The following is a 72,089-nucleotide window of genomic DNA, read 5'->3' as shown; positions in this document are numbered from 1 at the left end:
TAGAATTGCTCAACCATGGTGATAATTTACTTTGGGCATCAGTATTTCACCATGATCTTCCACAGACTCTCTCTGCTAACAATTTTGAAGGCCTTAGATCAACACAGCAGGAGAACAGGTCTGTGTTTGTCTTCAAACATTTCTCTCTCAGCTGCCTTGCAGCAAATACCAAGTTGATAGTCCCACACTTTTTCAGGAAGAGCTCTCTGGTAGGAATCCTGGGTCAAGGTAAGCTAGTTGAAAAGAAGCCTGGCAAAGATCTTGCCTGTGATAGAGAGCAAGGATATTCCCTAGCTTCTTGCTGCCAATGAGTTGGGAGAACTGATGGAGCTTTTCTGTTAGTATGGCAGCTGGTACTGTGTCTGATCCAGGCACTTTGCCACTAGAAAATTGTATTGCTTTTTGAGTCTCAGCTAAGGTAGGTGGAACATCCGGTGCTTTGTGGCGTTGTCACTTACAGTTGAAGGACGATTCAGAACACTTGAAGTACTCAGCACACCTACAAAGAGTTTTCTCTTTGTCCACGATCAGTGCGTTCTCATGCGCACTAAGGAGAGGGGAAGATCCTGATGATGTTGGGCCAGAAGACCATAATACGTAGGAGCAAAATTCGGCCATTCAGCCCATGGAGTCTGCTCTGCCATTCCATCATGGCTGATCGCTGATCCCAGATCCTACTCAACCCCATACACCTGCCTTCTTGCCATATCCTGTTGCCCTGACCAATTAGGAAATGATCAATTTTCACTTAAATATACCCACAGACTTGGCCTCCACTGCAGTCTGTGGCAGACCATTCCACAGATTTGCTACTTCTGGCTGAAAAAATTCCTCCTCTGTTTTAAAGATTGCCCCTCAATTTTGAGGCTGTGACCTCTAGTTCTGGATACCCCCACCATAGCCTCGCACACTGAGGTATTGTGCAGAGTTATTCCCCATGTCAGGAAAGACGTTATCCCACAAGAGTAAGAAATCCTCCACAAATCTTTAGGCCTGAATGTGACGATTTGAAATTTACTATGCTGTGGATGTCTATATAGTACAGGTTTCCCCCGCCATCGGAAGATAGAGCGTTCCTATGAAGCGGTTCATAAGTTGGAATGTCGTAAAGCGAAGAAGCAGTTACCATTTATTTATATGGGAAAAATCTGTGAGTGTTTGCAGACCCAAAAAAAACCTACAAAATCATGCCAAATAACACATAAAACCTAAAATAACAGTAACATATAGTAAAAGCAGGAATGATATGATAAATACACAGCCTATATAAAGTAGAAATACTTTTCTACAATCATTGCCGCACTGTCCACCGTAGCGAAAATCTCATGCAAGCGCTCTCGGCAGAAACTCTCTCTCCAGTAACCTTTAAGCTATGAAGCTGCAAATCATACCAAGTAACACATAAAAATACACAGCCTATATAAAGTAGAAATAACGTATGTACAGTGTAGAATCACTTACCGGAATCGGGAAGACAGCGCCAAGCACACTGATGATGGTGTGTTAGGCTGAGTCGTCGGAGGTTGGGGTGGTGCAGTGGTCCCCAACCTCCGGGCAGCGAACCGATACCAATCCGCGGAGAATGTAGCAGTCCAGCGGTAGCCGGGACGCACCCAGCACATCTTTAAGAAAACAGCCGAAATAAACAAGCTAATTACGTGCTGGCCCAGATCAGCGGCTATTGCCGACTGCACCACCTCTGATCTGGGCCGACATTTACGTGTCGGGTGGCACCTAATTAATTAGCTTGTTTATTTCAACTTTTTTCTTAAAGATGTGTTGGGTGCATCCCGGCTACCGCTGCATTCTCCGTGGCAATGTATCCGTCCGCGGCCCGGGGATTGGGGTGGTGGGACACTGGGGTGTCATCTCATCGTCGTCTGTTTCCATCAGGGCAGGCAGGTCATCTTCTTCTATCTCTGCCTGCCTCGATGTCAAAGGTCGAGGTTCGTTGTCTGCTGTGGCTAATGTGGAAGGCTTGAAAAACGACAGTATGCTTGACTACTTAGCCTCGCACATTTTTCTATCATACAGTTCTTTGTAAGCACTCAAACCATCCTGCAAATATGCCCTAAACCTATGTAGTCTTTCAAAATTAAAGTCGTACTTTTCTGCAATCATTGCAGCGAAAATCCAGGAACATTCAGTTCCTGGACGACTTCACTTTCCGTCTGTTCACTACTGCATTCAGTTTCGATTGTTATCCTTTCCTCTTCCAATTGCATCAGCTCTTCATCTATCAGTTCTTGGTCATGGGATGCGAAAACCTCTTCAACATCATCTTCGTCAACTTCTACAAGCCAAACTCACTTTGTCCTTACTTCATTCACCACGATCAAAATGCTTAATTATGTCTAGTTTTACGCTAAGTGTAACACTCTTATGAGCTCTTATAGGCTTTTCCGATACCTTAGAACTCACCTTGCTAACAGCTGCTCACAGGCATGTGTTTAAACCATGCCAGCTAGAATGCAGTTCCGGGGAAGGAGCTTGGCTGCTCGGGGCGCGTGCTGCCTTTTATCATGCGCTGCTTTATTCACGCGTTGCTTTTTTTCGTAACAGTGAAAACACCTTCTGTTAGTGAAAACAGGTAACTAATGTAGTCTTACGTAACAGCGAGGTTTCGTGAAGCGAACGTTCGAAAACAGGGGACACCTGTAGTTGTATTATATAGTACACTGTTGAGATGCATTCTACATTGAATTGCAGTTTATACCTAAGCAGGGAGGAGCCAGAATGATGTATTTTTACATATAGCCCATAATGAATTATTTAAACAAACAACAATGCTTAATCATAGAAACATAGAAAATAGGTGCAGGAGTAGGCCATTCGGCCCTTCGAACCTGCACCGCCATTCAGTATGATCATGGCTGATCATCCAATTCATATATATATATACAAGGTTACTCAAACATAACTTAAATATTAAATACACAACAATAATGTCACTCAACCTCACTCACCCCTACACTGAACTGCTCCTGCAGCCTATGGACTCACTTTCAAGGACTCATCATCTCATATTCTTTATATTTGAGGCCGTCTGTTAATCAGGGTTGACCATGAAAGTTGCATCCCAGCTGCCTATGTGATATGCAGGCCATTACGCAAGTCATGGCAGTATGGTATGAAGAACAAGCTGTTGCCTATGTAGTATGCTACCCGTCTCTGCACAGGTGATGAATCTAAGGGAATAGCAGAGACCAACACAGTTTTGCACCAGCCATTTCACAGGAGTTGCCAGTCAGCATTAAATGCAACATAAGACTGCCGTAGGGACTCCAGCTCCAAATTTTTCCTCGGGGTTTACTCCTGAAGTCTTTCCCATGAGTAGGTATAGCCGCAAGGTAATGGAGGTTTAAGATCAGAGCTTTTCTTTTCCTGGATGAGTTGCCAACCATGGCTGACAAGCCCCATCTACCTGAAGCAGTAACTCGCCTTTGCCCCTTCTCCTGTCAGTGCAAATAATTCTTCTGGGTTTAGTAGCTAAGCCATGCATGAAGGCCAGGAGCAGGTCTTAGTTGTCAGAGGCTACTTGAGATGCTTGTCATTGGGAGCCTTTAATAGGTAGCAGGAGCTTATCCCCACTACCACTCTGGCTATAACAATCCTAAGGAACCACTCAATATTTATTACTGATTTATTTATTATTATTTTGTTTTTTTTCTTTGTATTTGCACAGTTTGTTGAATCTTGGGGTTGTATGTGGCGACAAATACATGTTTTGATAATAAATTTGCCTTCAACTTTGAACAAAGAGTTCTGAGGAGTAGAACAATGTTCCAGCTTGGATTCAGACCAGAAGGTTGCTTCACTACCTGATGAACTCAATGCCTTTGATGCACTCTTTGAAAGGGAGAATAACATCTTGTCTGGTGAATCCCTGTATTTATGAATGCTGCATTTGCAGGTTCCCTTCTGCTTCAAAAGGGCATCAATCATACCAGTGTCCAAAAAAAGCAAAAAGGAAATTATAGACCATTTAGTCTGACCTCAGTGGCTGGGAAGATGTTAAGGATATGGTTTCTGAGTACTTGGGGACACATGCTAAAATAGTCTGTAGTTAACATGGCTGCCTCAAGGGAAAATCTTGCCTAGAAAATCTGTTGGAATTCTTTGAAGAAATAACAAGCAGAATGGACAATGGAGAATTGGTGGATGTTGTGTACTTGGGTTTTCAGAAAGCCTTTGATAAGGTGCCACACATGAGGCTGTTAACAAGTTAAAAGTCCATTACAGGAAAGATGCTAGCATGGACAAAGCAGTAGCTGATTGGCAAGAGGCAAAGAGTGGGAATAAAGGGAGCCCTTTCTGGTTGGCCCTCGGTGACTAGTGGTGTTCCTAAGGGATCTGTGTTGAGACTGCTTTTTTTTGTCTTACAAGTCAACGATTTGGTTGATAAAATTGATAGCTTTGTTGCAAAGTTTGCAGATGATATGAAGATAGGTGGAGGGGCAGGGAGTTTTGAGGAAGTAGAGAGGCTACAGAAGGACCAAGACAGATTAGGAGAATGGGTAACAAAGTGGCAGATGTCCTAGTTCTGCTCCTATATCTTATGGTCTTATAGTTAAGAGCAGCGTGAACTGCTTCAACGGTTATTGTTTGATGGGAGCCACACCTACTGTGATGAAATAATTTGAGAGGTTGTTCACAGCAAGAACTAAACCCTGCCTGAACAAGTTCAGAGTTTAAAGTAAAATTTATTATCAGAGTACATACATGTCACCACATACAACCCTGAGATTCTTTTTCTTTGGGCATACTTAACAACTCTATAGAACAGTAACTGTAAATATGATCTGTAAACTGTAAACAAACTGTGCAAATGCAGAGATAAATAAATAGCAATTAATAACTAGCATGATATAACTAGATAAAAGAGTCCTCAAATGAGTGTAGTTATCCCCTTTTGTTTAACAGCCTGACGGCTGAGGGGTTGTAACAGTTCTTGAATCTGATGGTGTGAGTCCTGAGGCATCTGTACCTTCTACCTGATGGCAGCAATGAGAAAAGAGCATTGCCTGGGTGGTGAGGATCTTTGATCGCAGCAGGCCAGGCTGCATCTCTAGGAAGAGGTGCAGTCGACGTTTCAGGCCGAGACCCTTCGTCAGGACTAACTGAAGGAAGAGTGAGTAAGGCATTTGAAAGTTGGAGGGGGAGGGGGAGATCCAAAATGATAGGAGAAGACAGGAGGGGGAGGGATGGAGCCAAGAGCTGGACAGGTGATAGGCAAAAGGGATACGAGAGGATCATGGGACAGGAGGTTCGGGAAGAAAGACAAGGTGTGGGGGACCCAGAGGATGGACAAGGGGCATATTCAGAGGGACAGAGGGAGAAAAAGGAGAGTGGGAGAAAGAATGTGTGCATAAAATTAAGTAACAGATGGGGTACGAGGGGGAGGTGGGGCCTTAGCGGAAGTTAAAGAAGTCGATGTTCATGCCATCAGGTTGGAGGCTACCCAGACGGAATATAAGGTGTTGTTCCTCCAACCTGAGTGTGGCTTCATCTTTACAGTAGAGGAGGCCGTGGATAGACATGTCAGAATGGGAATGGGATGTGGAATTAAAATGTGTGGCCACTGGGAGATCCTGCTTTCTCTGGCGGACAGAGCGTAGGTGCTCAGCAAAGCGGTCTCCCAGTCTGAGTCGGGTCTCGCCAATATATAAAAGGCCACATCGGGAGCACCGGACGCAGTATATCACCCCAGTCGACTCACAGGTGAAGTGTTGCCTCACCTGGAAGGACTGTTTGGGGCCCTGAATGGTGGTAAGGGAGGAAGTGTAAGGGCATGTGTAGCACTTGTTCCGCTTACACGGATAAGTGCCAGGAGGGAGATCAGTGGGGAGGGATGGGGGGGATGAATGGACAAGGGAGTCGCGTAGGGAGCGATCCACAAACCTGCCTGTCCTGGCCGACCTATTGTCTCAGCTTGCTCCTGCCCCACCGAACTCGTTTCTGCATACCTCGACACTGTTTTATCCCCCCTTGTTCAATCTCTTCCTACCTATGTTCATGACACTTCTCACGCTCTTAAACTTTTTGATGATTTTAAGTTCCCTGGCCCCCACTGCTTTATTTTCACCGTGGATGTCCAGTCCCTCTATACTTCCATCCCCTATCAGGAAGGTCTCAAAGCTCTACGCTTCTTTTTGGATTTCAGACCTAATCAGTTCCCCTCTACCACCACTCTGCTCCGCCTAGCGGAATTAGTCCTTACTCTTAATAATTTCTCCTTTGGCTCCTCCCACTTCCTCCAAACTAAAGGTGTACCGTATGGGTCCTAGCTATGCCTGCCTTTTTGTTGGCTTTGTGGAACAATCTATGTTCCGTACCTATTCTGGTATCTGTCCCCCACTTTTCCTTCGCTACATCAACGACTGCATTGGTGCTGCTTCCTGCATGCATGCAGAGCTCGTTGACTTTATTAACTTTGCCTCCAACTTTCACCCTGCCCTCAAGTTTACCTGGTCCATTTCCGACACCTCCCTCCTCTTTCTAGATCTTTCTGACTCTGTCTCTGGAGACAGCTTATCCACTGATGTCTACTATAAGCCTACTGACTCTCACAGCTATCTGGACTATTCCTCTTCTCACCCTGTCTCTTGCAAAAACGCCATCCCCTTCTCGCAATTCCTCCGTCTCCGCCGCATCTGCTCTCAGGATGAGGCTTTTCATTCTAGGACGAGGGAGATGTCTTCTTTTTTTAAAGAAAGGGGCTTCCCTTCCTCCACTATCAACTCTGCTCTTAAACGCATCTCCCCCATTTCACGTACATCTGCTCTCACTCCATCCTCCCGCCACCCCACTAGGAATAGGGTTCCCCTGGTCCTCACCTACCACCCCACCAGCCTCCGGGTCCAACATATTATTCTCCGTAACTTCCGCCACCTCCAACGGGATCCCACCACTAAGCACATCTTTCCTTCCCCCCCGCCCCTGCATTCCGCAGGGATTGCTCCCTACGCGACTCCCTTGTCCATTCGTCCCCCCCATCCCTCCCCACTGATCTCCCTCCTGGCACTTATCCGTGTAAGCGGAACAAGTGCTACACATGCCCTTACACTTCCTCCCTTACCACCATTCAGGGCCCCAAACAGTCCTTCCAGGTGAGGCAACACTTCACCTGTGAGTTGGCTGGGGTGATATACTGCGTCCGGTGCTCCCAATGTGGCCTTTTATATATTGGCGAGACCCGACACAGACTGGGAGACCGCTTTGCTGAGCACCTACGCTCTGTCCGCCAGAGAAAGCAGGATCTCCCAGTGGCCACACATTTTAATTCCACATCCCATTCCCATTCTGACATGTCTATCCACGGCTTCCTCTACTGTAAAGATGAAACCACACTCAGGTTGGAGGAACAACACCTTATATTCCGCCTGGGTAGCCTCCAACCTGATGGCATGAACATCGACTTCTCTAACTTCCGCTAATGCCCCACCTCCCCCTCGTACCCCATCTGTTACTTATTTTTATACACACATTCTTTCTCTCACTCTCCTTTTTCTCCCTCTGTCCCTTTGAATATACCCCTTGCCCATCCTCTGGGTCCCCCCCCCCGTCTTTCTTCCCGAACCTCCTGTCCCATGATCCTCTTGTATCCCTTTTGCCAATCACCTGTCCAGCTCTTGGCTCCATCCCTCCCCCTCCTGTCTTCTCCTATCATTTTGGATCTCCCCCTCCCCCTCCAACTTTCAAATCCCTTACTCACTCTTCCTTCAGTTAGTCCTGACGAAGGGTCTCGGCCTGAAACGTCGACTGCACCTCTTCCTAGAGATGCTGCCTGGCCTGCTGCGTTCACCAGCAACTTTGATGTGTGTTGCTTGAATTTCCAGTATCTGCAGAATTCCTGTTGTTTGAGGATCTTTGATGATGGGTGTTCCTTTTCTATGGCAACATTTCATGTAGATCCACTCGATGGTTGGAGGGTTTTACCCATTATGCTGTGGGCTGAATCGACTTCCTTTTGTAGGATTTTCCACTCAAACGCATTACTATTCCCTTACCAGACCGTACTGCAGCCAGACAGCACACCTTCCACCACACATCGATAGAAATTTACCAAGGTTTTTGATGACATGCCAAATCTTCACAGACTCCTGAGGAAGTAAATACGCTGCTGTGCTTTCTTTGCAATTATATTTATATAATGGGATTATATGATGGGAACAAGGATCTAGACATGCTGAAATTTGAGCACAGCCACGACAGATCTACGGCGGATGCAATTTCACTGGCTCTCTACTCTGTTTTGGAGCACCCAGGCAATGGTAAAACATACAAGGGATGATTGATAAGTTCGTGGCCTAAGGTAGAAGAAGTGAATTTTAGAAAACCTAGCACATTCATTTTTCAACATAGTCCTCTCCTACATTTACACACTTAGTCCAGCGGTCGTGGAGCATACGGATCTTAAACCTCCAGAAAGTGCCCACAGCAGGGGTGATTGATGAGTTTATGGTCTAAGGTAGAAGGAGATGAGTAATACCGTTCTCATTACATGCGCATGCAGTTCATCTCTGAGTGATTATGCAGAAAGTTTGAGGTTAATAACGCCTCAGGGGTGATTCGTGGCCTGAAGTAGAAAGAGATGAGTTATTAACTTCAAACTTTGTGCATAATCACTCAAAGAGTTGAACTGCATGTGCATGTAAAAAGAGCTGTATAACTCATCTCCTTCTACCTTAGACCACCAGTTTATCAATCACCCCTGCTGTGGGCACTTTCTGGAGGTCTAAGATCCGTATCCTCCACAACCGCTGGACTAAGTGTGTAAATGTAGGAGGGGACTATGTTGAAAAATAAATGTGCTAGGTTTTCCAAAATTGACTCCTCCTACCTTAGGCCACGAACTTATCAATCACCCCTTGTATGTTCAGCAGCTGTTTATGGCTTGCAACTCAGCATTCAACACCATCACCCCCTCATTCCTAATCAATAAGCTTCAAAACTGAAGATCCCTCTGCAACTGGACACTCGATTTCTTTATTTGGAGACCGGTAACAGCATCTTCTTGTCACTAATATTAAACATAAGCATACTTCAAGTATGTGTGCTTAGCCTACTCCCTCTGCACTTACATCTGTGTGGCTGGGCACAGCTTAAATGCTGTCTATAAATTTACCGATGATGCTACTGTTGTTGGCAGAATTTCACATGACAACGAGTTGGTGTACAGGAGTGAGGTAGATTAGTTAGTTGTGTGGTCTCGTAGCGACAATTCAACATAAAAGACTAAGGAATTGATTATGAACTTCAGGAAGGGAATCAGAATTTCAATTTAATATTGTTACCTGTACTGAGGTACAGTGGAAAAACTTGCCTTGCATACTGTTCACATCATTATAGAATGTATTGAGGCAGAACAAGATAAAATAACAATACAGGAGAAAGTGCAACAGCTACACAAAAAAACTTACTGCAGTAAACAATAAGGTGCAAGATTATAACGAGGTAGATTGTGAGTTCAAGAGTTTATCTGATCATACTAGGGAACCAGAAAGATGCACACCAGTCCTCATTGAGGGATCAGTGTTGGAAAGAATGAGCAGCTTAAAGACCCTGGGCATCAACATGTCGGAAGATCTATCCCAGAGGTGTCAAACTCATTTTAGGTCACGGGCCGGATTGGGCAAAATGCGACTTCATGCGGGCTGGATCAGTTGTGCACGTGTGTGTGCTTCCACAGCTTTCGTTGCCTTCATTTTTTCAACCTGCTTCATGTGTCTCAGTCTCTGCTATAACTATGAAGAGTTTCACTTCACGAATTTAGTTTTTTATGAAGAAGATTGCCTAGCAAGTGTTATTTTATGATTGGTATTAACTTACATTCGTAGGCTACAAGAAAGTTGTGATGAGGGGGAGAAAAAACTATGCTATTTTGGCTAAGATTGTTTTGGGAGCCACACCCTTTCCATTAATAAACCATTTGAAATCATAGAACATAGAATAGTACAGCACAGTACAGGCCCTTCAGCCCACAATGTTGTGCCAACCCTTAAACCCTGCCTCCCATATAACTCCCCCCCACCTTAAATTCCTCCGTTTTCCTGTCTAATAGTCTCTTAAACTTCACTAGAGTACCTGCCTCCACCACTGACTCAGGCAGTGCATTCCACGCACCAACCACTCTCTGAGTAAAATACTTTCCTCTAATATCCCCCTTGAACTTCCCACCCCTTACAGATTTTCCCTTTAAGATGGCACTGGTGAAGCACAGTGTTTGCTTGCTGGTAGCTGGTGGTTGTGTCTCAGGGTCTGAGGAAGACTGAACATTGTGCAGTCATCTGTGGATACGCATGTGGCGTTGGAAGCTGAAGGCCAAAGCACTCATGCGGTTGCAGGTTGGACATGGAATGGCGGTTGTTAGAACAGGTGCATACACAGCTTTGTGGCATTGGTCTCGTGCTGCTGCAAGGCACTGATTTCAGTCATCCTCAAAGTCAGATGCAGCTTTTCTGGTCAGGGCGCGCCACACAGCCGTTTTGGCTATGGACTCCTCAAGTTGTTGAGGCTGGAGTTCTGCCCATTTGATGTACAATTTCAGTTTGTCTTTGAATCTCTTTTTGGGGCGGCCTTGATTGTGACTGTCATGCAGCTGCCTGGGGATTCTTGTTTCACCCATGCGGATTACATGGCCAGTCCAGCATAGCTGGGCCTGGAGGATCCTTGCCTCAATGCTTGTGCTGTTGGCTCTGTCAAGGACTTCCTGGTTGGTGATTCAGTCCTGCCATCGAATCCTCATGATCGACCGCAGAGAGTGCATGTGAAACTGCTCTAGCTGTTTGATGTGCCTGCGGTACAGGGTCCAGGTTTCGTAGCCAGACAGGAGAGAGGTGAGGACCACAGCCTTGTACACCTTGAGCTTGGTTAAAAACTGAATGTCCTTGTGCTCCAGAACTTTGACACGGAGTTTCCTGAGTGCCTGGCTGGCTTTCTGGATCCATGCTATGATCCCTTTATCAAGGGATCTGTCACTGGAGATGGTGCTTCCAAGATACTTGAAGCTCTCCACATTTTTCAGGACAGTGCCGTGGATGGTGATGCATGGCTGAGGAGGGTGACTGTTTGGTGCAGGTTGTAGGAGAACTTGTCTTACTGAGGCTGATTGTCAGGCCAAACAGCTTTGAGGCTGTGGACAATTTGTCAACAATCGTCTGCAGGTGGTTCCCTTGGTGGGCCATGAGGGCGCAGTCATCAGTAAACAGGGCTTCAGTGAAGAACCTCCTCAACGTTTTGGTCTTTGCAGCAAGGCGTCTCAGGTGAAACATCAATCCGTCTGGGCGATAGCTTATGTAAATACCCAGGTCTTGGTCCTTAACAGCATGCTTCAGCATTTGGGTGAAGAAGAGGTTGAAGAGCACTGGTGCGAGAACGCACCCTTGCTTCACGCCATTTGAGATGTTGAAAGTCTCAGATGGGGAACCATCTGAGAACACTTCTCCTGTCATGCCATCGTGGAACAGGCAGATGAGTGTAGTGAATTTCTGTGGGCAGCCAAGCTTTCTAAGGATGATCCACAGTTGCGTGGTAGCAAACAAGACTATAAATTACTGTATTAATCACCCTTTTTATCGGATATAATCATTGCAATCAATAGTATGTATCTTCACTTTCAGAGTCGAGTTTTTGAACTGTTTGTATAACCTGGCATTTTTGTGATGTGAAAGGAAGTCTCAAAGATGCAGGATGGTTGTGGTGTGGCATATATTGGTCAAGTCGAGGCAGTGGGGCCCAGGTCCAAGAGTGAGGATTGAGCTAATGTTTGGCCATTACTGCAGCACACTTGGAGGTGATTCGATGTGGCTGAACTGAGGTGAGCAGAAGCAAGGCAGACTTGAGGCACTGGGACCCAGACTTGGGCCCCAAGAGCAAGGAAATAACCAAAGTTTGATTGATTTAAGCACGGGTTGATTAGAAAGGCTAGGATCAGATACAGGCCAAATCATGGTGGCAGGGCTAGGGCCAGAGTGTGTAGTGAAGCAGCAGTGTCCTGGTCCGAAAGCATGGAATGACCCGAGCTTTGGACAATTTAAGTGTTGGGTGGGCCAGATTGAAAAGGTCAAGGTGAAGGGGATGGAGATAAGGAATGGGCTGGTTCAGTTCGCTGATTCATGAGGCTTGCTTGTCTCGGTGCTAAAGTGGGCTCCTCAATCAGCTTTGTGGCTGTGGATTCACTTTTGTGAACTTCAGTTCTGAATGTTATTTGCTTACCTTTATCGTTTGGATTTTGTCTGCACTTTGGAAGTTTGACAGTCTTTTTAAAGTTCAATTCTATTGGGTTTCTTTGTTTTGTGGCTGCCTGTAAGGAGACAAATCTCAAGTTCGTACATAGTATACGTACTTTGATAATAAATAGACTGAACTTTGAACACGTGTCAGTGATAATAAACCTGATTCTGTTTCAAAGAACCCTTTAGCTCTCCTCATCCCAAAGATGCCATGATTGGACATCAACAATGTCTGTAGATTCCAGCTTTTTCCCAATAGAAACTGACAACTGAATTCTAAAGGTCAACAAATCACAATACAAAAATACAGATAATACCCTGTGAAAGAGAACATTCCTCAGATTTTCTCACTGCACCTGTAGGGGGCAGAATAAGACAAGTCAAATCTCCATCTTAAAGCTATTTGCAGGAAATGGAAGTTACTGGTCTCTCTGAGAGTTTAAACACACAGTTGGTGATTTTGCTGTGAGCGTGATTGTGACTAAGGGAACAGTTTATGACCCTGGTATGGACATGTTTATTTGAGCCATAATTCCCAGGTCAAGGCTTGCATCCAAAACAGTGATAATTGAAACACTATCATGCCATACCTATGAAGTGTCACTACAGATATGTACAGGCAGGACCGGATTAGCACAATGCAACAAGCAGACATGATACTAGAATGAGATGCTGCTGGATTTGTGGCAGGTTATCTTGCTGTGAATACTCCAGTCTTATCCACTATATAGTTGTATGAGTTTTCTTCACTACTAAATAATCATTCCAATAAGTTCTCAAAGGGACTTAGCCTCTGAACCCAGGTATAATCATGAGCCCTGGTACTGTGTGGGACAACTGTGCATTAGTCTGCTTCTCTGCATCAGGAGATATATGTTACAGATGGGGAGTGGCAGGCGTTCACCAGGTTGCCTCCTGAAGGCAGGACTGCCATAAGAGAAGAAACTGAACAGTCTACATTTAAAGTTGCTCGATATTTCTCTGAAACATAGAAACATAGAAAACCTACACACAATACAGGCCCTTCGGCCCACAATGCTGCGCCGAACATGTCCCTACCTTAGAACTACCTAGGCTTTACCCATAGCCCTCTATTTTCTAACCTCCATGTCACCATCCAGGAGTCTCTTAAAAGACCCTATCGTTTCCACCTCCACCACTGCTGCTGGCAGCCCATTCCACTCACTCACCACTCTCAGCATAAAAGAAACTTACAGCTGACATCTCCTCTGCACCTACTTCCAAGCACCTTAAAACTGTGCCCTCTTGTGTTAGCCATTTCAGTCCTGGGGAAAAGCCTCTGACTATCCATATGAAATTCAGAAGAATGAGAAATTATTTCACTGAAATATACAAAACCCTTGTGGTGTTTTGTAGGAAAGGTATAAGGATGATATTTTTAGAATCAGAAGTCAAATTCAACCTCAAGCTTGTTGTATAAATATGAAGAAGATTAATGTTTTACTGTATCCTGATGAAGGGTCTCGGCCTGCGTACTCCTTTCCATAGATGCTGCCTGGCTTACTGAGTCCCTCCAGCATTTTGTGTGTGTTTCTTGAATTTCCAGCATCTGCAGATTTTCTCTTGTTTGTGATAACAGCACTAGTGCAAGACTGAGTGAGAGAAAAATGGAAAAAAATGGAGAGTAGTGTTAAAGTTTGTTTGAGGATCTAACAGCAGTGGGTAAGAAGCTGATTTTGAACCTTGAATTGTAGTTTTTTAGGCTCCTGAACCTTGAGGTATTGTGAACAGGGCATAGACCATAAGACCATTAGACATTAGAATTAGACCATTCAACCCATTTATCCCTCTCAATCACATTCTCCTGCCTCTCCCCATAACCTTTGATACCCTTTCTGAACAAGAACCTATCAACCTCTGCTTTAAATATACCCAATTACTTTGGCCTCTACAGCTGTCTGTGCCCCAGATTCACCACCTGCTGGCTAAAGAAATTCCTCCTCATTTCTGTTCTAAAGGAGAATCCTTGTTTTCGGAGTCTGTGCCCTCTGGTCCTAGACTCAACTACTATAGGAAACATCATCTCCATGTCCACTTTATCTAGGTTTTTCAATGTGACCCCCTTTCATTCTTCTAAACTCCAGAGAGTACAAGTCCAGAGCCATCAAATGCTCCCCATGCGTTAACCCTTACATTCCCAGGAACATTCTTATGAACCTTCTCTGGATCCTCTCCAATGCCCGCACATTGTTTCTGGTATAAGGGGCCCAAGACTGCTCATAATACTCCATGCAGTCTGACCAATGCCTTATAAAGTGTCAGTCTTACATCCTTGCTTTTATATTCTTGTCCTCTGGAAATAAATGCTAACATTACATTTCCATTCCTTTCCAAGAATACAACCTGTGAGTTAACCTTTAGGGAATCTTGCACGACAACTTCCACATCCCTTTGCACCTCTGCTTTCTGAATTTGCTCCTTGTTTAGAAAATAGACTATGTCTTTATTCCTTCTTCCAAAGTCCATGACCGTACACTTCCCTACACCATATTCTATCTGAAACTTCTTTCCCCATTCTTCTAATCTGTGTAAGTCCTTCTGCACACTCCCTACTTCCTCACCACTGCCTCACATCACGCTGGAGGAACTCAGCAGGTCGGGCAGCATCCGTGGAAACGATCAGTCAAAGTTTCGGGCTGGAACCCTTCGTCAGGTGTCCTGAGTTCCTTCAGTGTGTTGTGAGTGTTGCTTTGACCCCAGCATCTGCAGAGTATTTTGTGTTTACGATTCACCACTACCTGTCCCTCCACCTATCTGTGTATTGTCCACAAACTTGGCCACAAAGCCATTAATTCTGTCTTCTAATGTGATATATATATTTAAAATGCGGCACCTTGTCAAAGGCCTCTTGAAAATTCAAGTAAATGACACCCATGGACTCTCCTTTACTGCCTGTTACTTCCTCAAAAAAATCCAGCAGATTTGTCGGGTAAATATTTCCCAAAAGGAAGCCATGCTGACTTCAGTCTATTTTAACATATACCTTTAAGTACCTTGAAAACTCATATTTAGTGGACTGAAACATCTTACCAACCATTGAAGTCAGGTTAACTGGCTAATAAATTCCTGTCTTCTGTTTTCTTAAAGGGCAGAGTGGATTTGAAATTTTCTAGTCCTGGCATGGTGGGTGGGTGTACCTGATGATCATGTCATCTTCCTAACACATCATCTCTTGTAGGTGTCCTTAGTGAAGAGGAAAGCTGTCGTCATGGTGGAACCATCTAAGTCTACCACTCTTAGTCTCTTGCATTTCTGTGAATTTGAGTTGTCATATCAAGCTTGGTACAACCAGTGAGAATGGTTTGCACTTTTGAAATTTGTCAGAGTTTTCGATGCCATGCTGAATCTCCTACAACTTCTAAGGATGTGATAAGCCTTCTTCATTCAGTTTCTTCTTTAGGACGCACCCGTACCCTGCCCCTGGGGTGGACCCGTGCGCTGCCCCTGGGGTGGACCCGTGCCCTGCCCCCAGGGTGGACCCGTGCCCTGCCCCCGGGATGGACCCGTGCCCTGCTCCCGGGATGGACCTGTGCCCTGCCCTCGGGATGGACCCGTGCCCTGCCCTCGGGATGGACCTTCCAATATGCTGACACCCAGGAACCTGAACCTCCTCACCCTTTTTATTGCAACCCCTTAATAAAGATTAGTACCTGTTTGCCTGATTTCCTCTTTCTAAAATTCCAAATCAGTTTTACTAACATAGAGTGGGGGATTGTTGTTGTGACACCACTCAACCAGCTGACCTATCTCACTCAAGTACACTACCTTGTCACCATCTATAATTCTGCCAACAATATTGGTGTCACCGGTAAATATGCTTCACCTCATAGTCATAGGTACAGAGGGTGTAGAGCAGGGACTGCACATGCAACCCTGAGGTGGGTCTGTGTTGATGGTCATTGAGGAGGAGATGAGGTTTCTGGTCCATACCAATTGTGGAAGTTGAGGATCCAATTATGGAATGAGGTGTAGAGGACCAGATACTGGAGTTTGTTAATGTAATTTGAGGCATGATAGTGTTCAACACTGAACTATAATCAGTAAAACAGCCAGAGTTCAAAGTTCAAAGTAAATTTATTATCAAAGAATATATGTCACCGTGTACTTGCTTTCTTGTGGGCATACTCAATAAATCCAATAAAAACATTGAAGGACCGCACCCAACAGGATGGACAATTAACCAATGTGCAAAAGACATTGCGCAAAAACCAACTGTGCAAATACAAAAGGAAAAAATAAATAAGCAACAAATATCAAGAATATGAGATAAAGAGTCCTGAAAGTTAGTCATAGGTTGTGGGAACAGTTCAGAGATGGGGCACATGAAGTTGAGTGAAGTATGCCATTGGTTCAAGATCCTGATGGTTGAGGAGTGAAAACTGTTCCTAAGCTTAATGGTGTGAATCCTGGGGCTCCTGTACCTTCTTCCTGGTGGCAGCAGTAAGAAGATAGCAGAGCAAGGAGAAGAGATCTGGGTGGTAGGGGTCACTGATGATGGATGCTGATTTCCTGTGACTATGCTCTATATATATGTGCTCATTAGTGGGGAGTGATTTACCCGTGATGGACTGGGCCATATCCACTATTTTTCATAGGATCTTTCATTCAAGGGCAGTTGTGTTTCCACACCAGGCTGTATGAACATAGAATAGTACAGCACAGTACAGGCCCAATGTTGTGCCGACCCTTAAAGCCTGCCTCCCATATAACCCCCCACCTTAAATTCCTCCATATACCTGTCTAGTATAGAACATTGAATAAAGTCTGTCATGAGCCTTGTGGCTTATGCCAGTTCTCGTGGCATGAAGCAACTGAGAGTACGAGACTCGCTCCCCCGGATAGGATGCCAGTTTATCATGAGGTTAACCCCCAGCATTTTTGCCGGTACCCATTCTCAGCTGGGTAGACTGGGGCATTGTGTGGTTAAGTGCCATGCTCAAGGACACACACACTGCCTCGGCCGAGGCTCAAACCCACGACCTTCAGATTGCCAGTCCAACACCCTAACCACTTGGCCATGTGCCGTCAATCAATATACTCTTCACCACTCATCTATAGAAGTTTGTCAAAGTTGTAGATGTCATGCCAGATCTTCGCAAACATCTATGGAAGCAGAGGTACTGCCATACTTTCTTTATAATTGCACTTATGTGCTGGGCCCTAGTTCCTATCCCTCTCCACCTCTGATCCTGCAGTAAGGACTGGCTCATGGACCTCTGGCTTCCTCCTCCTGAAGTCAATAATTTGCTCCTAGGTTTTGCTGACATTGAGTGAGATGTTGTTGTTGTGGCACCACTCAGCTAAATTTTTAATCTCTTCCTATATGCCAATTTATCACCATCTTTGATTCCAGTTATCCAGGTGGTCCAGAGAAGAGTGGAGAGCCAGTGAGATAGGGATTAGATCCATAATTAGCACAGGGATAGGTATCCAACCCGATGATATAGTTAGTGCCCTGGGTAGGGTGATGCAATAGAAAGACCTAGGAATACAAATGAATGGTTTGATGAAAGAGGGTCTACACGCAGTGAATGTGTACAACATACAAGCATTCATCAATCAGGGCAGTGAGTGTAGTAGTTGGGAACTTATGCGGCAGTTATATACTGTATGATATTAGTGAGACCTCACTTGGAATACTGCAATTAGCTTTGGTTACCCATTTATAAAAATGATGTTACTAAAACAGTAAAAATTTTAGAACCATAGAACATTACAGTACAGAAACAGGCCTTTTGGCCCTTCTTGGCTGTGCCGAACCATTTTTCTGCCTAGTCCCACTGACCTGCACCTGGACCATACGCCTCTCATCCATGTACCTGTCCAAGTTTTTCTTAACTGTTAAAAGTGAGCCCGCGTTTACCACTTCATCTGGCAGCTCATTCCACACTCCCACCACTCTCTGTGTGAAGAAGCCCCCCACAATGTTCCCTTTAAACTTTTCCCCCTTCACCCTTAACCCATGTCCTCTGGTTTTTTTTCTCCCCTAGGCTCAGTGGAAAAAGACTACTTGCATTCACTCTATCCTTACCCATCATAATTTTATATACCTCTATCAAATCTCCCCTCATTCTTCTACGCTCCAGGGAATAAAGTCCTAACCTATTCAACCTTTCTCTGTAACTCAGTTTCTCAAGTCCTGGTAACATCCTTGTAAACCTTCCCTGCACTCTCCCAACCTTATTAATATCCTTCCTGTAATTTGGTGACCAAAACTGTACACAATACTCCAAATTCGGCCTCACCAATGCCTTATACAACCTCACCATAACATTCCAACTCTTATACTCAATACTTTGATTTATAAAGGCCAATGTACCAAAAGTTCTCTTTATGACCCTATCTACCCGTGGTGCCAGTTTTAGGGAATTTTGTATCTGTATTCCTAGATCCCTCTGTTCTACTGCACTCCTCAGTGCCCTACCATTTACCTTGTATGTTCTACCTTGGTTTGTCCTTCCAAAGTGCAATACCTCACACTTGTCTGTATTAAACTCCATCTTCCATTTTTCAGCCCATTTCTCCAGCTGGTCCAAATCCCTCTGCAAGCTTTGAAAACCTTCCTCACTGTCCACTACACCTCCAATCTTTGTATCATCAGCAAATTTGCTGATCCAATTTACCACATTATCATCTAGATCATTGATATAGATGACAAATAACAATAGACCCAGCACTGATCCCTGTGGCACACCACAAGTCACAGTTCTCCACTCAGAGAAGCAATCCTCCACTACCACTCTCTGGCTTCTTCCATTGAGCCAATGTCTAATCCAATTTACTACCTCTCCATGTATACCTAACGACTAAATCTTCCTAACTAACCTCCCATGCGGGACCTTGTCAAAGGCCTTACTGAAGTCCATGTAGACAACATTCACTGCTTTCCCATCATTCCACTTTCTTGGTAACCTCCTTGAAAAACTCTTAATAGATTGGTTAAACATGACCTACCACACACAAAGCCACGTTGACTCCTCCTAATAAGTCCCTGTCTATCCAAATACTTGTAGATCCTATTTCTTAGTACTCCTTCCAATAATTAACCTAGTACCAACATCAAACTTACCAGCCTATAATTTCCCAGATTACTTTTAGAGCCTTTTTTAAATAACGGAACAACATGAGCTATCCTCCAATCCTCTGACACCTCACCCGTAGATACCGACATCTTAGATATATCTGCCCCTGCAATTTCGGCAATTTCCCAATCAATATTTTCTACGATGTTGCCTGGACTTGGGGGCATGAGTTACTATGAGGGTTTATGTAGAATATAGGAGATTGGAATATATGAGATTGAGGGATTACCTGGTGTACGTACATAAGCTCATGAAGGGTATAGACAGGTGGACAAAGGGTCTCGGACTGAAATGTCGATTGTACCTCTTCCAATAGATGCTGCCTGGCCTGCTGCGTTCCACCAGCATTTTGTGTGTGTTGCTTGGGTTTCAGCATCTACTGATTTCCTCGTGTTTGCGTGGAAATACACAATGTTTTTTCCTTGGAAAAGGCGCTAAAAACAAGAGAGCATTGGTTTAAGATCAGAGGTAGGAGATACAAAAGGGATATCAGTGGCAGCTTCTTCACACAACGGATGGTGTCCATTTGAAATGAACTACCAGAAAGAATGATTGAGGCAGGCTCATTAGAAAAATTAAAAACCATCTAGATGCATAGTGACCTAAAGAAGAGGAAACTGAGGTGGTGTGGCCACGTAACAAGATTAAGTGGACTCTCAGAGACCATTCTTCAGAGAATGGTACAGGGGAAAAGAAAAAGGGAACATAGAGGAAGAAATGGGCAGACAATATTGCAGAGTGGACCGCAGAGAGCATTGCCACAAGCCAGGCACTCGCCCTCAACCATGAGAGGTTGAGCCAACTGGCACAGTGTCCCCATGACCCAGATGTTGGGGGATCCGTAACCATTGATGCGTATATGGATAGGAGAGGTTTCAAAGGTTCTAGTCCAAATGTGGGCAAATGGGTCCAGCTTACAGGGCAACACAATTGTCAGGAATGAGTTAGGCTAATGGCCCTGTATCCGTGCTATAGCACTCCATGAATCTACTGGTGGAGAGTTAATAGAATCATCATCAACATCATTATGTGCCATTTTGTATGACATGGGCGATCATGGTCTTGGCAAATTTTTCAAAAAGTTATTTGCCATTGCCTTTTTCTGGGCAGTGTCTTTACAAGACAGGTATAGAAACCATATAAAACTACAGCACAGAAACAGGCCTTTTGGCCCTTCTTGGCTGTGCTGAGCCATTTTCTGCCTAGTCCCACTGACCTGCACACAGACCATATCCCTCCATATACCTCCCATCCATGTATCTGTCCAATCTATTTTTAAATGTTAAAAAAGAACCCGCATTTACCACCTCGTCTGGCAGCTCATTCCATACTCCCACCACTCTCTGTGTGAAGAAGCTCCCCTTAATGTTCCCTTTAAACTTTTCCCCCCTCACCCTTAACCCATGTCCTCTGGTTTTTTTTTCTCCCGTTGCCTCAGTGGAAAAAGCCTGCTTGCATTCACTCTATCTACTCCCATCATAATTTTATATACCTCTATCAAATCTCCCCTCATTCTTCTATGCTCCAGGGAATAAAGTCCTAACCTATTCAACCTTACTCTGTAACTGAGTTTCTCAAATCCCGGCAACATCCTTGTAAACCTTCTCTGCACTCTTTCAACCTTATTTATATCCTTTCTGTAATTTGGTGACCAAAATTGAATACAATACTCCAGATTTGGCCTCACCAATGTCTTATACAACTTCATCATAACATTCCAGCTCTTATACTCAATACTTTGATAAATAAAGGCCAATGTACCAAAAGCTCTCTTTACGACCCTATCTACCTGTGACGCCACTTTTAGGGAATTTTTTATCTGTATTCCCAGATTCCTCTGTTCTACTGCACTCCTCAGTGCCTTACCATTAACCCTGTATGTTCTACCTTGGTTTGTCCTTCCAACGTGAAATACCTCACGCTTATCTGTATTAAACTCCATCTGCCATTTTTCATCCCATTTTTCCAGCTGGTCCAAGTCTCTCTGCAGGCTCTGAAAACCTTCCTCACTGTCTACTACACCTCCAATCTTTGTATCATCAGCAAATTTGCTGATCCAATTTACCACATTATCATCCAGATCATTGATATAGAGGACAAATAACAATGGACCCAGCACTGATCCCTGTGGCACACCACTAGTCACAGGCCTCTTCTCGGAGAAGTAATTCTCTACTACCACTCTTTGGCTTCTTCCTTTGAGCCAATGTCTAATCCAATTTACCACCTCTCCATGTATACCTAGCGACTGAATTTTCCTAACTAACCACCCATGCGGAACCTTGTCAAAGGCCTTACTGAAGTCCATGTAAACAATATCCACTGCCTTCCCTTCATCCACTTTCCTGGTAACCTCGAAAAACTCCAATAGATTGGTCAAACATGACCTACCACGCACAAAGCCATGTTGACTCTCCCTAATAAGTCCCTGTCTATCCAAATGCTTGTAGATTCTGTCTCTTAGTACTCCCTCCAATAACTTACCTACTACCGACGTTAAACTTACTGGCCTATAATTTCCCAGATTACTTTTCGATCCTTTTTTAAACAACGGAACAACATGAGCCACTCTCCAATCCTCCGGCTCTTCACCTGTAGACAGCGACATTTTAAATATTTCTGCCAGGGCCCATGCAATTTCAGCACTAGTCTCCTTCAAGGTCCGAGGGAACACCCTGTCAGGTCCCGGGGATTTATCCACTTTAATTTTCCTCAAGACAGCAAGGACCTCCTCCTTTTCGATCTGTACAGTTTCCATGATCTCACTACTTGTTTCCCTTAATTCCATAGACTTCATGCCAGTTTCCTTAGTAAATACAGATGCAAAAAAACCTATTTAAGATCTCCCCCATCTCCTTTGGTTCTGCACATAGCTGACCATTCTGATCGTCAAGAGGACCAATTTTATCCCTTACAATCCTTTTGCTCTTAATATACCTGTAAAAGCTCTTCGGATTATCCTTCACTTTGACTGCCAAGGCAACCTAATGTCTTCTTTTAGCTCTCCTGATTTCTTTCTTAAGTATTTTCTTGCACTTCTTATACTCCTCAAGCACCTTATTTACTCCCTGCTTCCTATACATGTCATACAACTCCCTCTCCTTCTTTATCAGAGTTGCAATATCCCTTGAGAACCTAGGTTCCTTATTTCTATTCATTTTGCCTTTAATCCTGACAGGAACATACAAATTCTGCACTCTCAAAATTTGTCCATTGAAGGCTTCCCACCTACCGATCACATCCTTGCCAGAGAACAACCTATCCCAATCCATGCTTTTTAGATCCTTTCTCATTTCTTCAAATTTGGCCTTCTTCCAGTTAAGAACCTCAACCCTAGGACCAGATCTATCCTTGTCCATGATCAAGTTGAAACTAATGGTGTTATGATCACTGGAACCAAAGTGCTCCCCTACACAGACTTCTGTCACTTGTCCTAACACGTTTCCTAACAGGAGATCCAATATTGCATCCCCTCTAGTTGGTCCCTCTATATATTGATTTGGAAAACTTTCCTGAACACATTTTAAAAACTTTAAACCATCTAGACTCCTAACAGTATGGGAGTCCCAATCAATATATGGAAGATTAAAATCCCCTACCACCACAACTTTATGTTTCCTGCAGTTGCCTGCTATCTCTCTGCAAACTTGCTCTTCCAATTCTTGTTGACTATTGGGTGGTCTGTAATACAATCCCACTAATGTGGCCATACCTTTCCTGTTTCTCAGCTCCACCCATAAGGTCTCAGTAGACAATCCCCAGCTATTATCAATACTGTTGATTGTCTGCCTGATGTCAGTGGTTGCATAACCAGGATTTGTGATGTGCACCAGCTGCTCATACGGCCATCCACCATCTGCTTCCATGGCTACCCATGACCTTGATCAGGGGCTAAGCAGGCACTGCACCTTGCCCAAGGGTGACCTGCAGGTTAGCAAAGAGAAGGAGTGACTTACACCTCCTTTGGCAGAGACCTATCTCCACATTGCCACTGCTTAACAGAATAATATTTGAAGAAATAATAAATTAAGTGACAGTGCTGAATAACTCTATAACTCTAACACTCTCTTCAGTTTGTAAGATCAACCTTTACCTTCCAGCTTCCTCGGAATGAAACCTGAAGGACATCACCTGTACTGTGATGTCTGCAGCACTTGGAACCCAGGACCTAGTAGAGTAACTTCAGCAAATAAGTTTCCAGTTTGTTCCTCAGCATTCAGTCCTTCTCCTGCCTCAGCACATCCAGTCGGTGGTGACCATTTAGCCATTGAGTTAGAAGGTAGGGTCAAGAGTTCCAAGAATGCATCCAACTCCTTAAAGGGAATGTCAGGTAATATTACATCCACTTTAGAAGCAAATGGTGACTGATGGGAGAAATATAAAGGTGGGGACCAGTCCTGGGTCAGGGAATGACAGTGATGGAGAATGCCAAAGTGATCTGAGGACATTTACCAGTCAGTCTGCTGTTGATGGGGACATTTTTCCAAATGGTAATCAAGGTTTTGTTGTTTTTTCCTGTTTCCACAATTTGCTTTTTTTCTGCACATTGGGTGTTTGACAATCTTCTTTTCATAATGTTCTTTTGGGTTTCTTTGTTTTGTGGCTGCCTGCAAGCAGCCATCTCTCACGGTTGTAAATAGTATACATACTTTGATAATAAATGCACTTTGAAATTTGAACTTTGAGAGAAGTAATGGGTTCCTGGAGATGAGGTAAGTCAGTGAGAGACCTTATGGATTTGTTGAAAGCTGACAATGTTGAGGATAGAGTCATAGAATCATACTGATAAAGGACCCTTGCCCCACTGTATCCGTGCATTGCTGTTTAACCATCTGTACTCATCCCGTTATCTGTATTAGGGTAATGGAGTCCGGCAGTAGAGAAAATGCTTTTTGGCCCATTCATCCATGCGTCCAGGGTGCTTTACTGAGCTAGTCCCATTTCCCTGTGTTTGATCCACTTCCATCTCAACTTTTTCTATCCAATGTTTGTGCAAATGTTAAGTTCACAAAAAGGAGGACAGATCCATTTCACAAAATGGTAACCCCATTCCTTCAACCTCATGGCAAGAACAAAGGCAAGTGGTCTGTCTTGTTTCTGCTGTCCTTGATTTATTCAAATTCACTGATTTGTAGACTGTGGTTCTTTCTGGTCAAGAGCTTTTCCCCTGAGCTTTAGTAATACTAGAACTTGAGTTCGTAGGTTTAGAGAGAAATATTTAAGGAGAACTTGAGGAGGAAATTCTTTGCTCAGTGCATGGTATCAGTGTGTATCAAGTTGCCAGTGAAGTCAGATCAAGTCAAGCTTATTGCCATTTAACTATGTACATGTATATAACGCATTATAACGTATATAACCATATAATTTATATAGAAACGGCCCAACATTTCTCTAAACCGGGGTGTAAAGCACAGCGGTACACATAACACATGATAATTTATGAAGGTAATGATAATCACATATAAATGACAAACTGAAGTGCATTAATATTGAATATTGTAAGGTATAGAACAGCTTAACCAGTGTGGTGGATGCAGGTTCAATTGCCAGATTTAAGAGAAGTTTGGATAGGTACATAGATCAGAGGGATATGGAAGACTGTGGTTTGGGTGTATGTAGATGGGACTAGGTAGGAAAACAGGTTGATACAAACTGTTTAGGTTGAAGGGCCTATTTCTGTGCTGTAGTGCTCTATTACTGTATCACTCTGACTCCACATCTACTTCTTCCTTTGCTGGCTTGCTTCATATGTCCACCACCCTTTATGTGAAAAACTTGCTCTTCAGGCCCTCCTCTTCGATCCCTCGTATCGTAAACCTTTGCCCTTTAGTTTCCAACTCTCCAACCCGGGATAAAAGATAGCGATCATTCAAGTGTGCGGGGATCTGTATAGTTGATATAAAGTCATGGAGTTACATAAAAGCGCATAACGGGCCCTTTAACCCAGGAGTCCCCAACCTTTTTTGCACTGTGGACCGGTTTCATATTGACAATATTCTTGCAGACCGGCCGACCCCGGGGCGGGGGGGGGGGCGCGGGGATAGGGTTGCCAACGGACAAGAGTAGAGCCAAGTACGTTGTTTACACAGAGAGACTACAATGACCATGAAGCCTTGCACGGGCACCAGTGCGCATGCATGCGTGTACGTACTGATTTTTCCACAAAATGTTTTTGGCGATTCTGTTCGGGGGGGCGGGGGGTGTTAATCACGACCAGAATATAGGTGATAATTGGCTAATACACTCAATTTCGTTTCTAAAAGGGTTTATCTAACGAATTTAATATTAATTACACAGCGCATATTTTCCTCGCATGAATATAGCGATAAGTCAATTATCAGGGGAGGACAGGGGAGCTTGAAGTACGTGTTGAACGAACATCCAGTAGAAGTGGTAGAGGCAGGTTCGATATTATCATTAAAAGAAAAATTGGATAGATATATGGACAGGAAAGGAATGGAGGGTTCTGGGCTGAGTGCAGGTTGGTGGGACTAGGTGAGAGTAACGTTCGGCACGGACTAGAAGGGCAGAGATGGCCTGTTTCCGTGCTGTAATTGTTATATGGTTATATCAGTAAGTCAATAGCATCATAACATTTTAAGTAATGTTTGGATATTAAACACACAGCACATATTTTCCCCGTATGAACATATAAAATCATTGCAACACACCAATATTGTTGAACCAGTGGGAGCCCTGGGCTTGTTTCCCTGCAACAAGTCCTATTGAGGGGTGACTGGAGACAGCGATACTCGAAGGGGGTTCCTTATGTACAGTCTATTCCGCAATTTGGTTTTCGTTGCATTCATTGAAGAGATATGTTGGAAATGGAAGCATCGTTTTCAGTGCCTTCATGGCTATCTCAGGATATTTAGCCTTGACTTTGGATCCAGAATGCCGGCAGAGATGTTATGTCAAACATACTTTTCAGCCTGCCGTCATTTGCAAGCTGGAGGAGTTGATCTCCTTCCCACGTTGACATGGATGGCGCGCGGGTAATGACCTCGCATGCGTAATGGCTCAACAGTGGGCATGACAAGGCATGGGGAAAGGTGCAGCTGACTCCTATCGCCAAATCATATCGTTTCCTCGCGGCCCAGTAGCGCATGCTTTGTGTTGGTTGAGGACCGCTGCTTTAACCCACCATATCGACACTGAACTTTTTGCCCATCTATGCCAACCTATTTACCCCCATTAAGTTCATATTTTCAGGAAACTTGTAGAAATGGCAGCTTCTGTAATAATTGAGCTGAGAATAGAATTTTTATTTGGAGATGATTCTGAACTTCAGTGACAACTTGAGATGTGGCTTGGCACAAGAGGTCCACAAAAGATGCCATTTCATTAGCTCTGCACTCATTCTTGAAACATCTCAACAGCAAAGAAACATACTTCAGCATGGATTAGAAGGGCCGAGATGGCCTGTTTCTGTGCTGTAATTGTTATATGGTTATATGGTTACTTCAGTATGCTCTTTATTGACTACAGCTAGGCATTCAGTACTATCATTCCTTCAAAACTAATCAATAAGACCTTGGGCTCAATACCTCCTTGTGTAATTGGATCCTTGATATCCTCACTTACAGACTCCAATCAGCTTGGATTGGCATCAACATCTCCTCCACAATCTCCTTCAGGCTGTGAGCTTAGCCCCTTACTCTACTCACTTTACAGTGGTGACTATGGCTAAGCACAGCTCCAAAATTCAAGTTTGCTGTTGACACCACTGTTGTAGATCGAATCAAAGATAGTGATGAATCACCATGTAGGAGGGTGAATGAAGGTCTGGCTGAGTGGTGCCACAGCAACAAACTCTTACTCAGTGTCAGCAAGACCAAGAAGCTGATTATTGATTTCAGGAGACGGAAAATGGAGATCTACGAATCAGTCCTTATTGGAAGATCAGAGGTGGAGAGGGTCAGCAACTTTAAATTCCTCAGTGTTTTTTCAGAGGACCTGTCCTGGGCCCAGAATGTGTGCAAATATGAAGAAAGCACAGCAGTGCCTCTACTTCCATAAGAATTTGCAAAGATTCAGCATAACATCTAAAACTCTGACAAACTTCTAGAGATGTGTGGTGGAGGGTATATTGACAGGCTGTATCACAGCCTGGTATGGAAACATCAATGCCCTTGAATGGAAAATCCTACAGAAAGCAGTGGATACAGCCCTGTACATCAGGGGTAAATTCCTCCCCACCAATGAGCACATCTACATGCTCCATCGCTGAACTGTTCTGGCAACCTACGGACTCACTTTCAAAGACTCTTCATCTCATGTTTTGGATGCTTATTGCTTATTTATTTGTTATTATTATTAGTTTTTCTTTCTTCTTTCTTTTTGTACTAGCACAGATTGTTGTCTTTCGCACATTTCTGCCCTGTTGATACAGTCTAGTTTGGGTATTGGATTTATTGAGTATGCCTGCAAGAAATTGAATATCAGTGACATACATGTACTTTGGTAATAAATTTTCTTTGAACTCTGAATTTATTGATTAGATTTCAATGACATTTAAGGAATCAGAATAAGGTACAGGCCTCAAATTATAGGAGAAATATTTAGTTCCAAATCTCACAAAATCAATAACTTAATTTACTTAACCAACCCTACTTGTGGGACGACTTGGCAACCAATGTTCATCAACAACTACTTGGCTCAGCTTTGCCTTCATGTCGATGGGAATTCTGGATCAAGTTGTGCAACAAATGAGTCACCTCCCCTCTCCCTCTCGGCAGCAGCTTGTCATGAGTGCTTCCACTTCTGTTTTCTTTACAGTAAGGACTTCTTCTTAAGGTAAGTTCTCATCTCTCCAAGAACAGTTCATTGGAAAATATATGCAGTTATATTGTAAGAAATGTGCAGATGTGTGAACAGAATCTCTGAGTTTAGACTGTTTTGCTTCATTTCTTGTAAGCTAGAAAGCACCCAAAGAATTTAAGAGAGTAGTGTTACAAGGGATCTAGCTTCAGCAGTCTGTTCAAACTTTGGTCCACTTCTGTAATCTCACTTTTTCAAGTTTCAAGATTCAAGGTTGTTTAATGTCATTCCAGTACACAAGTGTAAACAGACAAAATAATTCTTACTCCGGATCCAATGCAGCACAAAAAAAAACACAATAAAGATAAAGAACACAATAACAATAAAAAATACAATAATGGTGGTCCTGGCATGAAAGCATCTCTTAATGATGAAATTGTATAATTCAGCATGCCATGAATCACTATTGAAAGTGGAATGAATATAACCTGATAATTTTAATGAAGTATTAATGATTAAGTATTTACAGATAATGTCAATTTTGAACTGGTTTTGAAACTGTTAACTAAAATTCTATGTAAAATGCACTGCCTGAGTCAGTGGTGGAGGCAGATACACCAGTGAAGTTTAAGAGACCACTGGACAGGTATATGGAGGAATTTAAGGTGGGGGTTATATGGGAGGCAGGGTTTAAGGGTCTGCACAACATTGTGGGCCAAAGGGCCTGTACTGTGCTGTACTATTCTATGTTCTATCCATGTTTTGCTTATGTAGCTTTTAACTCCTTTTAAACCATTCGAGTCAATGTAAAGGGATAGTTACAAATCTGATGTGAAATGCCAGTGGTGTGACGAGATATGTGAAAACTCTATGGGATGAAGTGACTCTTGGGCAGGGCTGCATGATGTTCAGTCCACTGAAGTCAATAGAGACAGCCGCCCATCAACACTATTTGTTTTCCATTTCTGTTCAGAGTGGAGTCGCTTGAAACAATCACGATCAATAGTAGAACATCAGAACCAGATGCTGGAAAGGCCATTCTGCACCTGTTCATACTAGGGACAGAGCTTTTATCTTAGTGTGATCTTCCTGAACTTGTCATACGGAGGGTGACTGGGGGAACAGACCCAAGTGCAAGACACAGACACTGAAGTACTAGGGACAGAACTAGGACACAGGGTAAGGGCAAGGACATGGATATGTAAACCGGGAACCAGGAACAGAACTGCACAAGAGAGCTAGGAGCCCGGGCTTGGACTTCGAGCCAGAGACTGGACAAGGATCCAGTACCTGGGTCTTGCCTCTGGCTCGAACCCCAGAACTAGGCAAGGATGAGGCTTGGCTGGCAGGCAGAATGAGGCTGGAGTCTTCAGGCTTGAGGCTAGAGACTAGAGGCGAGGCTAGGCAGGAGGCTGGAGCCTTCAAGTTTGAGGCTAGAGACTTGAGGCGAGGCTTGGCAGGAGGCAGGAGGCTGGAGTCTTCAGGCTTGAGGCTAGAGACGAGATGAGGCTTGGCAGGAGGCTAGAGGCTGGAGACTTGAGGTGAAGCTTGGCAGGAGGCAGGAGGCTGGAGTCTTCAGGCTTGAAGCTAGAGGCTAGAGACTTGAGGCAAGGCTTGGCAGGAGGCTAGAGGCTGGAGACGAGGTGAGGCTTGGCAGGAGGCTGGAGTTTTCAGGCTTGAGGATAGAGGCTAGAGACTTGAGATGAGGCTTGGCAGGAGGCTAGAGTCTTCAGGCTTGAGGCTGGAGGCTAGTGACTTGAGATGAGGCTTGGCAGGAGGCTAGAGACTTGAGGCGAGGCTCGGCAGGAGGCTGGAGACTTGAGGCGAGGCTTGGCAGGAGGCTGGAGTCTTCAGGCTTGAGGCTAGAGACTTGGGGCGAGGCTCCTCCTGGGCAGGGCGCGGATCACCACCCAACAGAGGCAAGGGACAGGAAGAGACAGAACCAACCGCAGGTAACGGCAAGACGGCCTGGCTTACCCAACAGAGGCAAGGGTTAGGAAGGGACAGAACTGACTGTAGGTAACAGCAATATGGCCTGGCTTACCCGACGGAGGCAGAGGACAGGAAGAGAGGTAGGTACAGGGTGGCTCCAGGACAAGACTGCAAGACAATGCAAGGCTTCAGGCAATGCAAGGCAAGACAGAACTTCAGGCGAGGCGAGAGTTACCGGCAAGACAAGGCAGGGCTTCAGGTGAGGAAACAGAAGGCAAAGGAAGGGATACAAGGAGTAAGGACAAGAACAACCCAGCAGCCACGCCCTGGTCTCTGAAGGTATTTATGCAGCCAACCCCAACGAGCATCAGCTGACTCAATTAGAGCTCAACAAGAACAGAAACAGGGTAGACAGGAAAACCTGGAGCAAGGGTCGATGGACCAGACCATGAACCGGAATACGGACTTCACGGACCGGACCATGACGGAACTACCCCAGATTCCTTCAGTCCCTTAATAACCAAAAATCTGTTGATCTCTTTCACTCTTGTTTTAAAACTTAGTGTCTGTTCCTCCAAAGCATCCTATCCATCTGTGCCTTGAATATGAACTGCAAAGGATCTTCAACACACTTTTGATAGACAGTTCCAAAGATCCATCATCCTGTGAGAGAAGATGTTCTTTCCCATTGCAGTCAGTCAGCCCCATATTTTGAGATGAGATCTTCTGGTTTTGACAGGAAAAATATCACTCCTACATCCACTCTGTCAGGCCCTGTACACATTTTAGCATGATCTCTTCTCCCAGATGCTGTCTAACCTGTTGAGCTTTCTGGTATTTTCTATTTTTATTTCAGATTTCTAATATTTGCTGTTCTTCTTGTATTCCCATTGAAATGGTGTATGCTTCTATGATTTCTATGCCAATTAAAAAAATAGTGCAGGTACGTAAGAGGTTCTGAAGATGCTGGAAATCTTGAACTGGAGAAGCAAATCAGGCATCATCAATGGAGGAAAATAAACAGTCCAAGGGTCTTAGCCTGAAATATCTGCTGTTTATTTCCCTTCAAAAGTTTCTGAGTTCCTCCAGCATTTTGTATATGTTGCCCAAGAACTACAGATATGGAATCTGTACTTGAATTGACAAAGTTTGGGAAGATATGCACTGAAAGTGGGCAAGTAGATTAGTATAGATGGACATGGTGAGCATGTTCATGGTGGGTCAGAGAATCTGTTTTTGTACTCTACAATTCAATGACTCAATGGCATACTGTACAGAGACATTTAGTATGGATGAGGAAACCTTGGAAAACATGGACAACTTCCCACACCTCTGTAGCCATGTGCAGGAATAACAAGAGAACTTTTGTTCCATCATATAACAAAATAACAAACAGTTGGTATATTGTAAATGTTTTTCATCTTAGGCAGTTCATTGGGATCAAAGATAACATTTTTGTGAGCATTGAGTACCAATGAGACCAACACAGGGCCTGCTAAATCTAAGTCCTCTGCTGATGGACAGGATGAACCCATTTGTGATGTAGGTCCCTGAATTCACAGCTTGCACAGGGCTCCCGTGTACTCACAGCGCGTGGCTACAAAGTGCCAATAATGAAAGAACAAATGCTCTTTCTCTGCTTGAGGTGGCTATGGCAATCGCTTGTACTTCCAGTGAATATGTTGTGGACATGGCATTTTGAGCACTTTGCCACTTCTTGAGATATTTGCTTGTAGCAGGTCTTTAGGATATTGAAGAAACCTGAGTTCAGTCTCTCTGGTGGTCTCTATACTTCGTGCCACTGATCTTCTCAAAAGGCTGTGCTGGTGCTTTGAGAGTGATAATGAATTTCACCATTAATGTCTGATGTTGTCAAGATGCAGCTTTGGATATGTGGGAAGGGATTCATGTTCCCCAGGGTTTCATCATCAATCTGATTGTCTCGGGGCAGTGTGCCATTAAGTCACTGAATTGTACAGCAGAGAAATGGACACACTGACCAACCAGTGAGCATGCCAATATTTTTGCTCATCTACACTAATCTCATTCGCCCATTTCAGGTCTGGATCCTCACACACATTGTTATTCAGATACCCATCTGAATGTGGTGAATCTGATTTCCCCACCTACTCTGGCCTTGTGTTTTGACATCAGCCATTCCCTGTGTATCAAAACTCTCCCCTCAAATCCCTTCAATTCTCCCTCCTCTCACCTTAAATCTATGCCTTCTTGTTTTTGATACTTCCACACAGGGAAATGATTCTGCCCATGTACCCTTCCCATTTGATACTTCCACACAGGGAAATGATTCTGCCCATGTACCCTTCCCATTTGATACTTCCACACAGGGAAATGATTCTGCCCATGTACCCTGTAATGTACCATTACAGCTACAGAAAAGGTGGATAATGTAGCAGGATCCTCTTTTGAGTCAGTATGGGTGGAAGTCAGGAACAGGAAGGGAGCAGTTACTCTTTTGGGAGTATTCTCTGGGCCCCCTGGTAGCAGCAGAGATACCGAGGAACAGATTGGAAGGCAGATTTTGGAAAGTGCAAAAATAACAGGGTTGTTATCATGGGTGACTTTAACTTCCCTAATATTGATTGGCACCTGATTAGTTCCAAGGGCTTAGATGAGGCAGAGTTTGTTAAGTGGGTCCAGGACAGATTCCTGTCACAGTATGTGGACAGGCCGACTAGGGGGAATGCCATACTAGATCTAGTACTAGGTAATGACCCGGGTCAGATCACAGATCTCTCAGGGGTGAGCATCTGGGGGACAGTGATCACCACTCCCTGGCCTTTAACATGATCATGGAAAAGGATAGAGTCAGAGAGGACAGAAACATTTTTAATTAGGGAAGGGCAAATTATGAGGCTATAAGGCTAGAACTTGAAAGTGTGAATGGGGATCATGTTTTTGCAAGGAAATGTACTATGGACATGTGGTCGATGTTTAGAGATCTCTTGCAGCATGTTAGGAATAAATTTGTCCCAGTGAGGAAGATAAAGAATGGTAGGGTGAAGGTGACAAGTGAGGTGGAAAATCTAGTCAGGTAGAAGAAGGCAGCATACATGAGGTTTAGGAAGCAGGGATCAGATGGGTCTATTGAGGAATATAGGGAAGCAAGAAAGGAGCTTAAGAAGGGGCTGAGAAAAGCAAGAAGGGGGCATGAGAAGGCCTTGGCGAGTAAGGTAAACAAAAACCCCAAGGCATTCTTCAATTATGTGACAAAAAAAAGGATGACAGGAGTGAAGGTAGGACCGATTAGAAATAAAGGTGGGAAGATGTGCCTGGAGGCTGTGGAAGTGGGCGAGGTTCTCAATGAATACTTCTCTTCGGTATTCACCAATGAGAGGGAACGCTGATGGTGAGGACAATATGAGTGAGGTTGATGTTCTGGAGCATGTTGATATTAAGGGAGAGGAGGTGTTGGAGTTGTTAAAATACATTAGGACGGATAAGTCCCCGGGGCCTGACAGAATATTCCCCAGGCTGCTCCACTAGGCGAGGGAAGAGATTGCTGAGCCTCTGGCTGGGATCTTTATGTCCTCATTGTCCACGGGAATGGTACCGGAGGATTGGAAGGAGGTGAATGTTGTCCCCTTGTTCAAAAAAGTTAGTAGGGATAGTCCGGGTAATTATAGACCAGTGAGCCTTACATCTGCGGTGGGAAAGTTGTTGGAAAAGATTCTTAGAGATGGGATCTCTGGGCATTTAGAGAATCATGTTCTGATCAGGGACAGTCAGCATGGCTTTGTGAAGGGCAGATCGTGTCTAACAAGCCTGATAGAGTTCTTTGAGGAGGTGACCAGGCATATAGATGAGGGGTAGTGCAGTGGATGTGATCTATATGGATTTTAGTAAGGCATTTGACAAGGTTCCACACAGTAGGCTTATTCAGAAAGTCAGAAGCCATGGGATCCAGGAAAGTTTGGCCAGGTGGATTCAGAATTGGCTTGCCTGCAGAAGGCAGAGGGTCATGGTGGAGGGAGTACATTCAGATTGGAGGATTGTGACTAGTGGTGTCCCACAAGGATCTGCTCTGGGACCTCTACTTTTTGTGATTTTTATTAACGACCTGGATGTCGGGGTAGAAGGGTGGGTTGGCAAGTTTGCAGACGACACAAAGGTTGGTGGTGTTGTAGATAGTGTAGAGGATTGTCAAAGATTGCAGAGAGACATTGATAGGATGCAGAAGTGGGCTGAGAAGTGGCAGATGGAATTCAAACCGGAGAAGTGTGAGGTGGTACACTTTGGAAGGACAACTCCAAGGCAGAGTACAAAGTAAATGGCAGGATACTTGGTAGTGTGGAGGAGCAGAAGGATCTAGGGATACATGCCCACAGATCCCTGAAAGTTGCCTCACATGTGGATAGGGTAGTTAAGAAAGCTTATGGGGTGTTAGCTTTCATAAGTCGAGGGATAGAGTTTAAGAGTCGCGATGTAATGATGTAGCTCTATAATACTCTGGTTTGGCCACACTTGGAGTACTATGTCCAGTTCTCGTCACCTCACTATAGGAAGGATGTGGAAGCATTGGAAAGGGTACAGAGGAGATTTACCAGGATGCTGCCTGGTTTAGAGAGTATGCATTATGATCAGAGATTAAGGGAGCTAGGGCTTTACTCTTTGGAGAGAAGGAGGATAAGAGGAGACATGATAGAGGTGTACAAGATAATAAGAAGAATATATAGAGTGGATAGCCAGCGCCTCTCCCCCGAGGCACCACTGCTCAATACAAGAGGACATGGCTTTAAGGTAAGGGGTCGGAAGTTCAAGGGGGGTATTAGAGGAAGGTTTTTTACTCTGAGAATGGTTGGTGTGTGGAATGCACTGCCTGAGTCAGTGGTGGAGGCAGATACACTCGTGAAGTTTAAGAGACTGCTAGACAGGTATATGGAGGAATTTAAGGTGGGGGGTTATATGGGAGGCAGGGTTTGAGGGTCAGCACAACATTGTGGGCCGAAGGGCCTATACTGTGCTGTACTACTCTATTCTATTGTATTCTATATAGGGAAATGATTTTGCCCATATACTCTTTCCATTTGATATTTCCACGTAGGGAAATGATTCTGCCATCTACCCTTTCCGTTTGATACTGTCATGGTCCAGTCCATGAAGTCCGCATTCCTGTTCACGGTCTGGTCCGTGGACTCAGGACTCCGGGTCTTCCAGCTGTCCCTCGTTTGATTGAGTTAAGCATAGGCACCTGATTCCCATCGTTGGGCTTGGAATATAAGTAGCCTTGGGGGTTGCGTGTGAGCTGCTGGTTTGTCTTGTTAGTCCCCTGCGAGCAATCTGCTGATGGAAGGCTGGTGAAGCCATTCGTGATCTCTAGTCCTGGTTGGAGGACCAGGACCACTGCTTCATGCAGCCTTGCTGTCGGTAGTCGGAGCTGTCTTTGCAGTATGTATTCGGCTGTTTCCTGGGCCAGCTGAGTGGCTGCCAGCCACTCCGAGCTAGGTAGGGATCCGGCTGTTTCCATAGCCTGCTGAGGTTGCTGGCCGAACTGAGACTCAGAGCTTCCCCAGAGCTGAGATGGAACTGTCTATCGTTCTTTGGTGTTCATCTCTTCTTGTCCTCGCCTCCATGGGGTAAGCCAGGCCATTTTACTGTTGCCCTGCGGGGGGAATCTGTCTTGTCCTCGCCTCTGTTGGGTAAGTCCGGCCGTTCTGCCATTACCTGACGGAGGGACTTGCCCCACCTTGGTGTGGAAATGAAGTTGAGTCCCGGCTTGTCTCAGGATATGTCCCGGCTCTATGTCTATGCTCTGTCCTGTCTCATGTTAGTGTTGTGTTAAAGATGAGTCCCGGCTTGTCCGAGGATAAGTGCCGGCACTATGTTGATGTTCGGTTCCCAGTCTGTCTCTGAGCTCCAAGAACCCAAGCCTCGAGGACCCCGCAGCCAAGCTCCAAGACCCGAAGCCTCGAGGACCCCGCAGCCAAGCTCCAAGACCCGAAGCCTCAAGGACCCCGCAGCCAAGCTCCAAGACCCGAAGCCTCGAGGACCCCGCAGCCAAGCTCCAAGACCCGAAGCCTCGAGGACCCCGCAGCCAAGCTCCAAGACCCGAAGCCTCGAGGACCCCGCAGCCAAGCTCCAAGACCCGAAGCCTCGAGGACCCCGCAGCCAAGCTCCAAGACCCGAAGCCTCGAGGACCCCGCAGCCAAGCTCCAAGACCCGAAGCCTCGAGGACCCCGCAGCCAAGCTCCAAGACCCGAAGCCTCGAGGACCCCGCAGCCAAGCTCCAAGACCCGAAGCCTCGAGGACCCCGCAGCCAAGCTCCAAGACCCGAAGCCTCGAGGACCCCGCAGCCAAGCTCCAAGACCCGAAGCCTCGAGGACCCCGCAGCCAAGCTCCAAGACCCGAAGCCTCGAGGACCCCGCAGCCAAGCTCCAAGACCCGAAGCCTCGAGGACCCCGCAGCCAAGCTCCAAGAATCCAAGCCTCGAGGATTCCAAGCCAAGCTCAAGACCCAGCACCCAAGACCCCAGCCTGCAGCCAAGCTCAAGACCTAAGACCCCAGCCTCAAGCCTCAAGAGCAAAGACCCCAGCCTGTCTCCAAGCTCAGGCTTCTAGACCTCAGCCACGTCCTGTCCTGAAGCCATGTCATGTCCTTGCCTGGTTCCAGGGGCCAATCTCGAGGCAAGACCCAGGTTCTGGGTCCTTGTCCGGTCTCGGGCTCGGAGTCCAAGCTTTGTCTCCTAGTCCATGGTTCCTAGTCCTGGTCCTTCTTTTCCTAGCCCAAGTCTGTGTTCTTGTCCCTGCTCCTTGCCTGTATCCTGTCACATCCCTAACCCAGTCAAGTCCTGTTCCTTGTACTTTAGTGTCTGTGTCTTGCATTTGAATCCGTTCCCAGCACCCCATTGTGACAGATACTTCCACATGGGATTGATTCTGCCCATGTACCCTTTCCATTTGAAACTTCCATATAGAGGAAATGATCCTCCTATGTACCCTTCCCATTTGATACTCCCACATGGGAAAATGATTCTGCCCATGTACCCTTTCCATTTGATACTTCTGCACAGGGAAATGACTCTGCCCGTGTTTCCTTTCTGTTTGATACTTTGACACAGGAAAATGATTCTGCCCATGTACCCTTTCCATTTGATACATCCACACGGAAATGACTCTGCCCAGGTACTCTTGCAGGTACAATTTGATATACCTCAGATCAGTCTGGTACCTCCTCGTCTCCAGGGCAAAACAAACCATACCTTTTTAAATATTCCCCATCACTAAAGGCCACCAATCCAACCAACATCCTGGTGAGTCTCCTCTACACTCACTCCAGCACAATTACATTTTTAAAAGTTTCCCAATTCTCTAACTTCTCACTACTTTTTGCTCTATTCTTTCGCTTCTAAGTCTTCTCCTTGGTTTTATGTCGGTTTGGACCTCACTTGTTAGCCACAGTTGTGTTGTACTGCCTTAAAATACTTATTTGGTATGATATATGTCTGGAATGTATGTATATCCTGCGCTTTCCAAATGTGGAAAATTACTAGTCACTGGCAGCCAACCAAAAAGTTGCCCTTAATATTCCCACTCTGCCTATCTGCCTGTGCTTTTGATACAATGTGTATCCTTGGATGTTAAGCTGCCAGCTACAATGTTCTTTCAGCCATTATTCAGTGATGCCCACAACACCATACATGCTATTCTGTAATTTCATCAGCCTTATTTTGTATACTGCATGCATTCAAGTATAACGCCTTTAGTCATGTATTCAGCTTTTTTGATTTTGTCTGGCTTTTACATTGCAACTCATACCATTGAATGTAATTTTGCCCTTTCATCAGCCTGGCCTTTCCTTGATAGCAGTCTCACTACATATTGCATCTGGTTGCAAACCAACTACCCCACCCTTGGCATTATCACTTTGGTTTTTACCCTCTGCTAAATTATTTTTAACCTTCCCAAACAGCTCTAGCAAACCTGCCCACAAGGATAATAGTCTCCTTCAGGTTCAGGTGTATCCCATCCCTTTTGTACAGGTCATGCTTTCCGCAGAAGAGATCCCAATGATCCATAAATCTGAAACACTGTTCCCTGCACCCGTTCCTCAGCCACACAGACATCTGCCAAATCATACCATTCTTACCCTCACTGGTGCATAGCACAGGCAGCAATTGAGAGGTTACTACCCTGGAGGTCCTGTTTTTCAGCTTTCTCCCTAGCTAGCTAAAATCTCTCTTCAGGACCTCCTCACCCTTCCTATCTATGTCATTGGTACCAATGTGCACAAGATTTCTGGCTGGTCACCCTTCCCCCTTTAGAATAGTGTGAACCTGATCCAAGTCATCCCTGACCCTGGCACCTGGGAGGCAACATTCCATCCAGTTGACTCTATTGCCCTCACATTGTCTCTCTGTTTTTCTGACTACAGAATCTCCTATCATCAGTCAGCCCTCTTCACCTCTGTTCTCTTCTAAGGTACAATGTCATATACAGTACTCTAATAGTAAGGATATAAATGCAACAGGTTAGCACTGAATAAACACACATGTACACAGAACTAGGATAATAGGATCAATCAAGCTCTACCGCAGTCTAGGGGTAAAATGTTCAATCACAAGTGACAGAGTTCAGTTTAGTTCAGTTCGCAGCAATTGTTGTTGTGCCGTTGAAGAGAGAGAGTGCGAATGCTGATATTCAAAATCTGATTCAACAGACCTTTGATATTTCTCGCAGTTAGCTTTCGGGCGAGCCCTTTGTAATGTCTTCTGAGGTCACCGACTGTGACCCCTCCATTTTCAGATACGATCGTTCCTCTGCGGTGAACCCGGCACCCAGGCAGGGGTGGACACACACACCAGGTTCCCGCCGACCGAATCTTTCCACCCTGTGCGTCTATGGCTGGTCCCGTGACTAGCCCTCCAAAACTCCTACCGACTTTTGGGGGCGCACTGCTTCCAGGGTCTCGATACCTCGTGGTGTCTCGTGTGGTGTCTGTTGCCTTAGCAAACCCGTCCCTTTTTATCCCCCTGTTGGGGTATCGCCTGTCCATCACTTCAAACAGTTCAGGTTCAAAGTAAACCAGTCTTGACAATACCCAGACCGGTGTCTCCTTCCGTTAATCTCTCTCATCTCTTCATTAACATTTCCAAATGCTGCTCCATTGTCTTACTTATCTCTCTCCTGAAGGCAGGTGGCAGATCAACTGTTGATCCCACTGGTGATAGCACAGGACAGTCAACATCTTAGTCTATGTGTACTTTCGTCACACTGCCCATTTCCTTTCCTTCTCCTAACAGTCACTCAGTTACCTGCCCCCTGCAATTTACCTCCCTGCAGCTCCTATCTATCACTTCCTCATTCTCCCTTATGAACTGCATTACCTTTCACTTGTCAGGACTAAATTTCATCTGCATCATCTGCTAATGCTTTGCTCAAGTTTCCATTTGATCTACCTCCTGCTGTAGCATTAGAAACCTTCCTCACTATCCACAACACCACCAATTTTCACATCATCTACAAACTTACCAAACATATGTCCTCCATGCACATCACGAACAACAACGCTCCCAGCACAAGTCCCTATGGTGCACCATTGATCACAGCATCCCAACAAGAAGGAAATATCCTTTCACCACCACCATCTTGTAGAGTGCAAGGCACATCCTTATGTGTACTTCATTACATCCTACATGTACATCCTTACATGTGCTCAGCCTCTGCAAGTGTCACCTAAACACTGTTGGTCAAACGTCCAAGGGTTATTGCAAACTAACAGTGAGATGGAAATTTGCTGAAGGTATCTTGAACCCAAGATGAGTTATTTCCCATATTCTCTCCATAAACTATCTTGACATTTAACATTTTCCTAATTCTGTGACTGGTAAGAAAATTGAGGTTTACTATTGGGCAAATGAATATTGCTCATGAGCTGCTGCTACAGAATCAATTATAGCATCATGATTACAAACCCAAGACACCTGAAGGATCATAGTAGAGTATTTACAGCTTCGAACAGATCATAAAAATCTTCAGCTGTTCTTATGCCCTTAAAGCTTAGAACATGACTGTTTGAGTCAATGTGTTAATAAAGGATTATCACTGCTGCTTGGGATGTTCCTTGCCCTTGTCAACCTTGTCACAAGATGCTGACTCTGATGGATGTGCATCAGAATCCAGAGTGTAAACTGGTTTGAGTTAATGGTGCAGTAGTCATTCAGGCAGAGAGGGATGGTTGCATTGGCAGAACTGGATGATGACCTTCTTCCAGGGATGGGCACATCTTCTTAAGATATGTGGAAGATTGCAAATGTCACTCCACTCTTTAAGAAGGGAAGAAGGCAAAAGAAAGGAAATTATAGGCCAGTTAGCCCAAACTCAGTGATTGAGAAAGTGTTGGAGTCCATTATTAAGGATGAGGTTTTGGGATACTGAGAGACTAATAATAAAATAAGTCAAATTCAGCATGGTTTCTGTTAAGGGAAATCTTGCTTGACAAATCCGTTAGAATTCTTCAAGGAAGTAACAAGCAGGGTGGGCAAAGGAGAGGCAGTGGATGTCAATCACTTGGATTTTCAGAAGGCATTTGATAACGTGCCACATATGAGGCTGCTTAACAAGATAAAGTCCTATGGTGTTACGGGAAAGATACTGGCATGGATAGAGGGATGGCTGATAGGCAGGAGGCAGTGAGTGGGAACAAAGGGGGCCTTTTCTGGTTGGCTGCCAGAGACTAGTGGTGTTCCTTATGGGTCACTACTTTTCATATTATTTGTCAATAATTTGGATAATGGAATTGATGGCTTTGTGACAAAGTTTGCGGATGATATGAAGATAGGTGGAGGGTTAGGTAGTGCTGAGGAAGCAACACGATTGCAGCAGGACTTAGACAAATTGGAAGAATGGGCAAAAAAATGGCAGATGGAATGCAGTGTTGGGAAATGTATGATAATGCATTTTGGTGAAAAGAATAATAGTGCGGACTATTTTTAAATGTTGAGAAGATTCAAGCATCAGAGGTGCAGAGGAAATTAGGAGTCCTCGTGCAAGACTCCCAGAAGGTTAATTTACAGGTTGAGTCTGTGGTAAAGAAGGCAAATACAATGTTGGCATTTATTTCAAGGGAAATAGAATATAAAAACAAGGGTATAATGCTGGGGCTTTATAAGACATTAGTCAGGGCGCACTTGGAGTATTGTCAACAGATTTGGGCCCCATGTCTCAGAAAGGATTTGTTATCATTGGTGAGAGTCCAGAGGAGGTTCATCAGGATAATTCCAGAAATGAAGGGTTAACATATGAAGAGAGTTTGGGAACTTTGGGCCTGTACTCACTGGAATTTAGAAGAATGCAAGGGGAAATCTCATTGAAACCTACCAAATGTTGAAAGGACTAGTTAAGGTGGATGTGGTTTCTGTGGTGGGGGTATCCAGAACTAGAGGAGTGAAGCCAGACAGTAGTGAATCTGTGGAATGCTCTGTCACAGACTGAGGTGGAATCCAAGCCCGTGGATATACTTCAGGCAGAAGCTGACAGTTTCCTGGGTCTGAGTGGGTCCGGGATCAGCCATGATGGAATGGTGGAGCAGACTCGATGGGCTGAATGGCCTAATTCTGCTCCTATGTCTTATGTGTGTGTGAAAGGGTGCTATTCTTTTCCCATCAGCCCTCCACATCCTTAAACTGGCTGTTTCTCAGATGATCAAATCAGAAATTAAAAGATGACTGTCAAGTTCAGAAACTCACTTCCCATGCGTCCATTGTTCTTTTTGTGATCCACTCGAGTTTAATATTCTGTCTTACACAATCAAAAATCCTGCTTCCTTTCAAAGGGATACTTGCTTTTGGGCTCAAGTTCTGTCCCCATTTTCTGAATTATACCACAACAGGACAGCTCCAACACTCCATACAATTCCAAGATTTGAAGATATAGACTGCTGTGCCTGAGCTGTTGATTCACTTCAGAAAGGGCAGCAGTTGCTTCAGTGCAATGCATGTTCATATGGAGATGTCAATATGTATGTTCCAAGCAGGTATGTTCATCTGCAGGACTATGAATGCTAACTTTTATGTGATGCCATGTGTTTTCCTGTGCTGTGCAGGCGCAATGGAGTGTGTTGGGCTGATGCTGTTCCTGCTGCTGGCACAAGCTGCTGTTGCTGATACAATTGAGTGCCGTGCACCTAAAGGCCAGGATGGTAAACCTGGCAATCCAGGCCCACGTGGCAGAGATGGCAGACGTGGAGATGACGGTGACACAGGCGATCCAGGTAACATGCAGCTTCAGTTACAAAATACACACATCATACAGCAAGGATGGGCTGTAATAGCAATATGCTAACTGTTACCATTAGACCATAAGACATAGGAACACAATTAGGCCATTTGGTCCATTCTGTCTGTTCCACCATTCAATCATGGCTGATCCTTTTTTCTGCTCCTCAGCCCCACTCTTCGCCCTTCTCCCTGTAACCATTGCTGTGTCCAGTCAAGAACCTATCAAGCTCTGCCTTAAATACACCCAAAGATCTAGCCTCAACAGCTGCCTGTGGTAATAAATTCCACAAATTCACCACCCTCTGGCTAAAGAAATTTCTCTACATCTCTAGTTTGAAATGGATGCCTCTCTATCCTGAGGCTGTACCCTCTTGCCCTAGACTCCCCCACCAGGGGAAACATCCTTTCCACATCTACTCTGTCGGCCTTTCAACATTCGAAAGGTTTCAATGAGATTCCTCCTTATCCTTCTAAATTTCGGCGAGTACAGACCCAGAGCTCTCAAACATTCCTCATGCGATAACCCCTTTGTTCCCGGAATCATCCTTGTGAAAATCCTCTCCAGTGCCTTTTCTTCGATGAGGAGCCTAAAATTGTTCACAATATTCAAGGTGAGGCCTCACCAGTGCCCATTCTCCTAATCTGTCTAAGTCCTTCTGCAGCCTTCCCTTTTCCTCAACACAACCTGTCCCTCCACCAATCTTTGTACCATCTGCAAACTTGGCCACAAATCCATTCTATCCCATCATCTAAATCATTGATCTACAGCATAAAAAGAAGTCCCAACACTGACCCCTGCGGAACACCACCTAGACACTGGCAGCCAACCAGAAAAGGATCACTTTATTCTCACTTGCTGACTCCTACCAATCAGCCATGCCAGTAACTTTCCTCAAATACCATGGGCTCTTAACTTAGTAAGCAGCCTCATGTGTGGCACCTTGTCAAAGGCCTTCTGAAAGTCCAAGTACATAACATCCACTTCATCCCCTTTATCTATTCTACTTGTAATCTCCTCAAAGAATTCCAACGGGTTTGTCAGGTAAGATTTTCCCTTAAGGAAACCATTGCAACTTTGTCTTACCTTGTCCTGTGTCACCAAGTACTCCATAACCTCATACTTAACAATTGACTCCAACATCTTCCCAACCATTGAGGTCAGGCTAACTGGTCTATAATTTCATTTCTGCTGCCTTCCTCCTTTCTTAAAGACATTTGCAGTTTTCCATTCCTCTGGCACCATGCCAAAGTCCAATGATTTTGAAAAATTATTATGATGCCTCCACAATCTCTACTGCTATCTCTTTCAGAATCCAAGGGTACAGTTCATATGGTCTGGGTGACTTGTGTACCTTTGATCTTTCAGCTTTTTGAGCATCTTTTCCCTTGTAATTGCAACTGCACCCACTTCTCTTCCCTCATACTCTTCAGCATCTGGCACACTGCTTATGTCATCAACAGTGAAGACTGATGCAAAATACCCATTTAGTTCATCTGTCATCTCCTTGGCTCCTGTTATTATTTCTCCGGTCTCATTTTCTAGCAGTTCCATATCCACTCTCATCTCTTTTGTTCGTTTTACATACTTGAAAAATCTTTAACTGTCCACTTTTGATATTGTTTGTGAGCTTGCTTTCATATTTCATCTTTTCCTAATGAGTCTTTTAGTTGCTCTCTGTAGGCTTTTTAAAGCTTCTGCTTCCTCTATCTTCCCACTAATTTTTGTCTTGTTGCATACCCTCTCTTTTACTTTTTCCTTAGCTTTGACTTTCCTTGTCAGCCACAGTTGCACTATTTTGCTATTTGAGTATTTGTATTTGGAATACATCCATCTCATTTTTCCCAGAAACTCACACTGTAATTTCCTTTACTCCACTGAAATACTGCTATATCAGACTTTACTTTCTTCCTGTCAAATTTCAAGTTGAACTCATTCATATTGTGATCACTGTCTCCCAAGATTCTTTTACCTTAAGCTCCCTAATCACCTCTGCACCTCTGGTTGATTACATAACACCCACTCCGATAAAGCTGATCCCCTAGTAGGCTCATGACAAACTGCTCTAAAAAGCCACCTTGTAGGCATTCAACAAACTCACTCTCTTGAAATCCAATACCAACCTGATTTTCCCAATCGACCTGCATATTGAAATCTCCCATAAATATCATAACATTGCCTTTTGACATGCCTTTTCTATTTCCTGTTGTAATAGCAGCTACAGCTACTGTATATAACTGTCATCAGGGTCCTTTTACTTTGCAGTTTTTTAACTCAACCCACGAAGTTTCAATATCTTCTGATTTTATGTCACATATTTCGAGTGATTTGATGCCATTCTTTACCAGTGGAGCCACGCCACCCCCTCTGTCTACCTTCCTATCCCTCTGATACAAAGCGTAACCTTAGACATTCAGCTCCCAACTACAACTATCCTTCAGCCACGATTCAGTGATGGCCACAACATCATACCTGACAATCTATAACAATGCAACAAGATCATCCACCTTATTTACTATACTCTGTGCACTGAGAAAAAAACATATTGAGTATTTGCTACCCTTTTTGATTCTGCATCCCTAATGCACTGATACTCACCCTGCTGGCTGGAATTTTATCCTGCCCTTCCTGACAGTCTGACTGCACGCCATCTTTGCCTTTTTTTTTACCATCCGTCCTATCCTGAGTCCCTTCACTCTAGTTTTCACCCCCTTGCCAAATTAGTTTAAACTCTCCCCAACAGCTCCAACAAACCTGCCCGCAAGAATGTTGGTCCCCCTTGGGTTCAGGTGCAACTTGTCACTTTTGTACAGGTCATACCTCCCCCATAAAAGATCCCAGTGATCCAAGAACCTGAAGCTATGCCCCCTGAACCAGCTTCTCAGCCACACATTTATCTGCCGAATCATCAAATATAGCTAATTCCCTAGTAGGCTCAACAACAAACTGCTCTAAAAAGCTATCTCTTAGGCATTCAACAAACTTACTCTCTTGAGATCCGTTACCAACCTGATTTTCCCAATCGACCTGCATGTTAAAATCTCCCATGATTACCATAACATTGACCTTTAGATTTGCTTTTTCTATTTCCTGTTGTAATCTGTGGTCCACCTCCCAGCCACTGCTGGGAGGCCTGTATATAACTGCCATCAAAGTCCTTTTACCCTTGCAGTTTCTTAACTCAACCCACAAGGTTTCAACATCTGATCCTATATCACATTTTTCTACCAACTTGATGCCATTCCGTACCAGTAGAGCCACACCACCCCCTCTGCCTACCTTCCTATCCCTCTGATATAATGTGTAACCTTGGACATTCAGCTCCCAACTACAACTATCCTTCAGCCATGATTCAGTGATGGCCACAACTTCATACCTGGTAATACTGCAACAAAATCGTGCACCTTATTTCTTATACTACGTGCATTTAGATACAACACCTTGAGTACCGTATTTGCTGTCCTTTCTGATTCTGCATCGGTAATGATTTGATACTCAGCCTGTTGGCTACAACTAAGTCCTATCATCTGCCTGTCCTTCCTGACAGTCTGACTGCACACTATCTTTACATTTTTACCATCCATCCTATCCTGAGTCCCTTCACTCCAGTTCCCACCCTGCTGCCAAACCCTCCCCAATAGCTCTAACGAACTTGCCCATGAGAATATTGGTCCCCTTCAGGTTCAGGTACAACCTGTCACTTTTGAACAGGTCATACCTCCCCCATAAAAGATCCCAATGATCCAAAAACCTGATGCTATGACCCCAGCACCAGTTTCTCAGCCACACATTTATCTGCCAAATCATCCTGTTTCTACCCTTACTGCCGCGTGGCACAGGCAGCAATCCAGAGATTGCTATCCAGGAGATCCTGCTTCTCAGCTTTTTGCCTAGCTCTCTATATTCTCTTTTCAGGAGCTCTTTGCTTTTTGTTCCTATGTCATGGGTACCGATATGTACCAAGACACCCAGCTGCTCTCCCTCCCTCTCCAAAATGCTGTGGACATGATCCGAAACATCCCTGACCCTGGTAACTGCTATTCGGGTATTCTGTTCATGTCCACAGTATCTCCTGTCTGTTCCCTGACTACTGATTCCCTATTACTACCACTCCCCTCTTCTTCTTCTTTTCTTCTGCACCATGAACCCATGCTCACTCCCCATGTCTCATCTACATCATATTTTGAATGTGGAACCCTGAGCATTGCTGTGCTTACCATAGTATCATTCATATTTTTTTTCCAAAAGTCGATTTCAGAGCTCAGTTAGAAACCGTACAAACCATAGAAACTACAGCACAGAAACAGGCCTTTTGGCCCTTCTTGGCTTTGCCGAACCATTTTCTGCCTAGTCCCACTGACCTGCACACGGACCATATCCCTCCATACACCTCCCATCCATGTATCTGTCCAATTTATTTTTAAATGTTAAAAAAGAACCCGCATTTACCACCTCATCTGGCAGCTCATTCCATACTCCCACCACTCTCCGTGTGAAGAAGCTCCCCCTAATGTTCCCTTTAAACTTTTCCCCCCTCACCCTTAACCCATGTCCTCTGATTTTTTTCTCCCCTTGCCTCAGTGGAAAAAGCCTGCTTGCATTCACTCTATCTATACCCATCATAATTTTATATACCTCTATCAATTCTCCCCTCATTCTTCTACGCTCCAGGGAATAAAGTCCTAACCTATTCAACCTTTCTCTGTAACTGAGTTTCTCAAGTCCCGGCAACATCCTTGTAAACCTTCTCTGCACTCTTTCAACCTTATTTATATCCTTCCTGTAATTTGGTGACCAAAACTGAACACAATACTCCAGATTCGGCCTCACCAATGCCTTATACAACCCCATCATAACCTTCCAGCTCTTATACTCAATACTTCGATTAATAAAGGCCAATGTACCAAAAGCTCTCTTTATGACCCTATCTGCCTGTGATGCCACTTTTAGGGAATTTTGTATCTGTATTCCCAGATCCCTCTGTTCCACTGCACTCCTCAGTGCCTTACCATTAACCCTGTATGTTCTACCTTGGTTTGTCCTTCCAACGTGCAATACCTCACACTTGTCTGTATTAAACTCCATCTGCCATTTTTCATCCCATTTTTCCAGCTGGTCCAAGTCCCTCCGCAGGCTCTGAAAACCTTCCTCACTGTCTACTACACCTCCAATCTTTGTATCATCAGCAAATTTGCTGATCCAATTTACCACATTATCATCCAGATCATTGATATAGATGACAAATAACAATGGACCCAGTACTGATCCCTGTGGCACACCACTAGTCACAGGCCTCCACTCAGAGAAGCAATTCTCTACCACCACTCTTTGGCTTCTTCCATTGAGCCAATGTCTAATCCAATTTACCACCTCTCCATGTATACTTGGCGGCTGAATTTTCCTAACTAACCTCCCATGCGGGACCTTGTCAAAGGCCTTACTGAAGTCCATGTAGACAATATCTACTGCCTTCTCTTCATCCACTTTCCTGGTAACCACCTCGAAAAACTCCAAAATATTAGTCAAACATGACCTACCATGCACAAAGCCATGTTGACTCTCCCTAATAAGTCCCTGTCTATCCAAATGCTTGTAGATTCTGTCTCTTAGTACTCCCTCCAATAACTTACCTACTACCGACGTTAAACTTACTGGCCTATAATTTCCCGGATTACTTTTCGATCCTTTTTTAAACGACGGAACAACATGAGCCACTTTCCAATCCTCCAGCACCTCACCTGTAGACATTTTAAATATTTCTGCCAGGGCCCCTGCAATTTCAACACTAGTCTCCTTCAACGTCCGAGGGAACACCCTGTCAGGTCCCCGGGATTTATCCACTTTAATTTTCCTCAAGACAGCAAGGACCTGCTCCTTTTCGATCTGTACGGTTTCCTTGATCTCACTACTTGTTTCCCTTAATTCCATAGACTTCATGCCAGTTTCCTTAGTAAATACAGACGCAAAAAACCTATTTAAGATCTCCCCCATTTCCTTTGGTTCCGCACATAGCCAATCACTCTGATCTTCAAGAGGACCAATTTTATCCCTTACAATCCTTTTGCTCTTAATATACCTGTAAAAGCTCTTTGGATTATCCTTCACTTTGACTGCCAAGGCAACCTCATGTCTTCTTTTAGCCCTCCTGATTTCTTTCTTAAGTATTTTCTTGCACTTCTTATACTCCTCAAGCACCTTAATTACTCCCTGCTTCCTATACATGCCATACAACTCCCTCTTCTTCTTTATCAGAGTTACAATATCCCTTGAGAACCAAGGTTCCTTATTCCTATTCACTTTGCCTTCAATCCTGACAGGAACATACAAATTCTGCACTCTCAAAATTTCTCCATTGAAGGCTTCCCACCTACCGATCACATCCTTGCCAGAGAACAACCTGTCCCAATCCATGCTTTTTAGATCCTTTCTCATTTCTTCAAATTTGGCCGCCTTCCAGTTGAGAACCTCAACCCTAGGACCAGATCTATCCTTGTCCATGATCAAGTTGAAACTAATGGTGTTATGATCACTGGAACCAAAGTGCTCCCCTACACAGACTTCTGTCACTTGTCCTAATTCGTTTCCAAACAGGAGATCCAATATTGCATCCCTTCTAGTTGGTCCCTATATATATATTGACTTAGAAAACTAGACCCCTAACGGTATGGGAGTCCCAATCAATATATGGAAAATTAAAATCCCCTACCCCCACAACTTTGTTTCCTGCAGTTGCCTGCTATCTCTCTGCAGATTTGCTCTTCCAATTCTCGTTGACTATTGGGTGGTCTGTAATACAATCCCACTAATGTGGCAGTACCTTTCCTGTTTCTCAGCTCCACCCATAAGGACTCAGTAGACAAGCCCTGTAATCTATCCTGCCTGAGCACTGCTGTAATATTTTCCCTAACAAGCAATGCTACTCCCCTACCTTTAATTCCTCTGCCTGGATCACATCTGAAACATCGGAACCCTGGAATATTAAACTGCCGGTCCTGCCCCTCCTGTAGCCAAGTTTCACTAATTGCTCTAACGTCATAATTCCACGTGTCAATCCACGCGCTCAACTCATCCGCCTTCCCCGCAATACTCCTAGGATTGAAATATATACACCTCAGAAGATTTTTACCACCACTCACAACCTTTCTGTGCATCAGGAGGCTGAAATGATGAATGCATTTTGGAACAGATAACATTTGGATGTATACTTTATACTTTATTGTCGCCAAACAATTGATACTAGAACGTACAATGGCCCATTGCCTTCCTTGGATTTATCTTCAGGAAGGCCCTTCTAACGTCCTCCTCGGTGACGATGAATCTCGATGCCACCAGGTCCAGTTCATCCGGAGGGAGCGGGATGCTCCTATTCTGTTCAAATCTTGCGTAGAATACGTTAAGTTCGTCAGGAAGAGAAGCGCCACAGTTATTGATATTCCCCAGCCTTTTCTTTGTGCCCAGTAATCTCATTTAGACCCTGCCATAGTCTACTGGCATCCCTCTGGTTTGCCTGGGCTTCCAACTTGGCTCAATATTGCCTCCTGGCACCCTTAATGGCTTTCCGGAGTTCACGCCTGGATTCCATGTAGCGACTGGTATCCCCAGACCTAAAAGCTGCAGCTCTAGCCTTGTAAGCAAATTCACAGCAGTGAGGACTGTTCAACCTTGGGGCAATGTGATGGATTTCCCAGCTATTGATTACAAAAAGACAGGGCTGCAAAAGGCTCTTCTTGATTTTACCAAGAAATTGAGTGTTTCATAATGTCACATGCAAATATACACGGAAGTAGATGCAAAATATTATAGAATTTTCTTTAGTACGGAATACATCGAAGTACACAGGTTTTGAGGCATTTGAAGTTTTAGACTTAAGACGGAGTGCAGCTTTCTTTTTTGTACAAGCCTGAAATTAGAGATACAACTATAATCACAGAACAGATGTTACTTGGCTCATCAAGGCAAATCGAATCACAGAAACGTACAGCATAGAAACAGGCCCTTTCAGTCACATTGCCCATGCTGATTGTGATGCCTGTCCACATTCATTTAATCTGCCCGCACTGGACACTCATCATTTTCTTCTGGGCATACTCAATAAACCCTCCATAGAATAATAACCATAATGGAATTAATGAAAGATCACACCAACGTGGGTGCTGAATCACTGTGTAAAAGACAACAAGCCATACAAATACGAAAAGAAAGAAGTATAACAAAAATATATATGCAATAAAGATCAAGAACGTGAGATAAAGAATCCTTGGAAGTGAGTCCAGAGATTGTGGGAACAGTTCAATATGGAGCAAATGAAGTTGAATGAAGATATCCCCTTTGGTTCAAGAGCCTAATGGTTGAGAGGTAATAAGTGTTCCTGAAACTAGTGGTGTGAGTTCTGAGGTTCCTGTATCTTCTTCCTGATGGCTGCAGTGAGAAGAGAGCATGTCCTGGTGGTGGCAGTCCTTGATAATGAATGCTGCTTTCCTGAGACAATGCTTTGTGTTGATGTGCTCAATGGTGGGGAGGGCTTTACCCATAGTGGACTGTGCCACACCCACCACTTTTTGTAGCATTTTTCATTCAATGGCATTGGTGTTTCCATACCAAGCTGTGATGCAACCAGACAATATATTCTCCACCATACATCTATAGAAGTTTGCCAAAGTTTTAGATGCAATGCCAAATCTATGCAAACTTCCAAGGATGCAGAGGCACTGCCATGCTTTCTTCATAATTGCACTTACGTGTTGGGCCCAGGATAGGTACTCTGAAATAACGATGAGGAATTTGAAGTTGTTGACCCTCTCCACCTCTGATCCTCTGATAAGGACAGGCTCATGGACCTCTGGTTTCCTCCTCCTGATGTCAATAATCATCTCTTTGGTCTTGCTGACATTGAATCAGAAGTTGTTGTTATGGCACCACTCAGCCAGATTTTCAATCTCCCTCATATATGCTGATTCGTAATGTTACGTGCCCCGTAACTGGGTTGCCAAACCAGCAGAAATGGATCACTCAGTTGGAGTCTGGATTACTAGAACTAAAAGTTTTATTAAAGGAACAAGCAACACAGTACTCTAATCAAAAGGATAATAAATGCAACAGTTCAGCAATGATAAACACATATGTACACAGAATTAAGATAACAGGATCAATCAAGCTCTATCGTTGTCTAAGGGTAAATGACCAGTTTCAAAGTGACACAAAGTCCAGTTCAATTTAGTTCAGTTCAGTTCGCAGTAATCGCTGCCGTGGCGATGGACAGTGGGGGGGGGGGAGGAAAGAGAGCAAAACGAATGAATATTCAACACAGCTTCCACACAGACCTTCGCAGTCAGCTTTCGGGTGAGCCCTTTGTGATGTCATCTGAGGTCACCAACCGTGACCCCTCCGTTTCCAGATACGACCGTTTCTCTGCGCTGAACCTGGCACCCAGGCAAGGGTGGACACACACCAGGTTCCCGCCGATCGTGCCTTTCCACCCTGAGCGTCTGAGGCTGATCCCGCGATCAGCCGTCCAAGAGCTTCCCACCGACTTGTGAGAGGTTCACCACTTCCAGGGTCTCGTTACCTCGGGTGTCGTGTGTCTTGCCTTAGCGAACCTGTCCCTTTTTATCCCCCTGCTGGGGTATCGCCTGTCCATCACACTTCAAACAGTTCAGAGTTCAAAGGGGGAGCCAATCTTGACAATACCCAGACTGATGGCTCCTTCATTAACATCTCCAAATGCTGCTTCATTGTGTTCCTTATCTCTCCTTCTCCTGAGGCCAGGTGGCAGACCAACTGCTGATGCCACTGGTGCTAGCCCAGGCCAGCTAACATCTTAATTTATGTGTATTCTCGTCACAGTAACTACCTTTGATTTAACCTATGACAGTTGTATCATCAGCAAACTTGAAAATGGCATTGGAGCTGTGCTTTGCCACACGGTCGTAAGTGTAAAGTGAGTAGAGCAGGGAGCTAAGCACGTAGTCTTGTTGTACACCTATGCTGATGGAGATTATGGAGGAGATGCTGCCAATCTGAACTGGCTGGGGTGTTCAAGCGAGGAAATCAAGAATTCAATTGCAAAAGAAAGCATTGAAGCCAAGGTCTTGAAACTTATTGATAAGTTTTGAAGGAACGTTGGTACAGTATTGAATGCAGAACTGTAGTCGCTAAAGAGCATCCTGATGTATACATCTTTGCTGTGCAGATGTTCCAGGGCTGAGTGAAGAGCCAGTGAGATGGTGTCAGCTGTGGACCTGTAGGCAATTAGTAGCAGATCCAAGTCACTTCTCAGGCAGGAGTTGATATGTTTCATTACTAACCTCACAAAACACTTAATCATTGTGGATGTAAGTGCAACTGGAAGATAAACATTGAGGCAGATTATCATATTCTTCTTAGGCACCAGTATAAATGAAGCCTGTTTGAAGCAGGTGAGTACCTCAGACTGCTGAACCAAGATAGTAAAGACGTCTGTGATTACTGTAGCAAGTTGATCAGCACAGGTCTTTAGCACTGGGCACGCTATCTAGGCAAGATGCTTTTTGTCGATTCACCCGCCTGAGGTTGCTTGCACACCAGTCTCAGAGACTGAAATCACAGGATCATTGGGAGCGGTGGGAGTATGACCATGTTATGATGGTCGAAGCGAGCATAGAGTGCATTGAGCTGCTGTCACCTATGTCATTTCATTTATCTTTATAAGAGGTGTCAGTATTCAAGCTCTGCCACAATTGTTGAGCATCGTTCATTGATTTGTTTAGTTCGAATTTGCCTCTTTAACCATGAGTCAGCTTTGTGGAGTTCATATCTGGAAATTTTGTAACTTTCTTGGTCACCAGACTTGAATGCCTCTGATATGACTCTCAGCAGATTGTAGATCTTACAGTTCATCTGGGGCTTCTGGTTGGGGAAGAGTGAATGATTTTGTGAGGATACACTCACCTACAGCTGTTTTAATAAAGTTTATGACAAACATGGTGTATTCACAGATGAGTCCTTGAACATGACACAGTCCACTGACTTGAAGCAATCCTGAAGCTGTTCCTCTGCCTCCTGTAACCACTTCTTTGTTGTCCTCATCTCTTTAGCCTTTGCCTATATGCAGGTAGAAAGTAGTCAGCCAAGTGATCAGATTTACCGAAATGTGGTCTTGAACAGTGGTCTGCTGCTACAGATTTTATACTGGTGATAATTAGGCAGAGTTTTCTTCAACCAAGCCTGGTGGAAGTCCCCAATTATAATTTGAAATATGTTGGGATGGACTATTTCTCGTTTGCAGACAACATCATGCAGAATCTCAAGTACTTGATTATAGTCAGCTGCTGGTGGTACGTAAACTGTGGATTATGGGGAACTCCGTAGGTACAAAGAACAGTTGGCATTTTACCGTTATGCTTTGAAGGTCGGGGAACATGAGTTCCATAAAACTGCTGCATCAGAACACCACTGAAAGTTTATTATTAAACACACTTCCACTTTTTACCTCCTCCAATTCAGCAGTTTGGTCCATTCTGTGAATTGAGAAGCCTTGGGTCTGATTGCTGTATCTGGTGTGCAAGGAGTTAGCCACATCTCGTTCAAACATAGAACACAACAGTTTCTCATTTCCCTTTCCTTACCATCAGATCCTCAGTTTTGTTCTCCAGCCACTGTACATCCACTAACAAAATGCTGGGAAGAGGCAGGCGGGGGGGGGGGGGGGTGGTCACATCCTTCTGCATTTCAGTCTGGTTTGGAGTACTCCCCACTTCCTCACTTCTGCCCATGGTGATGGATGTACATCTGCTTAAAAGTGTGAGTAGTACTGGAGACAAGCAGTTTGGTGTAGCAGCCTATAGTTCCCAGACTCACACCTGCTACCCTTTCTGAACGAGAGGGCAACATTATCAATCCTCCATGTCATGGTCCCGTCTGGCAATCCCCCACCTTACCATTTGCCTCAAGATTTGGACCTCGATCACCTCATTTAGATTCCAATCATTAACCTTGTTCCCTATTCCTAAGAACTGTTAGTTCTAAGCTTCACATCGTCTCCTGGATAGCGGCTCCCCGCTCGCGGAGGTGCTACGCCTAACGACTCTGCCTCAGCATTTGTGTCCTGCACTTGGGTTCGTCCCCAGCCACGTCCTTGCATCACTCCCGTCTTATGGTACATCACTCAAGGCTAATGAAAATACAAAAATATCAGTCATAGCCCCAGAAATTTCCTCCATTGGATATTGGGGATTTATTCAGTGCTTCATAATTAGATTTATAATGTGCTCCAATATTTCTAACACATCTTCCTTCCTGATACAGATGTGTACCAGAATATCGATGTACCCCTTCCTTAACGCACCATTCTTCACATTCTGGTGAATCCTAATATTAAGAAGCACTTTGAAAGATATATGCATGGGTGCTATTTAAAGGGATATAGGCTGAATGCAAGAGATCGGGACTGGATGAGGAGTACCATGGCTGACATGGATTGGGCCAAATGGTATGAATCCACACTGTACTGCTCCCGGACTCCAATGTCTCGTTCAGTTTCAGTGGCTCCACCCACTCCTTTCTGGTCATTGAGGAGACCTATTTCTCCCGAACTACCTTCCTGCTTCTGATACACAGTACTTTAAAAAACATTTTAGAATTCTCCTTGTTCCTATTTGCCAAGATCATGACACAGGTCCTTCTTACTCTCCTAATTTCATTCTTATCTTTTCTCCTATTGTTACGTACCCCGTAACTGGGTTGCCAAACCAGCAGAAATGGAACGCTCGTTGGAGTCTGGATTACTAGGAACTAATAAAGTTTTATTACAGACATAAGTAAAACAGTACTCTAATCGTAAGGATATCTATATAACAATGATAATACACACATATACACAGAAATAGGGTAATAGGAATCAACCAAGCTCTATCGCAGTGTAGGGGTAAAATGATCAGTCTTAAGTGAAGCAGAGTTCAGTTTAGTGCAGTTCGCAGTAATCGCTGTTGTTGTACCATTGGGGAGAGAGAGAGAGTTGCAACTTGGTTCAGGCAGACCTTTGATGTCTTCTAATCCCTGCTGTGGCCACCGACTGTGACCCCTCTGTTCCGGATACAATTGTTCTTCCGCGGTGAACCCAGCACCCAGGCAAGGGCGGACACACACCGCAGGTTCCCACCGATTGTACCTTTACACCCTGTGAGCCTCTGGTCGGTTCCTGCGAACCAGACCTCCAAACCTCCACCACTTGTGGGGGTACACTGCTCTTTCCAGGGTCTTGTGGTCTCGTGGTGCATCGCGTGCCTTAGCAAACCTGCTCTTTTCATCCCCCTGCTGGGGTATCCCCTGTCCATTAAACTTCAAACAGTTCGGGTTCAAAGCAACTGGTCTGTCAATATTCTGAATTGTGTTTCTTTTCCGTTAATCCCTCTCCTCTCTTATTAGCATTTTGAATGTTTCTCCATTGTCTTTCTTAGCTCTCTCATTAGCATCAATCGTCTGATAGCTTTGCTTGGCGTCACATCCCCACCCTTAAAAGGATTTTTACCGGGGTAAAAATTATGGGCATGAATGCACATTATTAGATACACACTAATATACAGGTAGTCATCAGCTATTCGGCTAATACAGAGAACTTTAAGTTTTAACACCTTGACAGACAGTCAGCAATCACATTGTCCGTTCATTTATATGTTTTATTTTAATATCAAATTCTTGTAAGACCAGGCTCCAACTTAGTAACCGTTTGTTTTTATCCTTCATAGTGGCCAAAAACACAAATGGATTGTGATCAGTGTAAATTATCAGTGGTTTCCATGCCGGACAAATATAAACCTCAAAATGTTGTAATGCTAATATGATTGCCAGTAATTCCTTCTCCACAGTGGAATAATATCTCTGATGGCCATTAAACTTCTTAGAAAAATAAGCCACTGGGTGGTCAATCTCCTCTTTGTCTGACTGTAACAGCACCGCCCCGGCCATTTCGTCGCTAGCATCTGTTGCTAGGGAGAAGGGTTTTGAAAAGTCAGATGCACTCAATACAGGTGGTGACACAGAATCGCCTTCAGACTCTCGAAGGCTTGTTGACAAAGGTCGTCCCACACAAACTTCGCATTCTTCGACAAGAGCTTAGTAAAAGGGAGGGTAATATCCGCAAAGTTTTTGCAAAACTTCCGATAGTACCCCACCATCCCCAAGAACCTTCTCAGGGCTCTCTTGTCCGTCGGGATGGGAACTTCAGAGAGAGCCTGCATCGGTGCCAGCTGCCCCTGTCCTACCACAAATCCCAGATAAGTGACCTTCGTGTGGCCGAATTCACTTTTTGCGAGTTTCACTGTCAGGTTGGCTTCAGACAGCTGTTTAAACAGTTCCTCTACTGCCACAATGTGCTCCTCCCACATGTCACTCCAGACCACTAAATCGTCAATGTACGCTTCTGCGTTCTTTAACCCTTTTATCACTGAATTAATCATCCCTTGGAAGGTCCCTGGGGCGTTTTACATGCCAAAAGGTAAGACTATATATTCATATATATTCATATTTATATATACTCATATAACCCGGATGGAGTGACAAATGCTGAGATTTCTCTAGCCCGGTCGGTTAAAGGAACGCACCAGTACCCTTTTAGCAAATCGATCTTTGTGATGTACTTAGCTCTCCCCACTTTATCGATGCAATCGTCTACCCTTGGGATGGGGTAAGCATCAGTTTTTATGATGGCGTTCACTTTTCTGTAATCTGTACAGAATCGTATGCTCCCATCGACTTTCAGGACAACCACACAGGGAGACGCCCATTCCGATTTGGATGGCCTAATAATATCTGTGGCTAGCATGTGTTCAATTTCTTTCTCCACTAGCTTGCCCTTTTCCAAGTTCATCCTATAGGAATGTTGCTTAATAGGTTCGTCTGAGGTGACAGCAACATCATGTACCGTCCCTTTTCATCACCTCAGGACATCCGGACACACATCAGCATGCCGGTTAATTAGCTTTATCAGCGGCTCGCTCTGTTCGGGGGTTAAGTGAGAGACCTTATCAGCAAAGTTGGCCAAAACAATAGAGTTCTCCAATCTGGTCAGCACCATATTTATCTTTTCAAGATGGGTCTTCCCCTTATCATTTGGCACCCCAGCCTCATTAATTTTCGTGATAACACTAACTAGATCTGCTTTCTGATCGTGGTAAGCTTTTACCATATTGTGCATATAGTATACTAATTGTGTTGACTTACGCCTGTCCGGCGTTTTGATAACATAATTCAAAGAGTCTATCTTTTTAATCACCTTGTACCGACCATGGAATCTCGCCTGGAGAGGGTTGGTTACCATTGGAAACAGGACTAAGACCCGATCGCTCACTTGAAACACTTGTTCGTGGGCACGTCTATCATACCACTGTTTCATTTTAGTTTGGGAGTGTCGTAGATTTTCTTTGACAAGGTCACAGATCCTTTTAAGCCTTTCACGAAATTTTAAAACATAGTCAATTACATTGACTTGTACTGCTGGACTGGACCATTGCTCTTTCAGTAAGGTCAGGGGTCCTCTGGGCCAATGACTGAAGACGAGCTCGAATGGGCTGAACCCCAATGACTCCTGAACCGTGTCCCTTACGGCAAATAGCAGAAGAGGCAAGGCATCATCCCAGTCCCTAGCGTTCTCTTGACAATAAATTTTAATCATGGTCTTTAATGTTGCGTGGAATCTTTCCAACGCCCCTTGGGACTCTGGGTGGTACACGGAGGCCAAAATCTGCTTTGCTCCCATCTCATCCAACATCCGTCAGAATGTGTGAGATGTGAAGACACTCCCCTGATCTGACTGGAGTTCCCTGGGCAGCCCCACCGTACTGAAAAATTTCACAAGCGCCTTTACCACTGCGGGAGCTTTGACGCTGGCCAGGGGCACCGCCTCCGGAAACCTGGTGGCGGCGCACATCATAGTCATCAGATACTCTCGCCCACTCGCAGTTCTGGGCAGGGGACTGACAAAATCCACAATTATTCGGGAAAAAGGTTCCCCGAAAGCGGGTATCGGTCGAAGGGGTGCTTTAGGCAGGACCTGGTTCGGCTTACCTGACATAAATGACATCGCCTACAATATTCAATAATATCCTTCCTCATGTTCGGGCAGTAAAACTCTTTCATAATTCTATTGACTGTTTTCCTCACTCCAAAATGTCCACGGGGGGTATCTTGTGGGCCAGGTTAAAAATCTCGTCCCTATAAATTTTCAGCACTACCACCTGGTGTACCACCCCCCCTCCTCATCTGCGGGCACGGTACTTGGTCTCCACTTCCTCATCAGTACTCCCTCCTTCACACAATAGCCCACTGGTTCCCTTTTTATTTCTGCTTTGGAGAGAGCTGTCTCCATCAAAACCATCAGCTCCCCGTCTCGTTCCTGTACCTTTATAAATCTCTTCCTCGCTAATGAAAAGTCTACCTCAACTCCCCCACTTCCTTCCACTCCACTATCCTCCTTCTTCTCACTTTCTAACCCCTCCTGGTACAAGGCTGGTAAAAACGTCTCAGCTAAATCTACATTCGCTTCGGCAGCCTTTCTGGACATGTGTCGAGTCACTGCGCAAACGGGATAAACCTGTGAGTCCATGGGCGGATCCTCAGTCCTGGCAGGCTTGCTTGACAGCTTTACTGCTGGGTACACATCTCCGCCTGCAAGGTCGTTACCGAGTAAGACCTCCACGTCTTCCATCAGTAATTCGGGCCGGAGACCAAGTCGCTTTCTAGGTGTATCTGGTGCAAAGGTACTGCTTCAGTCTCTTTCCCAGTGCCTTTTATTACACTGACCTCCCCAGTCTCGGTCTCTGAACTAAAGTCTAACACCTTCCTTAAGATCAATGACTGACAAGCCCCAGTGTCTCTCCAGATCCGTACTGGAACTGGGTTTGACCCCTCCTTCACCGACACCAGTCTGCCCGAAATAAATTTCTCGCGCCATTCCTGAACTCTATCAGATCTCTTCTCCCCTAGCGGTTTGTTTGCCGGCTCAATACAGCCAGTCGGAGTCGTCGTTTTACCTTTCCCCATCTCCTTCTTTGGGGCAAAACACCTGGACGCAGTGTGACCAGCTTTCCCACAATTATAGCATACGACCCCAGGAGACTTCCTACCAAACTGCTTCCTGTCTTCCTTATCCTTCTCACTAGTCCCCGGCTTACTCTCTGGCTTTGCCGGCGGACTTTCTACGCCCTCTCGACTACCCTTCTGGTAGCTTTTACTCGGGGTAAACTTTGCTTTGTGTGTTAACGCGTACTCATCCGCTAACTTAGCAGTTGTGGCTAAGGTTTCTGCCTCTTTCTCATCTAGATAGGGCCTCATACCTTCAGAGACACAACCTTTAAATTGTTCAATCAGTATTAGCTGTAGCAGTCTGTCATAATCCCCATTGACCCTTTCGAGGCACACCAATGCTCACAATACATCTGCATCTCACAGGCAAACTCTAAATACGTGCGGCCCCACTGCTTTCTCACATTCCGGAACCTTTGCCGGTATGCCTCTGGGACCAACTCATAAATCCTGAGTATAGCCTCTTTCACCACATCATACCTCTGGGCATCTTCTGCTGACAATGTTGAGTAAACTTGCTGAGCCTTCCCCTTAAGTATGCTCTGAAGCAAAACAGCCCACTTATCCCTCGGCCAGTCCTGACTTGCAGCGACATTTTCAAAATGTAGAAAGTACCGATCAACATCAGCCTCCTCAAATGGGGGAACCAACCTAACCTCCTGGGTCGCCCTGAACCTCCACCTTGGTTTGGCATTTAGCCCCTCTCTAGCGTCATCCTTAACTTCTCCAGTTCAAACTTCCTTTCCTTCTGCTTCTTTCTCTCTTCCCATTCTAACTGCTTGTCTCTCTCTTCTCGTTCCAACTGCTGTACTCTCTCTTCTCGTTTCAACTGCTGTACTCTCTCTTCCCGTTCTAACTGCTTTATTCGGAACTCATGCTTGAGTCTCAATTTTTCCATCTGCAGCTGCACTGCTTCTCCACCAGGTTTGCTTATAGACACCACCTCTAGCTCCCCTTGGGGAAACACACTTTTAGATACATAATGCTCAATGATAGCTCTGTGCATCTCCGCTCTCCTCATTGTCGGCTTCCCCTTAAAAAGATTCAACCGTTTGGCAACAGTCACCAATTCTGATTTCCTGGCATCCTCTTATGCCTCCAAGGCTGGCGCCTTTAGAAATTCCTCAATCTCCATTTCTGCTGTTTGCCCTTTCTTTCTTTCGGGAATTTTAACCCAATCAATTTACCCAGTCCTAAATTTGGTGTTCAAAATCCCGGACGAGATCCCCACTTATGTTACGTACCCTGTAACTGGGTTGCCAAACCAGCAGAAGTGCAACACTCGTTGGAGTCTGGATTACTAGGAACTAATAAAGTTTTATTACAGACATAAGTAAAACAGTACTCTAATTGTAAGGATATCTATATAACAGGTTAGCAATGATAATACACACATATACACAGAAATAGGGTAATAGGAATCAACCAAGCTCTATCGCAGTCTAGGGGTAAAATGATCAGTCTTAAGTGAAGCAGAGTTCAGTTCCGTTTAGTGCAGTTCGCAGTAATCGCTGTTGCTGTACAGTTGGAGAGAGAGAGAGAGAGATGCAATTTGGTTCAGGCAGACCTTTGATGTCTTCTAATCCCCGCTGTGGTCACCAACTGTGACCCCTCCATTCCGGATACGATTGTTCTTCCGCGGTGAACCTGGCACCCAGGCAAGGGCGGACACACATCCCAGGTTCCTACCGATCGTACCTTTACACCCTGTGAGCCTCTGGTCGGTTCCTGTAAACTGGACCTCCAAACTCCCACCACTTAGAACCATAGAAACTACAGCACAGAAACAGGCCTTTTTGGCCCTTCTTGGCTGTGCCGAACCATTTTCTGCCTAGTCCCACTGACTTGTGGGGGTATACTGCTCTTTCCAGGGTCTCGTGGTCGCATGCCTTAGCAAACCATAAGACCATAAGACAAAGGAGCAGAAGTCGGCCATTTGGCCCATCGAGTCTGTTCCGCCATTTTATCATGAGCTGATCCATTCTCCCATTTAGTCCCACTCCCCCGCCTCCTCACCATAACCTTAGATGCCCTAGCTACTCAGATACCTATCAATCTCTGCCTTAAATACACCCAATGACTTGGCCTCCACTGCTGCCCGTGGCAACAAATTCCACAGATTCACCACCCTCTGAATAAAAAAATTTCTTTGCATTTCTGTTCTGAATGGGCGCCCTTCAATCCTTAAGTCATGCCCTCTCATACTAGACTCCCCCATCATGGGAAACAACTTTGCCACATCCACTCTGTCCATGCCTTTCAACATTCAAAATGTTTCTATGAGGTCTCCCCTCATTCTTCTAAACTCCAAGGAATACAGTCCAAGAGCAGACAAATGTTCCTCATGTGTTAACCCTCTCATTCCCGGAATCATTCTAGTGAATCTTCTCTGTACCCTCTCCAACATCAGCACATCCTTTCTTAAATAAGGAGACCAAAACTGCCCACAGTACTCCAAGTGAGGTCTCACCAGTGCCTTATGGAGCCTCAGCATCACATCCCTGCTCCTATACTCTATTCCTCTAGAAATGAATGCCAACATTGCATTCGCCTTCTTCACTACTGACTCAACCTGGAGGTTAACTTTAAAGGTATCCTGTACGAGGACTCCCAGGTTCTGTTGCATCTCTGAACTTTGAATTCTTTCCCCATTTAAATAATAGTCTGTCCGTTTATTTTTTCTGCCAAAGTGCATAACCATACACTTTCCAACATTGTACTTCATTTGCCACTTCTTTGCCCATTCTTCCAATCTATCCAAGTCTCTCTGTTTCCTCAGCACTACCGGCCCCTCCACCTATCTTCGTATCGTCAGCAAACTTAGCCACAAAGCCATCTATTCCATAATCCAAATCGTTGATGTACAATGTCAAAAGAAGCGGCGCCAACACGGACCCCTGTGGAACACCACTGGTAACCGGCAGCCAACCAGAATAGGATCCCTTTATTCCCACACTGTTTCCTGCCAATCATCCAATGCTCTATCCACGTATGTAACTTCCCTGTAATTCCATGGGCTCTTATCTTGTTAAGTAGCCTCATGTGTGGCACCTTGTCAAAGGCCTTCTGAAAATCCGAATATACAACATCCACTGCATCTCCCTTGTCTAGCCTACTGGTAATTTCCTCAAAAAATTGTAATAGGTTTGTCAAGCAGGATTTTCCTTCAAGGAATCCATGCTGAGTTCTGCCTATCTTGTCATATGCCTCCAGGTACTCTGTAACCTCATCCTTGACAATCGACTCCCAACAACTTCCCAACCACCGATGTCAAGCTAACAGGTCTATAATTTCCTTTTTGCTTCCTTGCCCCCTTCTTAAATAGCGGAGTGACATTTGCAATCTTCCAGACCTGCGGAACCTGCTCTTTTTATCCCCCTGCTGGAGTATCCCCTGTCCATCAAACTTGAAACAGTTCAGGTTCAAAGCAACCGGTCTGTCAATATTCTGAATTGTGTTTCTTTTCTGTTGATCCCTCTCTTCTCTCTTATTAGCATTTTGAATGTTTCTCCATTGTCTTTCTTATCTCTCTCATTAGCATCAATCGTCCGATAGCTTTGCTTGGCGTCACATAGACCTATTCCTCCCGAACTACCTTCCTGCTTCTGATATACAGTACTTTAAAAAACATTTTAGAATTCTCCTTATTCCTATCTCCTATCATGACACAGGTCCTTCTTACTCTCCCAATTTCGTTCTTATCTTTTCTCCTATAAACTGTTTTGCAAATTGCTTGATCACAACTCTCTCTAAAGGGTATATACTTCCTTCTTCTCCCTGAAAAAAGGCTTAAACATTCTATATTAAGCAAGATTCCCTGATATTTCTGTCTTTACCTGTCACCCTTACAGAGGCAGGCTGACCTTGACCTTCGCATCTTTGAAATAGCTCCAACTTGCGAGAAGTTGTTTCCTCTCTAGTTGCACTTGTGTACTTCATTGATAAGACTGCTTAAGTGACTTTTGAGACAGGAAGCTAAACCAAAGTATTTCACAAACTTTTGGACTAATTTAAAAAAAATCAACTTAAAACATCTTTGTACTTCGTTTTGGCTGAGTGACATGTTGTAGGCATTTTCCTTAGTGGTTGATTTTATTAGTTTATAACGCTCTGTGCCTTATCTCATGCTGATCCAGACTTCTCCCAAACCACTCTGAAGGGTGGTGGAGTTGTGGGAGAGGGGACTAGGTGTGGTTTTAAAGGCTGCCAAACATGCTCCACCTGCTGCAGGAATCTAATTCTACTCCTCAAAGCTGAGCACTTTACTGTGCTGTGAATACATAAGTATAAAGGAGCAGTAACTCCAGAGCTCGTTGGCCTTGGCCTCCAGTTCAGTTCCATTAAAACTTGCAAAACGTCTGCAGTTCTAACTGGTATGAGTGGTCACAAAGGAAAATGCTTCCATAGTAGTCATCAAGTGTTAATCCCAACACACTGTCTTCTATGCCAGCCTTCTATGTCAGGCTATTTCAATGTTTCTTCATCTAAATACTTTCTATGATAAATAGAGACATTTGTAAAACAATGTTGCTCATCTCTCACTCTTCTTTCCCTCAGGAATGGCCAGTCACATTCTTGGTGAACCAAGAAAGATGGGGCCACCAGGAGACCCAGGATTGCCAGGAGCTCATGGCCCCAGAGGATATGCTGGTCGAATGGGACCAAAGGGTGAACCAGGGCCACCTGGGCCAAAAGGGCAGAAAGGACAATCGGGGAGGGGTAGTGGTCTAGTGGGTGTAGACAGACCGGCTTTCTCTGTCATGAGAACCATTGCTGGTCACCCCCATCCGAATCACCGTGTGATTTTCAACAGAAATATCACTAATGAGGGAGGTTGTTTCCAAACTGATTCTGGGACATTCCTTACTTGTAAAGCAGGCTGGTATTTCTTCACATACAATGTAGTTACTGAAGGGAAGCTTTGCATAAACATTATGAAAAATAACAAAAAGGAAGCTGGATTCTGTGACCTCGCTGCAGAAAGCAATACTGGGGCCAGATATCAGATGAATTCTGGTGGGACTGTGCTGCGGCTGAATATAAATGATCAAGTGTGGCTCCAAACAGTACCAGATTTCAACAACATTTTTGGATCAAGTGATATCAACAGTGTTTTTTCTGGCTTCCTTCTCTTTCCAGATGAATAAATGACCGCAGGTTCGGAAGACATGAACCTTTCATTTAGATAATCTGCTCACATATTTAACTGCTTCAAATCACCAGATACAAAATGAGCCATCAAGTCTAGACTTTTTCTCTTAATATTATTAGGTTATTTTGACAGGGAAAAAGTGAAGCACTAATTAACTGAAGCCAATTATTTTTATCGAGTCAGACATGGGCATGTCTCAAAAAATGAATCACAAAAATAGATTTGCATTTCAGTGAGGGGTTCAAGTCCTGCTGAACAGCCCTAAGCCCATCAAACCCAATGAAGGAATACAGAAGTTAAATCAATCTTTCATTTGTTCCCACAGAAAGGAGGAGCATGCTTCCAAGAATTAGGATTTATCTACTCTACATGCTTCATTTCAGATGAATGAAACTGGTCATTTGCTCACCTACTTCTGTGAATCATCCAGTGCTCAAAGTCACTTATTTTATGCAAGTGACAAGAGGAAGCACATTGGAATATCTTGCGGACAAGCAGAGTATAATATGAACATCTCTGTGTGCAGTTGAACAGGCTCAGTGCTTTCTATTCAAAAGTTTTGGCAAAATGTATAACCACTTCTAGATTATTTTGGATAAGAATATTTCAAAACTGCATTGCCCCTCCAAAGATTTCAAAGCTACATTTAATGTCAGAGAAATGTATACAATATACATCCTGAAATGCTATTTTTTCGCAACCACCCACAAAAACAGAGGAGTGCCCCAAAGAATGAATGACAGTTAAATGTTAGAACCCCAAAGTAACCCCAGCTCCCCTTCCTCCCACGCATAAGGGGCAGCAAGCAACAATCCCCGCCCCCGGCAAAAAAAGCATCAGCACCCACCACCAAGCACTCAAGCGTGAACAAACCAACAGCAAAGACAGACTTGCAGTTAGCCTAAAGGCTACACTGTTCACTGGCATTCGACATACCACAGGCTCTCTCTTTCCCTAATAAGGGAGAAAGAGGTGTCTACTTAGATTTTCTCAATTATATTCAAAATTTTCAACACCCAAATACCTTCATGTAAACAAAGGAGATAGTACACTCTTACACTTCCCTCCAGTTATAGAAGTACTCTCCTCAACCCACCACCCCAACTCTTCCAGCTCTCATAGAGCACAGAAGCAGGCCTTTTGGCCCATCATGTTCATGCTAACACGGACTATTCTTCTGCACTAAACCATTTACCTGAATATGGTTCATACCCTCTCACCCTCCTCTGCTCCAAGGAAAACAAACCTAGCCTCTCCCATCTCTTCCTAGAAATGAAGTGCTTCATCCTGACAAACGTCCTAGTGAATCACTTTTCACCCTCTCCTTAGAGTGTACAAACAGTATTCCTCTGTGGCCTAACAATTGTTTTATAAAGTTGTACTATTCAGTGTATATGTCTCACCTTTATTAGTCCTGACTCTTAATTTACAGCTATAAATGACCCAATCACAGCTTCTAGAGCATGGCTGGGGTTAATATTTTGCTTTTGAAATAAAAATCGATGAGGATGAAAATGAAATGGCTTTATTCAGACTCAATACACCACATGTAATTAAAAGCAAGCAGCACCTTTGAATACATTCTATTGTCTGGAAATGTAAATGGCAAGGGTTCAAAATGTTTCACTGGTCGATATACTCCCCCAAATTCCAAAGTTCTATATTGAATTTTCAAATCAACTTGTAAGTTGTAAGTTTCTGCAGTTAATCCATCCTTTTTATGCACGATAATAGGTAGTGCATGTTCAAATAAATACCAGATTCTTACAAGGAACTTCAGTTGGAAAATTTTATTAATCTGTTGGCTCAAAATTTCAATTGCCACCTGCAGTGTTGGCATTCTGAGAATCCTGGCTATGAATTGATGACACCGAGGAAAGAGGACCGGGTCGAGACAACAGAGATTTATGGAGAAGAGGAGTTCAGTGGGTAATACCGTTCCGGCTGACCGGAAGTGCACTGAGAGCGGTAAGCGTAAAGGAGTTGGGTGCTTACTGTTCTGGCCAACAACGGATGGTGCAATCCGGGGTATATTACGATCAAGGAACGTGTTTGTAGACTGGATATTGAACTTTTTACTGTTGGACTTCGGCCACATTCCACCGTGATACAACACTTGGCGGCATGGGAAGTCGTTCCTGCCTGTGGCCATCGAATGTGCAGCTCCTCCCGTGGAGGGTCAGACACCTTGAGCCAATAGACTGGTCCTGGACTTATTTTCCATCTGGCATAGGTGTTTGATTGTTGGGGTTTTTTGTATTGCTATATTTACGCTTTATTCTTGGTTGGTGCAGCTGTAACGAAACCAAATGTCCCTTGGGATTAATAAAGTATATCTATCTATCTATCTATCAATGAATATGCAGTTCATTCAGGGAGAGTTATACAGCATGGAAGCATGCCCTTCTGCCCAACACGTCCATGCTGACCTCAGTGTCCATCCAAGTTATCCAAGGTATGGCAAGCAATTAAGAAGGCAAACAGTACATTGCCATCATTGCATGAAGATTCGAGTTAAAGAATTCAGATATCTTGTTATAAATATATAAGCCATTGGCAAGAGCTCAACTGAAATACTCAGTACTGGTCTTAGTTTTCCTACATAACAAAGAAGGCACCTGACAGGGAATGCAATGAAGGCTTGATTCTTGGAATGGAGGAGATCAAATATACATTAGGCTGGGCTTTAAATTCCTTGAGATTAGAAGCGCCTTATGGAACTATCAAAACTTCCGTCATCTCTTAATAGCAATAATATTTCTATTAGTTTAATAACAAATTCAGGATGGAAAATGGCTGAACCATTCAGGACAGAGGTGAAGAGAAATGTCTTCACTCAGAGGGTGGTAAATCTTTGAAATTCTCCATCCCAGAAGACCACAGAAGCTCAGATTCTGAGTATATTCAAGGCAAAGATGGGTAGATTTTTGGACATTAAGGAAATCAAAGCTTATAGGATTGTGTTGTACAGAGGATGAAATGTGATCTTATTGAACGTTGAAGTAGGCCTGAGGAAAGGGATAGCCTGCTCCTGAGCTGCAAGATCGCTCATACCACGACAAGAAAAGGAAACCACCAGAGAACATGTTTTTAATGTTGGGCTGGGGTTTGTTTAAAGGTGACATCAGGGGCATTTTATACACAGAAAGTGGAGGATGCCTGGAATGGATTACCAGGGGTAGTAGTGGAACAGAGAAATTTGGTGGAATTTCACAGGCTTAGAGAGAGAACACATGAATATAAAGAGAATGAAGGAATATGGGTGATACAGAGGAGGAAGAACTTTAATATAAATTGGCATTAAGATCAGCATAACAATAAGACCAAAAGACACAGGAACAGAATTAGGCCATTCAGCCCATCAAGTCCATTTCGCCGTTCCATCATGGCTGATCCAGGATCCCACTCACCCCCATACACCCACTCTCTCACCATATCCCTTGATGCCCTGACTAATCAGGAATCTATCAACTTCTGCTTTGAATATACCCATAGACTTGGTCTCCACCACAAGCTGTGGCACAGCATCCCACAGACACACTACGCTTTGGCTAAAAAAATTCCTCCTTAGTTCTGTACTGAAAGGTCACCCCCCCCCAATTTTGAGGGTGTTCCCTCTAGTTCTGGATACCCCCACTATAGGAAACATCCCCTCCACATCCATCTTATCTAATCCTTCCAACATTCGGTAGGTTTCAATGAGATCCCCGCGCATTCTTCTAAATTCCTGTGGGTATAATCCCAAGGCTGCCAAATACTCCTCATATGTTAACCTCCTTATTCCCAGAATAATCCTCATGAACCTCCTCTGGACTCTCTCCAATGACAATACATCCTTTCTGAGATAAGGGCCCAAAACTATTGACAATACTCCAAGTGTGGCCTGACTAAAGCTTCAGCATTATTTCCTTGTTTTTATATTCTATTCCCCTTGAATAAATGCCAACATTGCATTTGCCTTCTTTACCACCAACTCAACCTGTAAATTAACCTTATGGGAGTCTTACACGAGGACTCTTAAGTTCCTTTGCACCTCTGATGTTTGAATTTTCTCCCCATTTAGATTATAGTCGACACTATTGTTCCTTTTACCAAAATTCATTATCGTACATGTCCCAACACTGCATTCCATCTGCCACTTTTTTGCCCATTCTTCCAGTTTGTCCAAGTCCTGTAGCAATAGCATTGCACCACTGACTCCTCCACCTATCTTCGGATCATCCACAAACTTTGCCACAAAGCCACTATCTGAATGACCGGCAGTGGTCACAATAATGACCCTGGAGGAACACCACTAGGCATTGGTAGCCAACCAGAAAAGGCCCCCTTCATTCCCACTCGCTGCCTACAGCCTGTCAGCCATTCCTCTATCCATGCCAGTATATTTCCTGTAACACCATAGGACTTTATCTTGTTAGCAGCCTCATGTGAGGGACCTTATCAACTGCCTTCTGAAAATGAAAGTAAATTACATCCACTGCCTCTCCTTTGTCCACCCTGCTTGTTACTTCCTCGAATAATATTAACAGGTTTGTCAGGCAACATTTCCCTTTACAGAAACCATGTTGACTTTGATTTATTTTATCATTAGTCTCCACGTATACTGAAACCTCATTCTTAATTATGGACTCCAACACTTTCCCAACCACTGAAGTTAGGCTAACTTTCCTATAATTTCCTCTCATTTGTCTGCCTCCCTTTTTAAAGAGTGGAGTAACATTGGCGATTTTTTAAGTTCTCCAGACTATGCCAGAATCAAGTGATTCTTGAAAGATTAGGACCAATGCATCCATTATCTTAAGAAAGAGGATGTGCTGGAGCTTTTGGAAAGCATCAAGTTGGATAAGTTGCCGGGACCGGATGAGATGTACCCCAGGCTACTGTAGGAGGCGAGGGAGGAGATTGCTGAGCCTCCGGCGATAATCTTTGCATCATCAATGGGGATGGGAGAGGTTCTGGAGGGTTGTGGATGCTGTTCTCTTATTCAAGAAAGTGAATAGAGATAGCCCAGGAAATTATAGACCTGTGAGTCTTACTTCAGTGGTTGGTAAGTTGATGGAGAAGATCCTGAGAGGCAGGTTTATGAACATTTGGAGAGGTATAATATGATTAGGAATAGTTAGCATGGCTTTGTCAAGGGCAGGTCATGCCTTACGAGCCTGATTGAATTTTTTGAGGATGTGACTAAACACATTGATGAAGGAAGAGCAGTAGATGTAGTGTATATGGATTTCAGCAAGGCATTTGATAAGGTACCCCATGCAAGGCTTACTGAGAAAGTAAGGAGGCATGGGATCCAAGAAGACATTGCTTTGTGGATCCTGAACTGGCTTTCCCACAGAAGGCAAAGAGTGGTTGTAGACGGGTCATATTCTGCATGGAGGTCAGTGACCAGTAGTGTGCCTTGGGGATCTGTTCTGGGACCCTTACTCTTCGTGATTTTTGTAAATGACCTGGGTGAGGAAGTGCAGGGATGGGTTAGTAAGCTTACTGATGACACAAAGGTTGGGTTTGTTGTGGATAGTGTAGAGGGCTATCAGAGGTTGCAGCGGGACATTGATAGGATGCAAAACTGGACTGAGAAGTGGCAGATGGAGTTCAACCCAGATAAGTGTGAGGTGGCAACACACATCAAAGTTGCTGGTGAACGCAGCAGGCCAGCAGCATCTCTAGGAAGAGGTACAGTCGACGTTTCGGGCCGAGACCCTTCGTCAGGACTAACAGCAACTTTGATGTGTGTTGCTTGAATTTCCAGCATCTGCAGAATTCCTCGTGTTTAAGTGTGAGGTGGTTCATTTTAGTAGGTCAAATATGATGGCAGAATATAGTATTAATGGTAAGACTCTTGGCAGTGTGGAGGATCAGAGGGATCTTGGAGTCCGAGTCCATAGGACGCTCAAAGCGGCTGCGCAGGTTGACTCTGTGGTTAAGAAGGCATACGGTGTATTGGCCTTCATCAATCGTGGAATTGAATTTAGGAGCCGAGAGGTAATGTTGCAGCTATATAGGACCCTGGTCAGACCCCACTTGGAGTACTGTGCTCAGTTCTGGTCGTCTCTCTACAGGAAGGATGTGGAAACCATAGAAAGGGTGCAGAGGAGATTTACAAGGATGTTGCCTGGATTGGGGAGCATGCCTTATGAGAATAGGTGGAGTGAACTTGGCCTTTTCTCCTTGGAGCAACCTAATAGAGGTATAGAAGATGATGAGAGGCATTGATCGTGTGGACAGTCAGCGGCTTTTTCCCAGGGCTGAATGGCTGTCACAAGATGACACAGGTTTAAGGTGCTGGGGAGTAGGTACAGAGGAGATGTCAGGGGTAAGTTTTTTTACACAGAGAGTGGTGAGTGCATGGAATGGGCTGCCGGCGACGGTGGTGGAGGCGGATACAATACAGTCTTTTAAGAGACTTTTGGATAGGTACATGGAGCTTATAAAAACAGGGCTATGAGTAACCATAGTAATCTCTAAGGTAGGGACATGTTCGGCACAACTTTGTGGGCCAAAGGGCCTGTATTGTGCTGTATGTTTTCTATGTTTTTATATCTTCAGCAACCGGGCTCTGGGATGTCATCCATCTGGACAATCTATCCACCTTAAGACCTTTGAGTTTGCCTGACACTTTTACCTTTGTAATAGCAATGACTCTCACTCCTGCTCCCTGACACTAACATCTGGCATACAGCTAGTGTCTTTCACAGTAAAGACTGAAGCAAAGAACTTGTTAAGTTCATCTGCCATTTCTTTGTTCCCCATTACTACCTCACCAGCATCATTTTCCATTGGTCCAATATCAACTCTGACTTCTCTTTTATTCTTTAAATAACTGAAAAAACTTTTAGTATCCTGCTTTATATTATTGGCTAGTTTGCCCTCATATTTCATCTTTTCCCTTCTTATAGCTGCTTTATTTGTCTTTTGTTGAATTTTATAAGCTTCCCAATCATCCTTACAGTAAATCAGTGGAATGCTCTGCCACAGACTGCGGTGGAGGCCAAGTATGTGCACATATTTAAGGCGGAAGTTGATCGTTTCCTGATTGGTCAGGACATCAAAGGATCTGGCGAGAAGGCCAGTGAATGGGGAGGAGTGGGATCAGCCATGATGGAATGGCGGAGCAGATTCGATGAACTGAATGGCCTAATTCTTCCCCTATATCTTATGGTCTTACAGTAAATCCAACTTCCCACTCACCTTTGCTACCTTATACGCCTTTTCCTTGGCTTCTAGGAAGTCCTTAACTTCCCTTGTCAGCCACACTTGCCTAGCCCTGCCATTTGAGAACTTTTTCTCCTGAGGGGCATATCCTGCACCTTGTGAACTATACCCAGAAATTTTAGCTACCCCTGTCCTGCCGTCATGCCCGCCAATATCCTCCTCCAATCCACCTGGGCCAGCTCCTCTCTCATGCCTCTGTAATTGCCTTTATTCCATTGCAGTACTGATATATGTTACTTAATCTTCTCCCTCTCAAATTGCAGTATAAATTCAATCATATTATGATCACTGCCTCCTAAGGGTTCCTTTACATTAAGCTGGCTAATAAAATCTGGGTTATTACATTGTTGATTCAGAAGGGAAAGAGATTCAAAGAGCACTCTTCAACAATACTTCTATAATT

General features: G+C 44.4%; 1 protein-coding gene across 1 annotated transcript; it reads left to right on the top strand.

Moving 5' to 3' along the window:
* Nucleotides 1-28,038: 28,038 nt before the first annotated feature.
* LOC134337960 (complement C1q subcomponent subunit C-like) lies at nt 28,039-66,811 on the top strand. Its single transcript, XM_063033404.1, has 3 exons — nt 28,039-28,132; nt 42,089-42,256; nt 63,874-66,811. The coding sequence occupies exons 2-3, from the start codon at nt 42,094-42,096 to the stop codon at nt 64,461-64,463; spliced, it is 753 nt and encodes a 250-aa protein (XP_062889474.1). The 5' UTR covers nt 28,039-28,132; nt 42,089-42,093; the 3' UTR covers nt 64,464-66,811.
* Nucleotides 66,812-72,089: the final 5,278 nt, after the last annotated feature.

The sequence above is a fragment of the Mobula hypostoma genome, chromosome 25, assembly GCF_963921235.1.
Source record: "Mobula hypostoma chromosome 25, sMobHyp1.1, whole genome shotgun sequence".
NCBI classification, from domain to species: Eukaryota; Metazoa; Chordata; class Chondrichthyes; order Myliobatiformes; family Myliobatidae; genus Mobula; species Mobula hypostoma.
Note: the sequence above shows the minus strand (reverse complement) of the source record. Positions and strands in the feature narration are given on the sequence as shown.

Bases quoted from the DNA above. Each gene is read 5' to 3' on its own strand.
- LOC134337960 (XM_063033404.1), top strand. From the start codon at position 42,094: ATGGAGTGTGTTGGGCTGATGCTGTTCCTGCTGCTGGCACAAGCTGCT. The intron at 42,257-63,873 runs GTAACATGCAGC...TCTTTCCCTCAG, and splicing joins CGGTGACACAGGCGATCCAG to GAATGGCCAGTCACATTCTT.